The sequence below is a fragment of the Lycorma delicatula genome, chromosome 5, assembly GCF_047948215.1.
Source record: "Lycorma delicatula isolate Av1 chromosome 5, ASM4794821v1, whole genome shotgun sequence".
Classification (NCBI taxonomy): Eukaryota; Metazoa; Arthropoda; class Insecta; order Hemiptera; family Fulgoridae; genus Lycorma; species Lycorma delicatula.
This window is the reverse complement of record NC_134459.1, coordinates 53,547,575-53,608,522: the sequence shown is the minus strand read 5'-3', so window position 1 is coordinate 53,608,522 and position 60,948 is coordinate 53,547,575. Positions and strand designations below refer to the sequence as shown.

At 29.5% G+C, this 60,948-nt stretch overlaps 2 protein-coding genes across 2 annotated transcripts; one reads left to right on the top strand and one right to left on the bottom strand.

Annotated features, from left to right (window-relative positions):
- Positions 1-2,278: 2,278 nt before the first annotated feature.
- Positions 2,279-39,513, bottom strand: Fntb (Farnesyl transferase beta subunit). The gene is made up of 10 exons (XM_075366120.1): positions 39,251-39,513; positions 36,080-36,223; positions 29,330-29,442; positions 23,472-23,597; positions 20,202-20,372; positions 18,229-18,358; positions 15,667-15,799; positions 12,289-12,406; positions 9,621-9,726; positions 2,279-2,565 (listed from the first exon to the last, which is right to left on the bottom strand). The coding sequence occupies exons 1-10, from the start codon at positions 39,371-39,373 to the stop codon at positions 2,368-2,370; spliced, it is 1,362 nt and encodes a 453-aa protein (XP_075222235.1). The 5' UTR covers positions 39,374-39,513; the 3' UTR covers positions 2,279-2,367.
- Positions 39,514-53,614: 14,101 nt separating this feature from the next.
- On the top strand, positions 53,615-57,379 carry LOC142325678 (facilitated trehalose transporter Tret1-like). The gene is made up of 2 exons (XM_075367710.1): positions 53,615-53,774; positions 56,340-57,379. The coding sequence occupies exons 1-2, from the start codon at positions 53,615-53,617 to the stop codon at positions 57,377-57,379; spliced, it is 1,200 nt and encodes a 399-aa protein (XP_075223825.1).
- Positions 57,380-60,948: the final 3,569 nt, after the last annotated feature.

Sequence of the window (60,948 nt, the reverse complement as noted above, 5' to 3'; positions counted from 1 at the left end):
AGCCAATCATATTAGAATCACTTAACTTTTAACTAAAATTTATAATGATCTCAAAAGTGTTCAGGAATAATCCTACATATATAACAGGACTGCATCATCTAAGCTGGTAGATCAAATGTGAGAACCAAATACTTCAACTATTGGGTCCTCTCATAACAAGCAAAATCATTATAGCAATGATGTGCCACTACCCAGTAGGACTTAGAATTAGAATGACAGAGATATATCACAAAATAAAAGGTTGCAGTTGACAACTTTTTATATCTTTGCAGTTCTTTATATAATGAAATTCTTCTAGCGAGATGAATAATAGATTTCAAATTTGGCCAGAAAAATACGATTGCATTAACATGTTTTAATGTTTATTTGATTATATGAATCAGCTGGACTTTACTTCAGAAACATTTATCTTATTAAAAAGCCGTAATATATTTATCATGCTTCTAAAAAGTAACATATACTTTATCCAAACAATTCAACAAATCTGAAAAATAATCTTGTTGATTGGATAAGGTATTTGATTCATTGTGAAGAAATGTTTAACAGGTAATAAAAATCCTGAAGGAATTTGTGAAAAGCTGCCAAAATGTTATATTCTCTTCCTTGTTATGCTCCTCTGAAGTATCTTGCTTTTATGTTTGTCTATCTTTTTATAATAAATCTCAATTACTATTGTGGTTTTTTGTTTTAATGATAAGTTCTAACCTTCACCAAGATGTATACAGCTCAATTTCTAATAACTATTTAAACTATTCTCTTCTTCCATTAAAATCTTGAATTGCTTAACCTTTTTAAACAGTGGCCAGATTTTCAAAATTCATGTTTGCTTTTTTTTATGTTTTATAAGGTTGTCTATTATATAAATTTCTGCATTTATATATTTTATTGGATTCAGAAATAACAGAAAGAAGAATAGATTTATTTAACCATTATTTTCTCGAGTTAGTTATATGTTTTTATTATGATTTTTAGTCATTATCTCATGAAAATGCAGTTTATTTTATTTGAGATTTTATTTAATTTCAACAAATTTCTAAATACATATATCTTAAAAATTGTTAGGTTAATAAAAATCAGATTTTGATTAATCAAATTTTACTGGTTTTTTTAACTGCGTGTTAATTTTTGACTATTTTCTGCAGGCTGAGTTTATCCCTTTTTCAGTTCTTGTAATGCGATCAGAAAAAATGGTTTGATGAGATAAAGGATCATTATTAACACATATTTTTATTTTCATAAAACTTATTATCAAATTAATTACTGCGAACAGATATTTAATGCAACTGTCTACAATTCTGATCACTGATACATTTAAAATTTAATACTTTCCAATTATTATTATAATACTTAATATTTTTCCAGTTTAAGTTTAAAAAGATTTCATCATTTAAAAAGAGGATTTTTGTATATTTTCAGCAAATTTATTTTTCCTCAGTTTTCCTATTTAAACCCGAGTAATTTTTATTCGCAATGTAATGTTAGTTTCAATTTAAAAATATTCATAAGTCTTCCCAATTTCGATATCATTGTCATCAGTAAAAGTCTATCCCTGGCTGCAGCAGAGCAAGTCTACTTCCAGCCTGGTCCATAGGCCAGTTGTGGCTAACCAGCCTTATACTTCCTGAATTTGTATTTTGTTTTAAAATTACATAAAAATGTTAAAAGATTAATAAAAAATACTGTATTTAAATCCATTTTATGTAAAATTTAATTTAAAGATGTCTTAATAATTTTATTTGATGGCATCTGTAACTCTACTGTTAACAGATTTCTAATTAATGGATTTCACACCTTTCAAAATTAGCGAATTTTTCCTTCATTTTAAAATTTGTTGTAAAAGTTTTATGCAAATTTTAATTTTTGTAATGAAGGAGATGTTCTATCTCTTTACATATTAAATTTTACTCCATAAAACCTTAATATTTTGCAGCACTGAACCTTGATTAGTGTATTTCAGTTTATTTTCCAATGAACACTAAAAGTTAAGTTAGATAAATATTGTACACTGGATTATTCAAATAACAATACTCAGCAAAATAATACAATTTTAAAAACTATTAATTTTAAACTTGTAAATATATCAATACAGGTACAATTTAAGGTGAAGAACCAATTTATGTGATTAAGGATTAAATTCTGTTACGTCTGACTTTTGAAGCTATCAAAAATTGTTACATTTCAAAATAACAGAACAATAGAGAAAAAAAAAAAAAAACAAACATTCTGATACCAATGAAATTTTGTGAAAGTAACAAACACCACATTACAAAACAATAGATCATAATTCAATTTCTTTTTTAATAGCACTACATTAACAAAAAAAAAAGGATTAAAAAAAGAAAAAACAATCAACTGACTAAATCAGTATCAATTATCATTCAAAAGGGTAATCTTCTCAGTATTTTTATTACTATCATCAGAGGCATCATCATTGTCATGGTAACCAAACGGTGATAACTTCATTGTAAATATAGTTTTATAATTAGGTACAGGAAGTTGATTAAAATAAAGTAGAGCATCTTTTAACTTTTCAATTCCTATATTATACATTGGGTGCAATGGCATCTGAAAAAAAGAGAAATGTGTTATCATTAGTATTAATTTAAATTAACATTCCTTCTCTTATATTAAGAATAATTATTAACATCTTAGGGATAAATCATAAATGAAATTCATAAAAAATTTCCTGAAATTAGTTAGCTATGAAAAAACTGGCCATAATTACTTTCTATATTTGCAACATAGTTTAGTTTAACTTGATCCACTTCAAAATGTAAATAACTTTATTCAAAAAATTTCTTCAACAGATGTAGTGGAATCTGTAAAGGAAGCACGGATTAGTGTGGATGAAAACAGGGTAAAAAAGTGTTTTAAGAAAGATGGTAATGATTTTGGGTTACGGAGAAAGAAAATATGAATGAAGAAACTATAATTCAAATTGAAAATTTAGTCGTCAACAGATTGGGATATACATTGATGTTCATTTTAATAAAGACAAAGAAGTTGGAGATATATTTTAGTTTATTCTATTTGGCACAGTTTTAGTCAACAAATACATGTATACATTTATTCATTTACAATAGATGAAATGCACTTTATTAATGGACAGCATATCTGATTATTGAGACTAGCTGAAACAGATTAGAACAAATTTTATCTTAACTTTGGCTAAATATAATCAGAAAAATTTGACCAAAATAATCCCCTTTTTGGGTAGGGGTAAAGCACAGCGAATGACCAGAGTGAAATAAGTTTTGATTTGGTGTTTTTTTTGTACCATTTTGAACACAATGAAAATAGTTACAAAGTATTCTCTTAAAATTATCAACTAATCTTAGATTGGTTGATTCTGAAACTTTACAATAAAAGGAATTTTGTAATGTAGTTCTATTATAAATATTGTAGTCACAAATAGCCAAGTTGGTCAACTATGTATCTAGTAGTACAATAAATTGTAAATTTTGGCAGGTGATATTAAAACACTATATTATTTATGAAATCTCTTTTAAATGACCAGTTCTGATTCTAGACTATTTTGATCTTTTGTAGAGATGGTTAGAGAACAAGACTGTGGCTGTCTCAGTGTGGCTGTAATAATTTCTTAAAGGTGTGCCGGTATGGCCATAATAATTTTTGTTAAGGTTTATGGAAATAAATGTTTTTAATAATTTAAAAAAATGTAATTGGGAAATTCCTTTCATTAATAATGCACAAATTTAGTCAAATGATAAACATATTATTGTAATAACACGAATAATTTGGTTGATGATAATGGCAAAGAAAAAAACATTAATAAAAAGATGAAGCAAATTCTCAGAACATCTACAAAAATGCTTACTACTTTAAGTATTCGTACAACTAAGTATGCATACTTGACTTTGTCTTATATTTATTCACTTTCTTTTATAATACAATTTGAAAATTTTATAGTCAACAATTTTATTATCATCAAGATTATGATCTATTGTTTTAATTTGTTGACACAATTTAAAGCAACATCTAAAGTAGAAGAATTAGCAAGCTTATCCACAATTTCTTTCTCCCAATCATTTTCATCTTCAACTTCTTTGTCTTCATTAAAATGAGTATCAATGTTGATGTAAATCTAATGACCTAGTTCTATGACTTCATTTTCAATTTGGATTAGAGTTTCTTCATTCATATTTTCTTCCTCAGGTAATCTAAAATCAATACCACCTTTCTTAAAACACTTTTTTACCGTGTTTTCATCCACACCTCCTTAACATATTCCACTACTCCGTCAAAGAGATTTTTTCAATCAAGTTATTTACATTTTGAATTGACAACTGTTACAAGAGTTGTCATTATTCGATAACGATAATGAAGTCTAAACAACTGAATTATTCCAAGAACTAACGGTTGTGATTTACTTGTAATGTTAGCAAGTAAAAACAATAAATAAATGTTACTTAAAGACAATTTTAGATAACACAGGGCACTGTCCAAAATTAGCAACATTTCTCTGCCTCAGTTTTTCATTGAATTTTTCAATTCAATCAGTGAAAATCAAAACTGTCATCCAAGCCTTTCTATTTGTGTACTATTCTACTTTCAGTTTGGACATATTAACATTTTTGAAACATTTTGGCTGCAGTGAATTGTTTATTGTAAATGGAGGTTTTTCTCTTTAACAGTATTGTTACACAACATCACCGTTTATTCTTTATTTTAATTTTTTAGTATCATACGCATTAGTACCTTTGAACATCAATGACTTAATTGGTATAACTCAATAAAAAAGTACCATTTTGTCAATGTTGTAAATGTCCTTGAGATCATAGTCTTTTATTAATGATGGCTACTGTTGTAACCACTCACCTACTGTTTTCACTGACGGATTCACTTTCACCACACACATTTTTTTAAATAATATTGTTTAGATGGCTAAATTTTTCCAACCAATCTCTGCTTCCAATAAATGTCTCAATTTGAAGTTATTGTACATAACTTGTTGCTCTTTCTTGTAGTAGTTTACTGCTAATAGGCAATTTTCATGCACAAGCACCTTCAAACCAAGCAAAAATTAAATCATTCACTTCTTTTTAGGGTTGAAAATTTTCCTTTTTGTATTTTTATTAACATTTTTAAATCATTTTTCTTATAAACGTTCTCTTTCTTTTACAATTTGTTGGTTTTGCATTTTACCATAATTGTATTTTTCTGTTAATATTCTTTATGATAGTCCACAGCCAGCTTCTTCAGTAACATTTAATCGTGTTTCTAAATTTAATTTGTTGCTTTTTTTTTCTGACGTTTTTACTAACAAAATTTAAAAAAATCTTGTACAATGACAAAAATTATTTACGAAAACACCAATGTTTTCGTAAAGATATGTACATACACATATCTGAATATAATAGTGAAAATTCAGAACTGAAGTCTGCTGCTGACTAGCTGGTGGCAGACTTTAAAGTTATAAGATGCATTTTATATGCATAAAGTAGACTGTGATGAACATGTTGAGCATATGTTACTATAAAAGTGAATAAATAACCAGTCACTTTTTTACATGATTTAAATCTACATTTTCTTGCCTTATTTTTTAACATTAAATTTATTTTTGTAAGTGATTGAAAAGTTTTTGTACTAAAACTAAAATTTTCTCCTTAATCTGCTATTAAATCTGTAACCAATAATTAATCAGTTTTATACCAAAAAGAAGCAATGAATCAGTGAATATTTCAAATGTTATGGGCTCGGTTGAGTTGGAGAACAATAACATTGTCGGTATGGCAATTTATTTACATTTCAAGAAATACTTGCTTTTACGGAGATGGTTGTCTTAGAGATGGTCGGCGTGAGAGATTTCAGCGTAATTACTATTGGGTGTAGTGCATTTCAAACAATTTAAAAGTCTGTTGAGTTGGAGTAAGCTCACTAGTTCAGACATTTAAATTTTAATACATTCAGGGCAATTTAACTGATAGAGTGCATATATTTCTTTAAATACCATTTCCATTCTTCTTTCTATGAAGAGGAAAACTGCTCTTCTTTCTTTCTATGTGAAAAGATTCATAACAAAATAATTAAGAGGCTATATACATACATATAAAAGATCAATATTACATATATTCACTGGAATATAGTAACACAATAACACCTGCCTGTGAAAATATAAAACTGCAAATCGTTAATCATATTCAATAATAGCACAAGATAGGAAAGATTTCATATAGAAAGATACTGTTGACAGCAAAAATAAATTTAATTAGAAATTGTTAGAAATATTTATGTAGACTGTGGTGTAAAAGCAAGATAATGAAAGTTACGCCAGTTGATAAAGATCAAATAAATACTAAAGGAAAGAATATTTAAATGAATATTAGAGAAAAGAAATCTGTGAAAGAATCCTGAGATGAACTAGATTGTAGGGCTGCACATATTAAAACACCAATTTTTAATTAATCTGGTATAACAAAGATAACTATAAAAAATAACTATTGGAATAGATGACAATATTGTCGTAATATGTTAATAATAAAACATTATTACAGAACAGTAAAAATCAGAATATTTTCAAATCGGTCAAATGATGAACCACTATAAAAAAAAGTTAATGATACCGTCTCTCACAAAAAAGGAATTTTACTCTGCCTATTGTATCTTTATAAAAAATAACTTTTTGAATAATTACAAAGTCATTAAAATAATTACAAAGGTAATTTGCAGGATAGCTGTAAAAAGCAATACTGTAGGATAAAATAACCAGTGTTATAAAAATGCCACGGTATAATGTGACTTGATCACAATGTGCTGCCAGCAACTGTAAATTTGACACGAATGTGATAGTATTTAAAAACCAAACATGAAAAAGTTAAAATAATCATGTTTTGCTTTGTGGTCAGCAAGATAATTTAGAAAAAAATACTTATACATGTTAATTTGTAATGCTTTAGGCATTATGTAAATCTATGATTTATTATAAAAATTCTAAAAGTTGAATAAACTGATTATCTTGCAAAAAGAAAAAAAATCAAAATGTAAATTTAGATCTTGATGACTACAACACAATAATCTATTACACATGACATCATAGAAATAATGTAATAAACATGCCATTATATTTTATCAGATGATTATACATATGCATATTATTTCATGCAAATTAAAATAAAGGTTTGAACAGAGATATGAAGCGTACGTACTTAGAATAGTAACTAGGGATAAAAGTTTTGATATGCAATGATCCAAATAACAACAATTATTCTACTGAAAGGGTAACATTTATTTTCCATCATAAAAGCAGTGTCGGGCCAATAAAAGTATCACACTTGATCTTATTGCTTTGATTGAAATATCCACCAACTTGTTGAGAGTTAATCAACAATGCAACATCCTATTGACAGCATATACAATTGAAACAGTACAACAAATGGAAAAACAAAGCTATATGTTCAAGATTTAATGCTCTGATATGCTGTAACCTCTTCTTCATTGTTACCTTCTTTTTATTATGGCCATAATAAAAAGAATAATTTTTTATGACATTAGTTTCCAAAATGTGTGCCTCACTGCTTGGAGAGCCAGAGCCACAACTTCCTCACAGGAATGTAGCAAAATATTACACAATTTTCACACTTTAATTTCCATTTTCAATTCAATGTTATAGGATGTTTGTTCAGTTATATTTTTTGTGATCTAAAATGTGTTTTATTAATTTTTACCTAATCCTTGCAAAAAAATTACTGGCTATTTTACAAACGGTAATTGTTAAAATTTGACATAGAGTGTCCAAGGAAAATCTGATTTCAACAAGGGTGTCAAGAATCAAAAAGGTGTCAGGAGCCAGTGCTCTTGATATAACTTATTTTTCCAAATATCATCCCTATGATATCTAATTAATAAATTACAGTGGAAGAATGAAGAACAGACAAAAATGAGAACATACAGATTACCTTTTCATTATTAAAGAATGTTGGGATTACTGCAACCATTTTCAGTCGGATTAACCCGAAGCGGAAAGTAAAGATAACCATTTTTAAGGCCTTATTTCTTTTTACATAATTTTAGGAATTCAATTGCACCTCTTTTATTTACTATAAAATAAATTCCACTTACAATTAGCTAGTGTTGAGAAGGAAAGTATTGGCTCCTACCATAAAATGTGTCCAGAGTAATTATCTCATAACAGCTGTCTATTGCAAGTAAGAGACTGGCAAACATGTTTAACATGATTTTACTGAATATTGTATTATGCTCACTTTACATAACAAAAAACAAGTCAAAACATCACTTTTATACAACAAATAGGCAGCTTAATGGTATGTATTGAGTCAGACTAAGATACAGCAGCCAATTACAATACTTTCTTCCTCAGAAACTCTCAACAGCAAGAGTCTTTCAATATGTAAACAGAGAAATGCAACATGGAGGGAGACATAAAACCAGCTGATACTTTTTGCCAAACGAATGCTTAATACAGTAGTGTAAACTGCATGAACAAGGCAAATTTAAAAACAGTTTGTGAAGTGTAGTTGATGAAGACCGTTACAGATGTTCAAAAGTACTATCAAATGAAATGTTAAAATAAAATTAAGAACAAGTTATTTTAAATGATTGTCACATTAGTATAGAAATATATTGTCAGTGTTGGTAAGTTCATAAAACTATTCACAATGAAGTGCAATTTTTGAGATATGCTTGTTGTGTACCAATCTTACAAGAGATCAAGATTTGTACAGAACTAAAAGCACATATTGAATGCAAGGACAAGGCATTTTTTCAGTTGGAACAGTAATCTCTGATAAGACATGTAGACACAAATATGAACCAAAATTGAAAAAAAACAGAATGAAGAAGGGAAGCACACTGGATCTCCAATAACAAAGAAATTCAAATTGCAACCTTCTATAAATATAATGATATTTAACATATTTGGGATATGAGAGATCCTATTCTTAGTTATTATATAAACGGTTAATGTATGTCAACATTCATTAATAAAAAATTACAAACATTAATAAAAAAATATATTTGTAAACTCAAAACATTAAGTTAATGAAAAATATTTAAAACTGATTAATTGAAACAGATTATGTACATTGAAAAGCAAAGTTTGAATGAAGAACTGATTGATTCATCAACAGGTCAATGCTAGCCCTTATACCAACTAACTGGTATAAGATATGATCACCAAATTTGACTGAGAACTCTTACCAGAAACAATTTACACTCTTTTAGATCACTTTTGGTCAATTAAAATATGTTTACACGGAAGACAATTTGAAGATAATGAAGTGAAAATGGCCAATGCAGTTGTGATTCTGAAATTAATCTAAAAACTTATTTGTTGACATTAGATGGAAAAGAAACAGCATAAAAAGAGGGATATTACTGAAAAATAATGTTAATATTAAGTAATAATAATAATACTTAGTATAAATTTATAAATATTTGTCTACTCATTTAATGAAAGACTCTTATATAATGATTGTCATATCACTCAGACAAACGTTCCCATTAAGTAATAATTATTTATAAATAATACCATTAATTTATTAATCAAGTAACAGCATATAACAACAAATCAGATCTACAAAATAAAATATATAATCACAATAATTTTACTAATGACAGTTTAATCTGAAATGTTGGAATACCAGTAAATTTTTATAGCTCCCCACTACTTGAACATCTTTTCCAGGCACGTGTTGAGAAACGGATAATCCACTCAGAGTATAACATGTATGATACAAATCTCTCTGCCTGTAAAATAATTTATACAAATTTACAGTCACAAAAATAAAAATAGAAAAATTAATGTACTAACAAGGGGAAAAATTTAACACTAATTAATCATCTATTTATTAAATAATTCTTTGCAGTGGCTACACATCTATACCCAGTCACAGATTCTTTTTTCTTTCTTTTTTTTTTAATAAGAAACAATGGTGCACTTGTAATTTTTCCGTACCAGAACATTTGATTTTGTATTATAGCAAACTGTAAGAATATGGTCCACAGCCAAATGTGGCTGGCTCAGCCACAGGACATGTTATGAAAAATGCACATTCAATTCGGGTTTACATTGGTAAGAAGCAAAAACTAATTTTTTTCATGCTAAATGTTTAAATTATTTTCATGAACTACATTTTTTAAATTTTGTATTACCATCTGCCAATGGATATCCAAAAGTAAGAACTAGGGTTGGGTGCAGTCTGATTTTTATAATTTAGATTATATTTTTTATGTTAAAATAAAACATAGACCAGGTATAAGTTAATACAAATTTTATGTGAAAGGAAGGAAAATTTTTTTTCAAAAAATGCCACAAAATGTAGCAATTTTGAAACTAGATCAGGATTTGAACTTAGATAATAGGTGTGGTTCATTTTTTGGAAAAACACCTTGGAAATGGATTCAGATTTCCAGAAAGATTTACATTATTAAATTTTTTATCTAATTATTACCTTCAACAATTTTTTCAGTAATCTTTTTTGAGAAACATTTTGGATAAACCCAGAAAGCCATATTCTAGTTATAATTCAAAAAACAGAAAACAAATTAAAATCCATAAAAAAATTGTTTGAAATTTTCAAGTTTTATTTTTCATACTGTTTAAATAGATCTGCAAAATTTCAATCATCAACTTTTATATTTTTTCTCATTTTAGTATGATCTTTGCAATCACAATGTACAGAGAAATGGGGAGAACACTGGAAAAAAATTCATTTTAGAAGAATTTTATTTTTTTATGAGAAGCTTCTTATTAGAATTTTTTAACTACTTACACATGGATATGATGGGGTAGGATGGTTCCAGGTGACTGTTGCTGTAAACTCTGGCATACTATCTATAAATTATCAGGTTCATAGATGAAGATTGGTTCTACTTGTCTGGATAAATCAATTTAAAGAAGACGTGCATTTGAGTTGTACAAAATTTGCATACATTCATGAAGAGCTTATACACCCATTGAGTCACACTTTGGTGCATAGTATCAGTAGAGAGAATAGTGGGTCTAATTTTTTTCTGATGATTTGTCATGTAAAACCAATGGTACTTCAAGCATCATTCCATCGAATGGCCAGTAACATAGAACTACTGTGTTTAGTTATGGCTTGAGTATACGGAGGACATTTTACACAGTTGATAAAGTAATCTTCTAAAGTTACTATACATTAATTCCAAAATTAATTACATGTTTGTAATACCTATTGTAAAAAAAAACAAATAAAATCATGAGTTTTATGTGAATCACCTGGTATTTTATTGTTACAAAGTACATGGAGTCGCCAAGAGCAGCCAAGTACTCATGGGAAAAACGCTCTTGCAATACATTTGTTAATCTTACTCATTACAGCTAAATATTTAACATGTTCATTAACAATTTTTATTAGAACTAAACTTTATCATAAATCATACGAAAATAATCAAAAATAGAAAAATCTTATTTTTGTTTTAAATTACATTTCTTGCACTCAAAACAGGTTAATTTGAAATTTGATCACAACTTTTATTTACATTGTATTCTTAAATGAAAATAATTCACCATTTTTCTGGAGGTGAAATTTAGTCAAAATTCAATTTAGCTATGTTTCTTTGTAATCTGACTGTTAGATTTTCTATTTGCTTCTTAACTTATTTTTTACTCTTTCCTCACTCCCCTTAGTGGTTTTTGGTAATCAAGCAAGTGCTCATGTAAAAAAAACCAGCATAAAACGGAAAAAAAATTAAAGATTGTTAAAAATAAAATGTATATTTTAATGTCACAACAAGAAATAATTTAAAAATATAAATAAATAGAAATTATATTTCAGGGGATGAAAATAAAAAAACTTGAAATTGAATACATAAAGTATAAACAAGTAATATAAAACTGAAAAAAAAAAATAAGAAGACCATTAACTTTAATATATTATATTCCCAAGTATAATAAGAATATTAAAAAATAAAATTAAAGATCTTAGGTTCATAAAATAATATCATCTGGAAGTCTTCTAAAATCTAAACATAATACATAAAAAAAATAATTAAAATAAAAAACTTGTCTTGAAAGGTTTTCAAAAATAATACTACCTGGATTAAAGAGGCCTCACTGAAAGTTAAGTGGAACGTTTAGCAACAAGTTTGACAACTCAATGTTACCAAATGAATCAAAATAACAATCTCACTTAATCAGCACCAAACATATTAAGTAACTAGTGGTTCAAAATAACTAAATACAATATTATAAACAAATCAAGGATTTAAGAAATATCACACATATTCTGGACTACATTTTAGGAATATAAAAATAATAATGATATTAAGTATACAATTACTTACTTCCCTGGTTTATCTATAAGACCACCATTAGTACACTGACAACAAATTAATATGTATTCTTGCAATGCTCTAGATTGAAATAACCATTCATCCATTTTTTTCATTACACTGCTATCCTCTAAAAAAATAATAAACATGAAATTAATTATATTCCATGCTTTTAAAATAAGAGACTATATTTTTTTTCTTAGTTTTATAACAAACTTTAATTCTAACATTATGTAATGATATAAAAGAATAAATGAATGAAGCTGATGAAAATAAATATTATTATATAACACAGAATATGTACAAAACTAATGTAAGAAATAACCAATGTTGTAATTTAAAGATGCCATTAAAATTATTTAGTATACTATATAATACGAGGTCTGTAAATAAAGTAATAAGACTGGTTCAGAAAACCTTTCCACTATTAATGGCAGTGTTGGAACTCAGAAACCGGAATATCCTTCAGATGGTTGGTTACATTGTTTTTTATGTTTTCTACTGTGCCAAAATCGTGTTCTTTGAGGTGTTTTTTTGAAGTTGGGATCAGGAAAAGTCACAGAGATTCAAGTCATGTGAATAAGGTGATTGAGGAACTACAGTAATGTTTTTCTAGCCAAAAACTCATTAATTGAGAGTGCAGTGTGACAAGGTGCATTGTCATGATGCAGCATCCAGTTGTCTTTGATGGCTGGTCTCACACTGGCAACTCTTTTCCGCAGTGTTTCAAGAATTTCTTGGTTAACATATTGATTTACAGTCTGTCCTGTAGGCAAAAATTCCTTATGGACAATGCCATTACTATCGAAGAAACAAATTAGCATGGTTTTGATTTGCTTATTTTTTCTTTTTTGGGACATGGTGAGTTTGAAGTGCCACTCTTTGCTCTGGCATTTTGTTTCTGAGTTGTATTCAAATATCCAAGATTCATCATAACAACACTTTTTTTTTAGAAAATCAGGATCAGTTTCAGTTCACCCTAGAAGATTGTGGCACACTTCCACCCTGTTGTTTTTCTGTTCAACAGTGAGGTTTTTTGGGACCAATTTTGCATAAACTTTTTTCATGTCCAATTCGTTTGTCAAAATTTGATGGATTGTGGTATGGTTCAAATTCAATTGTTCTGCAATCATTCTGACACATAATCACTGGTCACACAGTATAAAGTCTCTGATTTGCTCAACACTGTTAGTTTTTGACATTAACAGTCTTCCAGAGCGTGGAACGTCCAGAACTGATCCCCGGTCATCTGAAAATGCTTTAAACCACCACCTAAAAATTTGGGCTCATGACAGAGTGTCATCTCCATACGCCCTTTTCAATTATGAAAAAGCTTCAGTAGCATTCTCACCAAGTTTAACACAAAACTTGATTGCACAACGATGCTCATAATTAGTATCACTCATTTTTGTAACGCACAACAAAAACTTGTTTCACGAAAAGTTTGTTTACATCTCACGACAACAATAGACTAAAAATATTAATACCTAATATAAACCAGCTGTTCGTATAACCATATGCTTTCTAGTAACTTTACAGTGTTGCCACTTTGGTTGCCAAAAAAAAAACTAGACTCATTACTTTATTTACAGACCTTGTATAAATAAAAGTATAATGAAAATAATTATAATTAAAAAAGTAAATATTTGATAACTTGTGCCTGCATTAAAAATTGTAATTCCTAGACTTGACTGTAATAAATTGAAAAATTACTCTAAAAACTGTAATTCCTTTTTTATTTAGCCTTTGGGACTACTGTTAGGTATTGCTTCAGAGGATGAGATGAATGACAATTTTCACACTTCCTCCTAGACTTGAGTGTAATAAATTTAAATGACAATAAGTAAATTGAAATTACTATGTAGCAGGAAAGGAATGTGTAGGACCCTTATAAGAAATGATGTTAAAAAAATAAAATAAATTTATGACTGTAATCTGGAAAATATTCAGAGGCATTATCAAAATACAGATGTTGTTTTAAATGGACAGAACATTTCGCATGGGGAAAAATAGTTGCAGATACAGTTCTTGAAAAAAAAAAACAATTTAAGAACAGAGTTTTGATTTATGTTTTCTAATTAACGTACATATTCTCAATTTTTATATCAGAATATTCATTCTTTATGTTCATTACAAGAAATGTTTATTAATCTATTAAGTATACGAATATAGCGGAAATGTATTAAAATAAAATTTTACAAGAGGTCAGAAATCTTTATAGAAAAGAGAAGTATAGAAAAAATATCATTGAAAGAAAAACTAGAAACAGTTTTTCTAGAAAAAAGAGTTTTCTATAAACTGTTTTAGAAAACTCTGTTTCAGTTTCTAAAAATCTGAAACAGAGTTATAATAACCCAATAACATCAAATATTTGTACAACCTAAAATTATTAATTTTCACAAGAAATTAATTAAAAAATATCACTTTCTGAATCTAGTTTTTCTTTAGCTTCCTGTTTTCATTATCGATGGATGTTTGTCATTTTATCAACTGATGAATCTATCAATAACTGATAGGCTTTTTTTGGAATTATCTTCCTCAAAAATATTATAACCATAATGATACTAATTGCTTAGAGCCAGTTAATTACATTGAGTGGAGTGAATGACTACAGAATTTCACACTACTTCAGTGACATTTTAAACTTTATAGTGGGTACTCCAGTTTTCTGTGGTATATTCCCTGTGGTGTGTCTTAAAAGTGGTCATCTTTTACCATTTTAATGGCAAGAGGAGCAAAAGAAAATAATAACAGAACTAGTATACAAAGAAAAAGCAAGATTGAAAATGCATAAAGCACAACTGAGGGACCATTAAAAAATACCTATGTCTAAAACTAGATGGCCAGTTTGACTTATCAATAGATAAAAAGGATATATATATATGTAAAGAAATTAAATAAATGAAATGTGATAAAGAAGAAATAATAATTAAGTAACAAATAGATAAACAATTTCTACAATCAAAGAGTATTTCCAGCAATGTTCATGGAATAAAAATAAAATCAACTGTCGACAAAAAAAAATTAAAAAGTTCCATTTACTGCTTTCCTTACTGAAAATGTAAAATGGTCTAAACTACTGAAACTTCTAACTCTGACTGCCTACTGTAACTTAATGCATGCTTTGTATAAGGTTGTACAAGATAAAAATGTTATCCCACGAAAGAGATATGAAATCTTAAACCAATCAAATAAATATCGCGTCCCATAGATAAACTTTACGGGAAAGTTTAATGTTCTTAAAACTGAAAACTTTCACAAAAAGATTTTTAATAGATTTTAATTTCTAAAAAAAAGAGAGGGAAAATAATTTCCCTATTCTGAAAAAATATTACTTTCTCCTAATGTAAGGAGAAAGTAATAAACTAATTTATATATTGTAAAATTTACCTTGTTTGAATAGAATACCATGTATTAACGGGAGAGTTCCTGCTTGCCAAAATGAATAACAGCCATCAACCAATTTATTTGTTCGACCTTGAAAACCACCTTCAAATTTCATTTGTCGGTTAACTGTCCACCTCTGTTACAACATCAATAAAATTAAAATGTAAAAACATAAGAGTAAAATTATTGATAAAACAAACACATTCCAAAATATTTTTCAGGCGATTCAGCTTTAGGTGTCCAGGACAAAATTTTAATCATGGCCATAGAACCTCTTTAAGCAACATAGTCAAGTCATTATGCGAGAACAGAATGACAAACTGATTAAGATATCATTACAACTACCATTTTGGACACATATTTAGATATAATTTAATGAGAAAGTTGAAAAGAATGAAACCAAAGACCATCTGACCTAAAAGCTAGCATACTACACAAACTGGCTAGTATTGGGCAGATAAAACTTCATTCTTGCATTAAAAATATACATATTCATTGGGGAGGGGGGATTGTGTCAATGGTGTCTTTCAGGGATGTCCAAATAATAAGGATGCATTTATACCTAATTGCATAAGCATAAATTAGGTAAGCATTAGGAGTATTGTATTTTGACAATCTTGATTTAGGTCACATATGATTATGTTTTGGTAGTGTAAATCTATAACAGTTGCCCCAATTGTCATGAAATAAGTAAAAAATGATCCATCTGAAGAAATAACAAAGCAAAACAAAAAAATCAATAAGCATATATATTTTTGGTTTTTACCAAATAGTTTTATAAGTCAAACTTAAAGTGGCAATTTACAGAACTTTTCTAAACTAAAAAATCAAAATTTATTTTTTAATGCTGGGGCATCTGATCATAGTCATTCTGTCTCTTAGCTTGCCAGTCCATCTGCTAGTCAGACATATTTTTATACATATTAGCTATTAATAGTTTTTATTTTTTAAGCGATCCCATTTCATAATGATGACATATTGTTTAAACTTTGGAGTGATATAAACCAATTTTATACAGGTGTTGTGAGATCTAATCATAACCAGTAATTTTCTGAAAGCAAAAATTCCACAAAGTGTCTCTTTATGAATGAATATTCAAGAAGCGTGTTTTTGCCTGAAAATAAAATAATATATCACTTACCATGTATCATTAAATGTCCATAATTATATTTTTTTAATTCATTATTAATATACTGCTTGACAGAATGGGAAATTCTGAAGTAACTACCAAAATGATTTGTATCTCCTTCTTTGCTAGAATATCTACCATCTCATTTCCATTTTTACAGTATGTGGTAGTGTCCTATAAATAATCAATTTGACTAACCAAGCTGACTATTTATTATTGGAGATGGAAATCAAGAGGACAAAAAAAAATATTTTTTCTGTAATGGTGCATCCAGTAGGTAGAACTAATTCTAATAAGATGATTTAATGACAACTAACCTTGACTAACCTTTATATATATGTATATTATATATAAAAATCATCCTAATGCTTAACCCCTTCAATCTAGAAATTATGAAAATTTTAATAAACAAACCTGGATTATATAAAAAAAACAATATTATTAAAATCAACTGAAAATAATTTGTAATAGAGCTCATAAGGTGACCAATTAGAAAAAATGAGAAAAACAGATTAAAGTTATACAACTAAAATTTCAATGAATGTAAAAAAAACCTCTTCAGTAATATTGATAGTATATGGTTAATTTACAAATCTCAGTCGTAGTGCGTTCATCTCTTTTATCCAGAATGTTCTGTGTTCAAATTTAGTTAGGCTTGCATTTTTAAAAAACAACTATTACATAAACTCCCAGGTACAAGTCTTGAGCTATGTAATGAATTAAGCGTCTAAATGAAAAAAAATTATGTTTTTATAATATGATACTTTTCTGCTATTATAGTGTGTATTTTTTACACTACTTTCAGATGCATGAATAACAAAAATAAGTGTGTAAACAAGTGATATGAACATGGTGTTAATGAAAAAATTACAAGCACTCTCTTAAACTATCAGTCATTCTGGATACCCAACTCCATTTACAAGATCTTACATTTACAATTTATAGTAAATCTAGTAATTTTTTTGTTTATACTAGTTTTTATGTTAGTGTGTAAGAAGTCAGTCTAGTTCATCGCATTTTACTATCACAACTCTAGTTTGGTTGACTAAAAAATTTTTTAATTAATCAACAATTTCAATTACCTGAAAAGGACCAAATAGCTATGCTTATCAAGCTTTGATACATTGAGAGTTTACTAATGATATCATTAGAGATCCACTCATATATTTCATATAACTGCACAATCTCTCAAAGAAAATTATAATAAAGAACTTCGAAACTATATTGAATTTATTTTCTTTTATCATCATCATCATCGTTATCAGTCATTAGTATATCAGTAACTTAAAATGTAAAAATAATTATTTTTTTTTTAAAATCCATATGTCCTTAGCAATCAATCCACAATAAAGAAATATTAAAGGAAAGACACTATCTAAATATTATATCTTATCTTTATTAACATGACTTCGTACACAAATAGTTTTACTACTAACCAAAAGAGCTCTAAGATTACATAGTTGTTCCTTAGCCAATAAACAAAGAGCAGCTAGGGCACAAAAAGCATAACCCCCATGAGCTTCAAGACCAGGGCAGCCAGAAAAGCCTCCCTCATATGTTTGACAGCTGGAAAACACAGAAAATAAGAAAAGACAGTTACTAAATGATAATTATCTTGGTGTTGGTCTGACTATTAAGAGGCATTCCATTAAAGATATTGTTGTACAGAGGATCAGCACACTTCATACATTTATTACACATGTAAAAAATAATTAAATCACAAATCCCAAAAATCTTATTGAGTAATTAATTGTGAATAAAACTGTATCATTACAAACTGCAAGAATTCCTGTAGCCCAAAGAAAAAAAATGATTTCTTATAGAAACATTTATAATTTTTATCTTTTTATTGGTAGTAAATATTTATACCGCTAACATTTTATTAAAAAATTGAGAAAAGACAATTTTTACAATTTCAGACACTAAATGATTCAACTTTAAATTTCATTCAAATTTTGAGTATCTATCTTTCACAGATATTGACCAGCTACTAGGCTGGAAATGTGAAAATTTTAATGTTCACTAATTATTATTACTCTATTTTAATTGAATTAGTCATTTTAACACAGCTTTTTAGCTGTGTGGGTGAATAAAGCTGTGTTAGTGAAAAGAGGTAGTTGTGATGCTGTTGACTGAATATCGGGCAATTTTGCCCATGTATTAAGTATTGATCAGTGTTGAGATAGAATGGCTTCTGCACTTGGAGAGGATTGTTCTCATCATACAACAACAATATTTAGCTGATACAAAGAGTTTGAAAGAGGAAAGTTTGACTTTGAGACATTCCAAGGTCAGATCCAACCATCTTAATCTGTGACTGAGGGAAACATTGTTCCAAAGTGAAAAATGTTTTAGACAGACAGGTGTGTGACCTATTATCAAATATAGGTGTCCTTGGAAATTAATGCACTGGCATTTGTGCTATTCTGTGAAGTCACTTTCAAGTTAGAAAGCTTTGTACTTTTTGGATGCTGCACAACTTGACGATAATCAGATGGCATGTTGTGTTTCATGGTGCTGTGAATCCTGAAAAAGTTTGAAAATAGGAAATTTCTCTATGTGAATTTCTTCTGGTTTGAAAAAACTGAAAGATTGGTTTCAAAAATGAAGGTTTTTTATTTTTATTACACGTATTTAGAAACTACAGCTGCATTACAATTTATTCAGGACTAACAAAATCCAGTAGATTACTTCAATTCTTAGATAAACACACTAATATAAATTAGAACAATAGGACATATTTGAAAGTACAGTTTACAGCACTGTTCTCTACTTCACAATTCTTGGTTTATAAATTGGGAATTGTCAGCTATATCACTATATATTCTGAATTCTTCTAAAACAAAAGTCATAAACTAGCAAATAATTTAGAAGTTATTATGAACTGAACCTAATAAATGTATTTCTCAGGCTTATTAAAGTAATTTTACTCTAAACTGAAAGCCTCTTGATGAAATTGAAGAACATTTTTTTTTTTACTTAAAAAAATATTTTAAAATTTTTTCATTCATATTTTCTCAAAGATACTAACATCATATATAATGAGCCAAATACTAGATTCCATGTTCTCAGCCAAAACATTAATTTGAATAACTGATTAGAAAAAATAAGCGTGAAAGACAAAAGAAAAATGATCGCTACGGTTGCTAAATATTCTTTTGATAATGTGCATTTTATCAATGACAGCTACCGTGTGGGAAAACTATTTTTTTATTTATTCTTTTGCAAATGCAGGCTTATATCAAATTACAACAAAGTTGCTAATTTTCTTTTGTAAGAAATTAAGTTTTTAGCATGTGGAAAAACACTAGCCTATCCTGGATAATAGACCAGGACTAATAACATAACAAAAAAAATTAAATAAATTTTCCTCAACCAATAAATATTAATAAAAATTATATTAAATTACCTGATAATCCACAAAGCTGAATTATCAAATAAGGCATCTGTGTAAATATTGGTGAGTCGAGCGACAGCTAGAGCACAATAAACCCCTCTTATGTCCACTTCTCCACCAACATGCATTTGAAAAGCACCATTAGGTACTTTAACTGACCATAAAAACTTATATAATTTCTGCCTGAAAAAAACCCAAATATTTATATATTATAATTATAAATAAAATCATATACTTTAATACAACCTATTCAATATGAATACAGTAGAATTTTATCTGTGGTTAACCCATAGCCTGAAAAATTTAACTAAAGAAATAAAAAATTCACAGATTTTCATTCATAGTAAACTAACAAACAATCTTTAACAGATAATTTACTTTGTGAATAACTCATAATTTGTTTCAAGAAAAAAGTTGAAAAAAGAAAAACTTATACTGAATTAATGGTATTCAATGTTACAATCTCTAACAAGTATTTTCAGGGAGAGAAACTAATAATTTATAGAGTAAACTGATGAGCCTGATACGAACTAAAAGAATCATGTAATCAAATTTTATGAAAGTTAAGTACAATCAAGCTAACTTCTTAAGTACTTTAAGAAACATCTTTATGCCATATTCTGAAAGTAGGATAAATTTTTATTTACAAACATTATTTATTAGACAACCAATAGTAATAAATATGACTAGTTTATTTTTTGTGAGAACAAACAATTTTTCTAAAAACCTTAAAACAAATTAGTTATATATATATAAGTTGTCCTTCCTTTCAATAAAGGTGGCAATGAATTGTATAATTTTCCCGGCTTATGTTTGTATGTATTTCCCTGGCTATGCTGATCAAATTAAGCAATTCATTTTTGAAAAAAAAAAAACTTTCTGGCATGCCATAAAGTATGTTCAATTCAATCATTTTAAGCTCTACAAAATTAGTCAGCTTCAATTATTTCTGCATCAAAATATTAAAAAAAAAATGTATTGTAATAAATTTTAATTGGTTAAATTTTTTGTATTAATTACAAAATTACCTATTTGATTATATTTAAATCTTTTAATTTTTAAAGCCAAGATGCTCAACAAAATAAAGCAAAGGATAATCCTGCCTGATTTGAAGGGATTATTAGATGCTTTTTGCTGAGGTATTATGCATTTACTACACAGTTATACACATCGGCCTTAAGATGTGACATTAACACAACCTAAATTAATAGCACTAAAGATTAAAAATATTTCCATAAAAGTTATCTTCAGTATAAAGTATATTATTTTTATTAGATTTATAAAAAAATAATTTGGGTAATGTTTAGAAAGAAAGCTTCTTACATAAAAGCAAATAGTAAAGAATTAAAAGAAAAATGGATTGTGCATTCTAAAACTGTATTAGATTATAAAATTCAAGATGAAGACAGTAGTTATGATTACAACAAAACAGATAAATCAACCTTTAAAAACATCACCCTGACTGAAAAACAGCCAATAAATAGAGAAAAGTATAAGATAACTTTTAAGACACAAAATTAAAATTAAAACACACTAATCACATAGTTACATATAAATTGACAAGAAAACACAAAAATATTTACAGTTAAAAATATTAAACAAACATCATTTAATATAATAATGACACCTCATTTATGAAATCAAACTAACTTGATGTTTTGTTTAAACAAAACATCAACAAAAATAACGACACCTTAAATAATAAAGTATATAAAAAAAAAGAGTTGATAAAAAAAAGAGTTATAGGACTTTCCTATCACGTGGCTAGAGCCATGTTCCAGGAAAGTTCTACAACACACAACTTAATTTAAAATATTTATCATTTTATTTAAATATAACATTTTTCCATTTATTTAATTCAATAATTCTACCTAAAGCACATGTGCGCATACCATATTTAATTTGCATGGGTGCAACAATGGCCAGCACTAACTAAACCAATGTATTTCACAACTTATATAAAACAAATTTTTCTTGTATTGTCAGCAGATTGGTGTAGCCGCAAAGCTTAACACAGCAAATAATGAGTCAACTGGGCGATTGAATTCAAGACCCGGCCAGACCGAGCTACTTTTTTTACACTTTAAATATCATTCATTTATTTAATTGTACTACTCAACTGTGACATCATCATAACATAGCAGAGGATACAACAGAAATTTTGAGGTGGGGGTGCAATTTTGCAAATTTTGTTATTTTTTATTAACAAATGTGCCTATGAAAAATATGACCTTAATTTGGTGAAATCTTGAGATACTGAGGGAGTCTTTGCTCTACAGCCTTACACCCTTGACCTTTTAAGTTGAAAATGTACTGGCATCAATGCCCCCATATATATAAGTAATAATCAGTTCAGTAGTTATAAGATGGTTTAGAGTTCAACATTGAACACACACACACATGCGCGCGCGTACATATGAACATTAACATCTGGAAAATTTTCATCCAGTTTTTTGGGTTCCTTAGGTGTCAAAACATCAAGATTTGGTGAAAACTGCATATGTCAAAATTGGACCGATCACGTATTTTCCCTTCTAGAGCTGTAGCATTATCTAGATGGGAAAGTAAAATGACACTCACCGACTTCTATACGAGATGAATAAAAATAAAATCAGAACAAATAGTACATCACACAGAACATATACTAATAAGCTCATAAAGGTAAGAAAAGTTGAATACTATGCAGCAGGACGAAATAAAATAATTTTAAGTAAGAAATTACAAACAGGAAGCTAATAAAAAAAAAAAAAACTCTGAATAAATAACAGACTGTTGCCAGTTTAATTAAGTATAATTGATTTTTTCTGCAGCACAAGAGATGTAATGATTATCTTCTTTGAATGTCTAAAAATATACTTCCTCTTAGACCTGGACTTAAAAGTACAAGGGTCTAAGGACAATCACAAAAAATTCTAACACGTAAAAGGCCAATCAAGTTTAATCCTTAAGAGATAAAGAAGTTCCACCCCTCGTTCAATGAAAAATATAACTTACTGCTTAGGATGAATTTGCAGAACCTAATTTAATATAACTATTATTGGATATTTCCAAAAGCTTTAACTGCCTTAACTTCTGATTTCTGAAAGTTCTTTATCTTGAAATTTTACTTACTTTAATTTTGGAATATCTAACCACACAACAAAAGTTGTTGAAAATTAATATAATTCTGGACAAATTCTTTAAAGTAGCAATAATATCCATTTATAGTAAGGATTTTAACTTAAAAAAATCATTGATAATTTAATTAGTTCACAAAAAAAATTACAAGAAAAAAATACAAACCTATCAATAACTTTGTAAGCCTCATCTGTGCCCAGTGAAACAAGAGCATTAACTGCAGCATAAGTAGGTGCCAAATGTGCTGCCTGTCCTGGACCACCACCAAAACCACCATCTTCACACTGACATCTAAAAAAATTATAACAAGAACATTGAAAATTACTCAAAATAAAAACAAATAATTAAATCACAATTACAAAAGATAATTTAATGATATTAAATATTTACGTCACTAGACTGTCATTACCCACCGGTATGTATAAGGATTATACATAGTATTATTATAGACTTTAATGAATCAAGTGAGATCAATTCTTTTTTTACTAACAAATGGCAATAAATTGTGTCATATCAAATAAACCTTTAAAGAGGTAAGCAGTTAAATGTAACATAATTATTAAGACTTGGAGAAATAACAAACAAGCATTATAGAATAACTAAAATCACCAAGACTTCAAAAAGCAGTTCTATTTCAAGTAGAGTATTAACTTTTGAAATGTGATATATTTTAACCCTAGAAGCGGTATAAGTCAACCTCATAGATGCATAGCAGCTACTTGCTAAAATGGTAACATCAATCTCATCGACTCTTCTTATTGGGTTCATTTTGAATTTGCAGGGTTACCAACATACACCACATTATATATCGTTGGAAAGAAGAAATCATGAGCTATCTGATAGTAAGATCTTATTTTCGATTATTGTCAATAATATCAATACTTCACTGCTTTAGTTTTGTGGTTATATTGTTTTGTTTATGACAATAGGTTAGGAGTGTTCCTTTATGTTTACTGAAATATAACGTGTTAGTTTCATGATTTTATTTCAGTCTAATAAAGAGAAGTGCTGTGATTTATCAAACTTCAGTTTTTATTTTATTGTCTTGTGATTTTTTGATATGTTTACATATACTGTGGAATGTTTTTTTAGTAATTTGTTATGGTTGCATTACAACTAGCATAGTGGTGAATTTCGGTTTATTATTTGTTTATTTAGTTCTTTCCATAAATAACTGGAACATAAATATTACTTAATAACACAAACAATCTTAAAATTTCTGATGATAATATTCAAAAATTGTTGATGTTGAGCAGTGATGAATCTGACATTGAAGTTGATAATCCTGAAATTTATTTTGATTTTCTGGTACCTGAAAGTGAATCTGATAATGATCTTAAGAAAATCTCTGTGAATAGTAATAATATTTCTGCGAATTCATTAAATTCTTCAAATGCTGAGGTAACAAATTAAAATAATCAGACTCTTAACTTTTCAAATTCTAAACCAGCCGAGATAATTCCAAATAGAAAAAATATAATTAATGAGACTTCTAACTTTTTAAATTTTATACACGTTGACGAACAAATTTTAGTAATAATCCTGGCAATAAGCCTAACATCAGTTCAATTTCAGACCCTGAAGAAACAGCTATAAATAATCTCAATAATCAACCCTCCACCTAGTTCAAATGCTATAATTCCTGTTCCTTCACATCCTTTATTGTGGGAACAAAGGCTTCTCCATCTTACAATTTTTCAGTTCAAAATACGGGCCTGTAAATCCACCCCACCCCTCGAAACTCATTGCTAATTAGGTATTTTAATTTATATTTCTCTCAGAATATTTTGATACGTCTGATTAGAGTAACCAATCAGTATGTGAGAAAGTGTATTGCTGCTAATAAAGAGTAGTTAGAACAGCATAATGCATAAATGAGCGATTTAGATGTAAAAACACAGATGTTTATAGGCTTGTGTATCAACAAGGGGTTAATGGTTAGAAAAAATTATACATCATACTGAGACACTACTGCTTCTCAGTATCATAGTATTTTTTCATAATATTATATTTCTTCAAAAGTGGGAGTTAATAAGCAAGTTTTTCATGTTAATTTAACTGATGGTCCTTCTAAAATGATCCAAATTTTGATATGTCACATAAAGTTAGGCCTTTCTTGGACCATACTAATAAAAAATTTAAAGAACATTATATTACAAAAAAAAAAATTTCAATTGATGAGGCTTTAATTGGAATGAAAAATACATTAGTATGTATAGTTTATATGGCTAATAAGAGACACGCTCGTTTTGATATCAAAAAATTTGACATCTGTGAAAGCGATACCTGGTACATTTATCATACAGACTTATACAGTGGCAAAAAACTGTACGAAACCAGTAACAATGGGGTCCCTTTTGCACAATTTGTCAAACTTCTACATAAACTTATATATAAAAATTCCTTTAGTCAATGAATTATATTTATTGCTTACGGGAACAATAGAATTAACTCTAAACAAGTACCAAAGGAGTTAGTCCAAACAAAACTTCAAGTAAAAGATACAGTTTACTATAGAAAAAATGAATTATTAATTGTTGGTGTTAGGAAAACCAAATCATGGAAGCCAGTTTATGGATTGAGCAATGCATACGATGCTGAAAACATGGATGTAGTTTTTAGAGTGAAAAAGAAAGATAATATACCGCTTTTGATTCACAATTATAATCAGTATATGGGGGGAGTGGATTTAAAAGACAAATCCATTTATCATGTCTCATGCAATCGAGAGAATCGATGCTTTTGGAAAAAAATATTTTTCAACTTACTGGATATGGCAATATTCAATACTTATTGTATTTACGAATGAAATACTGATAATTCCATGCCTAGAAGAAAGTTTTTAATTTCTATTGTAGATTGTCTCTGTGAAAAATCAGATGTACCATCACCATCTGCAGTTGTCACAGAAGTACTACAGCTTGTGTTAACTCACCTTCCACAACAAAGCGAATGTTTATGTGTAGTGTATGAGCCAACAAAGAAGCAAGGTCATTCCAGTTATTGGTGCCCTGGATGTGATGTAGGCATTCACGTACACTGCTGGTCACAATTGCAACATACTTCTGCAAATGGTTGCAAAAGAAAGGAGAAGGATGACTTTAGACAATAATGATAGCTAAAAACTTCCTAACTTTCATTATTCATTTTATTACCAATAGTTTTAGGCAGTAAGATATTCTAATTTTTTTAAATTTTAGGAAATTATTTACATTTTTGTTACCTCAGTTGTTTTATTAAGTGATAAAAATAATATAATAGTGTTGTGACAATAATAAAAACAGCAATCAATATAAGCCATCATCACATCCCTGTCAAGACAGCAAAACAAGATCATCCAAAACGGTAATCCGCATTACAATCATTATTTTAATATACTTAAAAACTACTGCACGCAAATTAAAAGCTATACCACCACTGCTTTTAGAAAAATGTTGCTTTTTTACATAAGTGTATAAGAAAGTCTTATAAATTTGTTCTTAAAATGTTAAAAACCTGGTAAAGCAGCCTTATTAACAAAAGGTTTTTTCTAAAATTCGTCAATACAAAATTAATTATTGCATTCATCAAATTTATTTATATATATATATATAGAGCATAGTTCATAGTTTAATTTTATACTTAAAACATAAGAATCTACCAACTGGAACACAATGTATAAACTGTTTAATAAAGTCTTGTTTTGGCACATTTTTCCCTACCATTTAAAGAAATTTTCCCTACCAGTTCTAGAGTTAAACAATGCAATATGTTTGCATGAAAATTTTGCCATCTCAACACACTAAGAATATGAAATATGTATTCTGCTTAACATCAGTATAAACTATATTTTACTGTTTTTAATTTACTGGACACTTTTGTCTTACATTGCTTTGAAACTTATAAACATATTGTTAATGATAATGATTAACTAGAAAATAATTTGTAATAGATACAGTACTAAATGTTTGTTTTTCTTACGAGATGTGATTGAAAAGTTTCAAGACAGGTGTCATCAACAGGACTACAGGAGGGGGTAGGTTTGCTTGCAGGTGTAAGAGGAAAAGCTTGTTTTGTCCTTGAAATGTCCTGAAAAGATCACCATGATGTCTTTGCTCAGTAGAGAGTGGCATCCTGGTGAGATGTGTTTTTGGTTCTTGGTGGATTATTGATGTCACAAAATGGATGAAAAACAGAATGAGTTTGTGTTAAATTTTGAGTGAAAACCGGAAAATAAGCTTTGGAGACTTATGAACACATAAAAAAACAGATTTCAGGGATAAATGTCAGAGCAGGTCAAATGTATTTATCTGATTTAACCGATGTAAAGATGGTTGTGAACCAATTGAAGTTGACCCCTGGTCCAGTTGGCTTTTCTCTTCAAAAACCAATGTAAACATGAAAGTTTGCGATTTTCTGCATCTAATCATAGACTTACAATTGGAAAGATAGCTGAGGAACTGAATTTAAGTTTCTACATGGTTCAGTCAATTTTAATTGAAGATCTGAACATACGTCACACAAAATTCATCCCGAAATTGTTCTCAGACCAGCAGAAATAATACTGACTTGAAGTGTCTCAAGAACTGATTAATCTGGCTGAAACTGACCCAAGTCTAATTACAGGCAACGAATCATGGGTTTATGGTTAGACCCAGAAACAAAAGCACAATCATCGCAGTGGAACAGTCCAGGTTCGCCATGACTGAAAAAAGTAACTGTCAGTTGAATGAGAAGACAAAGTTGATAGTTTTCTACAATTCTGTAGGTATCGTGTGCATCATGAATTTGTCCTAGAGGGCAAACAGTTAACCAAAGATACTATAAAAGTATCCTTCAGTATTTGTACAAAAATTTACAGAAAAAAAGGTCTCCACTCTGGTGAGACAAGAATTGGGTCCTCCACCACAATGCTCATCATGCATTCTTGATCACAAAATTTTTGGCCAAATTCCAAATTCCTGTGCTTGTGCTATCTCTCTATTCACCCGATTTAGCCCCTGTCAACATCTACCCATTTCCTAAATAGAAATTTTCACCAAAAAGAACAGATTTGACTCCACTGAAGACTTTCAGGCAAATATGAAGAAGGTCCTTTGTATACAAAGGACATTATAGTAACACCTTTTTTATAGTAATTAAGGATGTTATAGTAACCCTATGAAAGGAAATTTCCAGGAATGCTTCCCAATGTGGAAACACCATTGGAACCAGTGTGTCCAATCAGAAGGGAATTACTTTGAAGGTGATTCACCACAATAGCCTGCAAGTAGCCAATTTGAAATTATAAGCAGTCTTAAAACTTTCTAATCACACCTCATATGTGATAAGATACAATCTTTGAAAATAGAATCCACTAAACAATAAAAAATGTATTATTCTAGTGCTTTGAAATTAATACCATGCAACTTGAATTACTAGATAACGTGGCATAATTTGAATACTATTTTTTAAATTTAGAACATGTAAATCATTTCTGGCAATACTTTAGACTCTCTTTTTTCTGTTTAGCTACCAGAACCACTGTAAGGTATTACTTCAGAGGACGAGTGAGGATGATATGTATGAATGTAAATGAAGTGTAGTCTTGTTCAGTTTCAGGTTGACCATTCCTGATATGTGTAGTTAACCCAACTACCAAAGAACACCGGTATCCATGATCTAGTATTCAAAAAATACTTTAGACTGATTTTTTATAAAGTATTTGTGAAGATACTCATTTTCCTAAATGACAAAATTGTTAATTAATAAACAGATTATTACTGTACTTAAAAAAAAAACTGAATAAGCAGGTCCATATCTTCCATTTTAATACATTATACGATATTTTTGTAACTCATTTAGCTATTCCATGAGCAGTTTATATAACTAAAAACTTTATCTTGTGAATAATACAATGACTTAATAGATATGTATATTGTTAAGTGTGCAATCATGACAAAAATTCTTTATTCTTGGCATAAAAAATCATAGAATCTAAATAAACTATAATATTAACAAACAAAAGAAAACAAAAAAAGTCAATCTAAGCCAAAAAATAATACCTGGCAAGAAACTGGGCAACATGAGATTTATCTTCATCTGCAAGAGTCTCATTGAGTAGAACCAACGAATGAGTGATCCAATAACACAGCCATGGCCGACTGGAATCTAAACACTACAACAGTCATCAAGATGCTTGTTAATTTCTTTTATTATCAGTCTAACAAACTAATACCATTAATTAAAACAATAACGACCAATGTAACAGAACTATTTTTATTTTCCCAGCTACATGCTGCTATAGGAATAACGAGAAAATATATAGAAAAAAAAATCTAAAAAATTGGTCTCTAAATTTTGTGCCTTAAGGAGACATAAAAAAAATTAACATAAAAATAGATTTAAATAAACCATAATCTGTGAAATAATTTTTAATTCCAATCCTCCCAAGACTAAAAAATGTATTTTTGTCAAACAGAAATGTGTGCATATGTATGCATATATATATATATGTATATTGACCATTGTGCTAATGAAATTTAATATTAAATGAAATATAAATCACCAAAACACAGTAAATAGATAAGTTAGTTACCATATTAAGTTCAAGAATCAATTCATGCATTTTCAATTATTACTAATTCTATAAATACATTGAAACATATTTATTTATGGTTTGTTAATTTCTAGAAACTGTTTTTGAAAATTTTGAAATTTATTATGGATGAAAATGCAAATTCTGCTGTCCAGTACTGGAATATGATGAATAAATCATAAATAAATTAAATATGTTTCACTGTAATTATAAAATTTAATAACTGAAGATGCGGGATCCAGTGAATTAATTCTTAGAATTAAGTTTAACTTACCTATTTACTATGTTTTGGTGGTTTATATTTCATTTAATATATACATATTTGCTTGTTTTTGGTCTTACAACTCTGGACCTTGTGGACTGATCTTCTTCAAACTTGGTAGAGAGGTATTACTTCAGAGGGAGGAGAAAGAATGTATTAGATTTCTGTGAAGATTGGAAAAAGGGGTGGGGATGTTTTGGTTAAAATAAATTTTCAAATCTTTACTGGGGCCATTAAGCAAAAGTTTTCTTACAAAATATGAAGTTTTTTATCAAGATCATATATTACTCAAAATTTTTATTTAATATTCACCCCCCCCAAAAAAGACCTTACACATTTTTCTTTTTTAAACTATATCTTGCTTCAGAAAAGGAGTTAACATAGTAGCAGTTTTCTGCAACTATGTTTTCTACATCAATAGACTTCAAATCACTATAAAGATATCCCATTCCAATGGTCTGTGGTAACAAAAAATATTTTTTTAATTTTTGAAAATACTTTAAAAATTTATTCCATTTTACAAGTTATCCATTACATTTAAGAAAATCTGATGTGGACACCACATGACTTCCTTGGGCGCCAATTAAATTACACATATACATTTTTTAAAAATGAAAAGTACATAAAATTCGATTTCATTAATAACTTCTGATATTTTTTCGTACTTGTTTTTTGATTTAATGTAAATTTTTTTACAATCAGAGGTTAATAATTATTTAAAAAATAAATACATTTAAATTAACAAAAAAAAGTTACCAAAAAAAAAAAAGGAGATGAAGTCTGATTCAAATCGGTGTGCCTTCTTCTGTAAGATCCAAATATTTCATTAATTAAAATTTTATTTGGCTATAACTCTGGAACCAATGAAAATAAGTGCCACTTATGATATATCGTTGAAAAGCTCTCACTGAGGCCTTATTATTGCAGTTAAAAAAAGGTCCAAAATTCAATATTTTTGAATTTGAGATATACAAGATACATACATAGAGAGGTAACCCCGAAACTAGTCAAAATAGATTCAGGGATGGTCAAAACAGATAATTCAGTTGAAATCTGAAATTCTTCGTGATCATAATACTTCCTTTACTTTGTACAAGAAAGTAAAAATAAAAATTTGGATTTTCTGAAAGCCTTAGTATTTCTTGAAAAAGATTACTCAAAAATTTTCATTGCCTTCCTCGAAAATTAATACTTTGCTTATTTAAAAATATGACTGTATCTTTGTAGTTTTAAACCAATCTTAAAAGTTATTTTTTTTAATTTATTCACACTTCTTAGCGATATTTTCTAAAAAAATTAATTTTATCCAAATGCTTCCCCTTGAACAAGGGAGCCACCAAAACAAAAAAAAAAAGTTTGCACAGATTCTAATTTTTAATGCTCAAAATGTATTTTTTTAACCATAAATTCGTTACTAAAATAACTTAATATATCTACCCTAGTGGGGGAGCTCCCAAATTAAAAAAAATCCAGAAAAACTTTTATATTTAAATTTTAATCTATTTAAAATAAATTTTAGGCATTATTTAATCATTAAAAAACCCACTGATGTGTGAGCCCTCAAATAGTTTAAAATGATTTAACTGAAAAATAAATTACTTAATTTGATCGGCGTAGCTGGGAAAGTTATGCAATTCATGGTCGGCTTTTTCTACTGTCAACATATTAATCAATCACATTAAATTAAATTTTATCATATGATACAGTCTAAACAAAGTAAATTAAATTTTATAACTAAGTTTATTTTCTAAAAAAATAATAATTTTTTTTTTCTTACAAAAAAGAAGATATAGATAAATTGTGTAAATTTAATAATATAAACTGTTAAATAAAAACTTAGTAGTTCATATAAAAGCAAAAATGCAAATACAGCTTTCATTAATTTTTACTACATACTAAATATACAACTAAAAAGTTGGTGTCTTTCTAATTTCAATGTTGAACTTTTGAAGAAAACACAGGAAATGAATCGCTCTAAAATGCAATAAAAACATATTCTCTATGAACATAGTAAAAAATGGACAAATAATTAATTTGATATAAAAAATATCTGAAATGACTTGATAATGACTTGTTTTGAATAAATATGTGAATGACAAAATAACTTAACACAAAAACTCAGGATCTTTTGAAATGCATAGTGGAAACCATGTAGAGTTGACAGCACTGTTTTATGCGAAGGCAATCTTGCAACTTGGTCACCATGGAGCTGTGGAAGGGTTAACAGCACATGCTTCCCCTAAAAATATTTTACAAAACCCCAAAAATAAATTTTAAAAAAGTTCCCTTTTATTTCTGTCACCCTCCTAACTGACTTGGCTGAAAGTCAAGACTTTATATAAAGATAGATATAATCTAAAAAAAATTAAATTGTACAGCTATATATTGCAGAAAAGGTAACCTACAATGAATAATTTCAGTAAACTTCAACAGAAAAAACAAACCATACATCATCAAAAGACATTTTATTTCTTCTATTATTATGCCATCTTGCCTAATAAAACAAAAACTGTTTGTACTTCCTTGTACGAAGTAAAAGAACTACTGCAATTGCAAAAAAATTCAGTTTCAGATTTCAATGCAAATATCCATTTTGACCATCCCTGAATCCATTTTAACTAGTTTCAACATGACAACTGTGTTTAAGTACATATCTCGCATAAACGATTATAAAAAATGATTAGCCATAGAATGTTGAAATTCTGTATTTAGGACTGTTGTAACATCTAGTTGTGCACCTCCCCTTTTGACTGCAATCGACTGGGCCAAAAATGTGTATACAGTCAGATCTATAAATAAAGCAGGGTTTCAATTTTGAAACATTTGGATTTTTCCTTATCTGCAGTTATAAGCCCTTGTTGGGAGCTCATCAACAATATACCATACGTGGTACTTATTTTCATTGGTTCCAGAGTTATAGCCAAATAAAATTTTAATTAATGAAATACTTGGATCTTAAAATCTGAAATATTTGGGAAGGCACATCAGTTCGAATCCAACTTCATATACATATTTTTTTTAACCTTTTTTTTTTATTTAAATATGTTGGTTTATTAATAATTATTAACCTGTGATTGTAAAAAAGATTTTAACAATAAATAATACTTCATTAATAACACAAAAAAAAATTGAAGAAAAATCAGAAGTTATTAGTGAAATAACATTTTATGTACTTTTCATTTTAATTCATGGATTTTTACAACCAGAGGTTAATAAATCAATATATTTAAATCAAACAAAAAAAAAAAAGTTGAAAAAAAATATATGCAAATGAGGTCGGATTCGAACCGATGTGTGCATGGCTAAAGATCTGACACATTCTCACTTACACTACATATATACTTGGGTGATGTGAAACAATATATATATATAAAATACATGAACTAATATAAAAGGCTAAGGAAATTTTTTAGGCCATTTTTCTTAAGAAAAATGTTAATAAAAACTAATAGTTTAGCAATTGTGTAACTGTCCACTTTATTAAAGAATTGGAGGATCGTATCTCACTTTCAAATGAAATAAGTTTAAATGAAGTGCAGCAAAAAAATGTGTATATGTAATTTAATAGGTGTATAAGGAAGTCATGTGATGTTCACATCAGATTTTTAATCAAACATTTTCATTCATCTAAGATCATTTAAATATTATAAAACAAATCAAACATCTTCATATGTGAAAATACTGAACACCTCAGAAAAAAACTGAAACACATGACAGGCTGACATATATTTTACTTTCTACTAAAGTTAAAACTTTCTGATTTCTTAAACTTCAATGGGTGTCCTTATCAAAGTTAATAGCAAATTATACATAAAAATTTTGAGACTGATGCCATAATTTAAATAAAGTTAAAAGTTATCAGATAACATTTCCAAGTAAAGTTATTATATAACTGTTGACATTGCAGATAGAAAAAGATAATTTCTTTGCATGTATGATTGATAATTTTATAAAAATGAACACAAATAATCAACATATATCGATTATAATCACTGAGAAGCAGTTCCAAGAAAATTAATTAACATCAGATAAATCTACCATGTTATGCAAAATAATTATGAAATATAATGTGTTCATGGTGGTGCAAATTATGATTATTTAATGGTACCAATTGTAAGAAAAAGCTGATTATTGTATGTTTTTAAAATAATTACGTTTGGCATATTTCTGAATTTATCTAACCAACTCAAGAAATAGATAACAGTGATTTCTGACCAATAGTGCTAGATGCTATACATATGTACTGGTGTGCTTATATGTATATAAACTGAACGATGAAGCATTGAAGTTCAAGCTCTCTTCACCTGACTTTTTATCATAGCAAGTGACAGAATACATCTTAACTTAAGACTGCAACAATTTCTAAAAATACCTCATAACTGTTCAATATATACCAAACCAAATGTTACTCCTTTCTACATTAGTTTACAAAGAACTTATTCAAATAATAATAAATGCTGCATTTATATTCTCAAGGAAAACATAACTATTGCAAAATTTTTTTTACATGCATTTTCTGACCTCTAGAGCTTAAAATGTTCAAGAACTTTTTGTCATTCTATAAGTAGAATGTGTAGTTTACATATGTTTAAAATATGGACCTACATTTTGACCTCATCAAATTTCACGTTGTTTTGTCCAATATTTTGTTAATGGCCAGTCTTTCAAAAAAATATATTAATGTGAAAAAATTATTTTAATACTGTGACATGTTATGAAGATATCAATTTTTTTTTAAAGTCCACCATTGCCAAAATGACCTGAAATTTGATGGGGGTCAAAATAAGGGCCCAGTTTTTAACATATATAAACCACCATTCCATAAAATCTTTTTGTCAAAGTTCTAGAAGCTGAAAATAGCAAACACAAAAACAAAACGCTGCAAATAATCTTTTCCACATTTTCCTAGAGATTGTAAATATTGTATTTATTATTGTTTGAATAAGTTTCTTTTAAAGAAATATAGAAAGAAATAAGCTTAAGTTTGATATTATACAAATATAACTATTTTTTTTTTTGCATTTTCTTTTTAATGTTTTTTATTGAAAAAGTATTGCAGTTTATGTTCAGCTACATCTTTTCATTCTGCCAGACCAAAGTGACATGTTTTAGCAATTCTGTTCCATGGTTAACTATTTCCATGTTCCAGACATTTCTTAAAAAAAAAGTTATTTTTAACAAATCTCACAATGTTCATCTCAGAGAATCATAAAAATTAAGCATGAAAGAATTAACCTAGAAACGGAGACATCTCTATAAAGCTTAACAACAATGAGGTCTTAAAATATAGTATTAAATAGGTTTACAACAGTACTGAATCTCCCTTTCTATAGGAAAAATTTGTTGCCAGATTAGGCAATTTAATTACTTAACTTTACTACTAATTAAACAAACATCTTCATAAATTTTGTATACATATCAATTCATCACAACTGAATTAGATCCATTTTTAGGATCAAACTGTGCTAGATTGTATCTTCTGATTTGAAGATCACATTACACCACAATGTACAATTAATTATATGAATGAAATGGACATATTTATCCATAAATGCTTTATTATTTATATTTAATTCATACAATCTTTATCTTCAACATAGTTTACAAGATTTCAGAATCACCTGTTAATAGCCAAGTTACAGAACAGATATCTTAAATACAGTAAAAGTTATCAAACCAAGATTTATTTATACTTCAGATACAGTCAAGGTACAATGAAATCTGTCTACAAAGATAATGTCAAGGCATATTTTATTAAATAATCAGTTTAAGCAATAAATTTAAATACAATACCTCATATACATAACAGCTGTAGCAGTTTTTTATTATGAAAACGGAATAAAATGCAGAAAAAATATGTATTAAAAGACCTAACAATAAAAATCAATAGAACAGTAATATTAAAAAGAGAAACATTTTTGTAATAATAATTTGCATATTTTAACAATTACTTACCTCATATGAGGTTGGCAAATGTGTTAAATATTGTTTTAAGAAGCTAACATGACTTTTTACATATAAAGCAGGTGATTCAGGATCAATCTCAGACTTCATTAAAAATAGCTGAAAAAATCTATCAATAGTGTCTTCAACTTTAATCTGTAAAGAAAAATCAATCATAAAAATATAAAACTCACTAGTTTACTCAAACGAATTAATTAAAACAATGAGTAACAGACTACTAAATTAAAACAATACATTACGAGAATACTAAAATAAGAGATATTATAACATATATTAAAAAAAAGGGAGGAAGCGCTTTTAAGGTATAGCTTGTTCAAGAACATGATCTGATATGAATTCTTTAGCAATGATTTGCTTAATTTGCTTCACCTTGTGTCAATATAACTACCAGAGTTCCTTAATTACAAGAAAATTTGATAATCAAATGATAGTTCAGTTCTCTTCATCTCACTTTAGTAAGTTTTTAATAAATCCCAAGAGACAGTTCAGTTAATCAGTACTTTTACTTTATCAAAACTACAAATCTTGAGGCAAACAACACCTAAAACCTACTATTTTTTACTAATGTATTACAGATATAAATAAAAAACAATATAATTTCAAATATTAACTACATTCTAAAACATTTTGTAATTTGTAATCAACAAAACTTAATTCCAAATTAAGGCTGAAATTCAACTATATATAAACTTACAATATCATTTTATCAAGCTAAACACACACATGTGCAAATGCCTACATACTTATTTTTATATATTAACTGATATATTCTATTCTTAAAATTAAACAGTTTTTTCTGGAACTACAATCAAGAAAGAAAAAATGAGTTCTGATAAAATATGATTTTTAAAATCAGCAGGATAATCTTCGAAAACAGTGATTTAATACAATAAGTCATTTTAAAGTAAAGATTAAAGTCTGAAATTAAAGGTTTTGTGATAAACTTAGACCATACTTGATGGTCCAAAACACATTCTTTGGTAACAGTTTTGAAGGAATTGGAACTCAATTAACAAATTTTTTTATATTTTTGACAAAACAAATTCTATTTAAAGTTACTAACAAATATTTTTTGTTTAACTGAAAAGTACAATAGAATAGGTGTGTGTATCTAACCAACCATTTTGTCTTTACCTACAAGCCCATCTAATCATGAAATATTCAATCAGCATTATATTATCAACATTCAATTTTGAGTTTAGCTGAATGACTGTGTAAATTCATTTTATTGATAGTATAAGTACACATGTGCATATATACATTTACATTTTAGTTATACAGGCCCAATCAAAATAACTACAGATCCTATATATACAATACACCCATGATCCAACTTTACAACACATAATTACTTATACAAAAAATATGCAAGTATATAACTAACAAACAAAAAAAAAAAAAATGCTGTACTCATTCATACTGTAATACCACCTCAGTTCAACAAAAATATTTCAAACTCTTTTTTGAAACCTTTTAAGTCAGTATTGGACCCTTAAGTGCACAAGCAAAACAGAAAATATTTTTACATAAATATAAAGCATGTGAATGGTTTCTTACATGTCCAATAGAAATTAGAAATTCTGCATAAATGATATATTCAAAGTTCTATGAGTACATGTTTTTGTGAAACATTTGAACGTTTTGTACTGGTGCAATGGTTAGCATACTGGTTTTGAAAGATCAGCTGGTCTAGGATAGAATCCCCAGCAAAGTTCTATTAATAACTAACTACACATACCAAGACAGTATTATAATCAAGAAACGGTTTTTTGGAACCAGACAAGATTATCATCTTTAAGAGATCTTGAAATGTTGTTATTAAGAAATTAATTATTGTTGACGCGTTTAAGAACAACTCTACTGTCAAAACTTATTGTACTTTCGACCTTTGCATAGCTGACTAGGTCCAGAACTTTAAGCTATGGAAAAATTTAATTTTTCATAAAAATCTACTTTTTGATGATGCCATGGTTCCTGGGGGTTAGGTTAGGTTAACATCTCCACTGTGTCTTCAAATTTAATAAACCATGTGTCTTCACAAATTTTAATAGCTCTGCTTTGTTCCCAACATAAGTATGTGTAAAGTTGAAAACAGAAATATCACATCTAATACACATGCTAGCCATTATTCTACACAGGTAACTACTTGAATCGTTGTACTAATCCTCCCTCAAGTACGCTTTCGCTTAGTGCATATAGTCCCAACATTATGTATCAATCAGTTTTACAGAGCGTATTTTTATTAAATACCTCCTCCTAACTGCATGAATAAACATTACTCTTTGATTATTTCAACACTTCTCTCATGTAAATTTTCCAATATTTACCTAATTTTGGACCTTCTGCTATACATAACCTATATTAGCTTAGTACAATAAGTTTTGCCAACGAATTGTTCCAAAACCCATCAACGTATAATAAAAGAATGAAGCTAAGAAACAGAACTCAACATGGAAATCTTGAAACATATTTCCAGTTAAGCCTATTTAAAACATAAATAAAGATTTCATAAATTTTATAAAAGTATAAAACTCATTTGGTGATTTATGAACAAGTAATTTTTAACAACATTCATTATGCCATGTTGAGGCCAATATGAATTTTGAATGACATTAAACTAACATTAAAACAATTATATGTACATTTCTGATTGTTATTTAATAATCATAAAAATAAATAAAGTAAATATTTAAAAAAATTAACCATCACCTTACTGATGGCAAATAAAGAACCTAATGATAACAGACCACCAGCTTTAAATAAAATCACTTATAAAGATCAATGCAATGATTTTTAGATTGCAAACTATAAATTTAAATACACTAAATGTCAGTGAACTGTGATCCACTTTCCACAGAAGCTACTTGTTATCAAACGTATGATTTTACCAGCTACTGAACAAAATTAACCTCAAATTCAATCTCTAAAACATTCTTTCCCTACAGTAAAATAAACAAAAAATGCGATGAACAAAAACAGTACATAAATAGAAGCTTAATTATTAATCTATTGGACAATTCGCATAATATGCTATTTTTTTCTGGGACATTCATGGGCAGTTACATGGAACAAATATAACTGAAATTAAACGATAATTTTGCGCCCCAAAAAACAAAATCATTAAAGATGATAAGCAAAAAATGAAAATTTCACAGCACCAACCTGTTCTGAAGAAGTTAAAGTAGGAAAATTTTCATCGTCAATTCTTTCTCTTACTGGATCTAAATTTACTGGCAGACAATTTGTTGTCGCAGATGTAAAAAAGCTTTCTCTGCCATAATCCATCAATGTTCGTTTTCAGTAGATAATGTTCATGTGTATCACGCGTTAGAAACAACGGACATAACATCAGCCCCATACCTCCTGCTGTGCAGGTGCAGCATTCTGCCTGCAGCTCTATTTACCAACCCATGTTAGAACTCATTAGACTGCCTTGTTGAAGTTGTAGCAGTGTCAAGCGCTAAAACTAAATATTATGTTATAAAATATTTTCACTCAGAACTGTATTTATCAGCATTCGTTTATAGAACCAACTCGGCGTTTATTGAATTTGAGCTAGGTAGCTTAAAGTTAATATAATATGAAAACATACATTATCTATGAAACAGTAAGATTCGACAGTGGAGGTTATATAATATTCTACTAGCTTATTATTTTAAAAAAAAAAGCAAAGTTAAATCTATTTTATATAATTTTTAACGTATTTCTTAATGCTTTCTAATGCTACTATAACATCTTCAATGACATTGGCGCTACTATTTTGCATCTTAATTTCAGATGGTTGTTGACGGGTTTTTTAAATTTAGGTGGATGTGGTCGAAATGTATAAAGAATTTACTTTGTGTTCGTAGTGTATTTGTATATGTAACAATATAAAGTGTGTAAAATGAGTTTCTTTTTTGTGTTGAATAAAATACGGTTAGTCAAATGTTGTAGAGGTTAGCACACTGGCTTCCAGACTATTTTTGCTCTGGAAGTCTGGAATTTTTTTTACCTAGCATTCCATGAATCATCTCACCTTCCCTGGTAAAATATGTGCAGATGCAAGTCATATAATTAAAAATTTAGAAAAAATTATTTGTTAATAATGTATAATTTAATAATAATAATAAAAACATAATATAAAATACATGGCATCGCACAAAGATAAAGTATATCCTAGATGAGGATAAAACCTCATTCTCGCAGTTGAGTAATTTTTATTTTTAAAAATTGAAGTAAGGTGTACTATAGATATTAACAATGTAAAATCAGTAGTGACTTGTATGTCAAAAATTGTAGGAAAATAAGTACTTCTTTAGATGAGTGCACCTTTATTTTTAAACAAATTTAATTTTTGACATATACAAAACAATTAACATACAGACAAAATTTAAAAATTAAGTTTTTTAAACATGACACCTTTGGTAAAATATAATATGAAAACAGCTTACCAATATATATTTGATAACCTCAAGCATTTTTGACTATTCTGCCATCTTTAGGAGGAATATATAATAATTTAGAATTAAAAAATATAAAATTCACATGATAAAATTAGAGACATAACAAGTGATCGTCATAAGATAAATTTTTCTGATGTTAGAAGTCATAAGTTAAATTGAAATAATTACATACGTTTTGTAAGTGTTATCAGTGACACTCTGACAAAAACAGATATTTTAATTTAACTTATGACTTCTAACATCAAAACAATTTAACATCTCTAATTTTATCATGTGAATTTTATATTTTTTAATTCTAAATTATTATATATTCCTCCTTAAGATGGCAGAATAGCCAAAAATGCTTGAGGTAATCAAATAATATATTGGTAAGCTGCTTTTAATATTATATTTGTAATAAAAACTTTTAAAAATGTACTCTTCACTGACATATTTGTAACCTTAACATCAGATGTTAGGTGTACTCATCTTTATGTATTCAAAAATAATAGATGGTTTAAGTTCCATGATAATACTAAATAAAATTTTTAAGGTAACTCCTTAGGATAAAGGTTTGTAAATAGCACACAATAGTTATTATTGATCTATAAAGTTTGTCAATGCATTTGTTGAGTTTTATTTCCCAGTGACGTGATGGTATGGGGTAGATATGGTATTATCAAGCCATTCTTAATATCACTGGCACAAACAAGATGTGGTAATTTACTAAGTACAAACAATAAATTGTGACTCGAACTCTGTTACTGTTAGATGGCTCACACCTTGTAAGTTACTGCTAATGCAATCTATACATATTTTACTCGTGTTCTCTTCCATTAAACAACATTTACTCTCTTTTCTATCCATAAAATACGCCATTAAGAAGCTAATTACACATTGATATTGTTACATTGTTGATGATCAACAGTGAAGATTGCATTGTAAATTCTTTTTAAATGAGAAACTGAACCAAATCTATATCTAATGGACATTATTTTTCACTTACCTCAGTACTTTCAATTGACAGAGTATTTCTAGATGACACCATTAAATATTAGTTTAAATCTGGTTCTGTTCTTCAATAAAAAAAAGAAAAGTTAATAATTGGGTGTCTTCATTACAGTGGATTTCTTCTACAATGTTTGTAATTTTAATGAGCAATTTACAAGAAAGCATTCTAACACAAGCAAAGATATATCTACGTAATATAAATTTTTTTGGTCATTAAAATCATTGATAGTCTTGTTTAAGTTGTAAAATATAGTTTGTGAAAGTTTGAAAACTATATATAATAAAAATTACAGAGCACTAAATTTCTTTGTAAACAAGAAAATCTAATTAAAAGTTTATTTATTTAAAAATAATAAAATACAAATACAAATTGCATCACAATTGTTAACAATCAATAACCAGGAAAATGTGGATAAAAGTCTACAGAAATGATTAATTATTTAGTCCTTTCTATCAAAACAGTAGCACTGTTCAAACATACAAAACATATCACTCATGTAAAATTCACATCTTTATGACATAAGGCTCTGTCCTTATAAAATTCTGATTAATTATACTAGTGACCATACCTGAACTCATCAGCAGAGTAGAATGCCCTAGACACCAAAATTTTAGTTGAGATTTAAACAGACTCAAGATGTGAATTTGTTTGAAATCCTCTGGGAGCCTATTTGTTATGTTTTTAACATGTTATATTTTTTTACTTCCTTGTATGAAATAAAGGAAGTATTGTGATCGCAAAAAATTTCGATTTTCAGGTTTCAACAAAAATATCCATTTTGACCATTCATTGTGACCTCTGTAGGTATGTACATACATCTCGCATAACTCAAATTAGTCACAGGATGTTGAAATTTTGGATTTAGGAATGTATAACATCTAGTTGTGCACCTCCCCTTTTGATTGCAATTACCTGAACCAAAAATGCCCAAAATCCAAAAGAATTGGATTTTAGACTTTTTCTTAACTGCAGTAATAAGCTCTCATTGAGAGCTTTTCAACGATATATCTATCATATGTAGTACTTATTTTCATTGGTTCCACAGTTATAATAAAATAAAATTTTAATTAATGAAATATTTGGATCTTACAGGGGAAGGCACATCGGTTCGAATCAAGACTTCATCTCTTTTTTTCAGTTTTTTTATTTTAAATACCAGGATAAGTCAATTATTATCCGCAATTTAGTTATATTTTTGTTTATGTTGGTAGTACTGTCATGTTGCATAGATGACGCATGTGTGGTTTAATTGTTGTTATGTCTGTGCAGATTTGATGCTGCTAGGTTAGTTCCATTATCGCTGCCCTGCCGTTAACCGTGACTGCTTCACTTTCTGTTTACATTAAAGAAGAGCAACCAATGTTCAGTGATTGGTTTTTTGTGGTCGGAAGGAGTATCAGGGGCTGAAATTCATTGAAGACTTTCGGTACAGTACAGGAACAGTGTGTTGCCGCAACGGAGTGTCTACGAATGGATTGAAAAATTCAAAAATGGTCACACAAGTGTTACGCATGACGAAGGAGCTGGACGACCGTTTACCAGCACAGATGAGTAAAACACTGAGCGTGCATGTGACATGGTTTTCTTAGACAGACTAGTAACTACTGATGAAGTGGCACATCGTCTGCAAATTAGTCACTGTTCTGCCTATGAAATCATCCACAAGACATGGGTTTCATAAAGTCTGTGCAAGATGGGTCTCAAAACAACTCATACAGTTGCATAAACAAACGTGCTTAGACATCTGCCAAAAACATTTGGATTGCTATGGTAATGAACAGGACATCTTCTTAGACAGAATTATTACTGGTGATGAAACATGGATCCATCATTACGATCCGGAGAGTAAACAGAGTATGGAATGGAAACATCCAAATTCGCCCTGCAAAAAAAAGTTCAAGACCCAACCATCCGCAGGAAAACTTAAGCTTACGGTTTTTTGGGACTCACAAGGCCCAGTACTGGAACATTATGAAGAAAGGGGCACGACAATAAACAATAAACATTGTGCGTTACAATGAGATGCTTACCGCCAAGCTGAAGCCTGCAATTTGAAGCAAACACCAAGGACTGCTGTCGAAAGGTGTTGTGTTGTTGCACGACAATGCCCGACCACATTGCTGAAACACTCCAGAAACTCAACTTTGAAGTACTGGCTCATCCTCCATATATCCTGATCTTGCCCCTTCTGACTACCACTTATTTGGTCCACTCAAAGAGCCATAAGGGGGCCATCGATTTACCTCAGATGAAACAGTGAAAGAAGTGGTGCATTCCTGGCTCGCAGCTCAACCAAAAACCTTCTTTTATGAGGGCATCAGGAAGCTTATACAACGATTCTAGTAGCTTGGGCGACATGTTTCTTTACTTGTTCAAGAAGGCTCGGTCACCTTGTGCCTTCTTTGTCATAAAGTTAAAAACATTAAACACATCTTTCGTCTACTATGAATAAGTTTACGCCCACTAATTTTTTTCTTGTATACCCCACTACTTTCACTTTCCATGATAATAAAGTGTAATTATAATACTATCCTACATTAAAGTTATTGTAATCTAAAGAAAAGAAAGCGTTAACGACAGAAAATGCAAAAATAAACAAATTGTAACGACGCCGATAATTTTCGTAAACAAAACACAGCACGACGTTTTCACAAAACTAATATAATACACATACGGGCATACACTAGTACTACAGTACAAAGGTGCTATGCAACGAAGAAGTAACTGAACGTACGCATATCTTCACCGCCGAAAATAAGTTGTCTGTATGGAAGCGCTTCAGGGACAAACTTATTGAGATTTGTAACAAGCTCTAACCTCAATTTGCGAATTCTACCCGTTGTACATACAGCTAAGATCTTCTCAACTCACTTGAACAATATGAAATTTACCAACATTAAATTTGATAAGAAATAATAAACACAATGTAGGCAGACTACATTATTCAAAGAACTTTAAACTTCCATAAATATTTAAAAATGCAGTTTCATCACAATTAAATATGCGAGATGGTCATTTAAAATTGTGTCATAATTATGTTCTTTTAAGTAAGAATGTACTTCCGAAAACCAAGTAAATATATTGTCACTTGTGATACCCGCTCGTGAAACGGTCAGATTTTGAAAAATCCTTCTTGAAATGGTCGGGTTTCTGCGGAGAAAGTTCTTAATCCAAGTTCTTCCTGGTTTACCATCATTAAAAGGGTTCGGACGTCCTGCATCTCTGACAAACTTCTCCACACTAATGCTAAGCTCATCTACTGTCACAGGAAAACCAGCCAAAGCCATTTTCTTTACCCATCTACATATTTCAGCCTCTTCTTCTTGGCTTAGAATGGAAGGAGGTCCCATTTTCCTGTCAATCGATGACTTATCCTCTACTTTATACTTGAGGGTTGTCCTTGGGACTCCAAATTTCTTTGCAGCCATCCAAATAGCTGTTTTGTGCAGACGAACATCTTCGACCGTAGCCATCATTGCATCTTCCCGATAATTGAGAAAGTAACCCTTGGTTCCAGGCATCTCACTTTTCTTGTTTGCTCTTCACACCTGAAAAACAAAACAACAGCATTAGTTAAGTTATAACAAGGCCCATCTTATGTAATAAAGACATGAGTGTGTGCATCATGTCTATGGTCACCTTTTGAAACTTCGTTTCAAAAGTTGACCATAGCATGCATCAGTAGTTGACCATGGGGCCAACTACTGAAATGAAGCAAATTTTGTCAATACAAGTCGGTGCAGAACCCTTTTATACAGTTGGTTGACTTGCTAATACATTATCAACAGTAAATTAATTACAGTCAGAATAATCAGAAATTGACCACCCCAGTCAATTACTAGGTCAACCATCAAAAAGCATTTAGTAGTTGACCACCCCTTAAAACAGGCCAAAGAGAGGTTATATTTTAGAAACTTATGATGTAATATGATAATTAGATGTTAATAGTATGAATTAAATGTAAACTTACCCAATAAAACTTTCACAGGTTGTAATTTTTCACTTCGATTAGTCTTCGGTTCTTAGCAAAACAGACAAGAAAACTAACATAATATAGCACATCCTGAAACCATACAACAAAAAATCACCACTGTTACCGACAATGCATTGTGATCAGGAAGTTTATAACTTAGACACCAGATAGCAGAACGTGTCTGCCAATTTAATTTGCAACAAGCTGTGACCTACTGAAACCTTATTTTCTTTGTTTTAGTGAGAAATGGTCAACTACTGATACATGGTCAATTACTGATACCCTTACTTTAATTTTTGTAAAATTTAATAAAATTTAAAGTATATAAATAAAATTAATTATTTAAAGTATTTAATCACACAAACAGCATTTTGTACATTTGTAAAACATTAAGTATAATTCAAAATCCCTCTTAGCACACTGTAGTTGTTAGATATTAAAATAAAATCAAAACAATTAAATTGGAAAACAAAGTTATTAATCTACAAATTGCATAAAGATAAAATCTAAAAAATTATGACAACACAATATAACAAAACAAGCCCAGTTATGTCATTTACTTGGAATTATTCATACTGTTTTAATCTAATATTTTCAGATGTTAATGCTCTACAGTTATTAATAAAAGTAGATTGTATAATTTTTCTTATTTTATTTTTTTTGGCCTGTATAAATTAAGCAAAGAATAAATTAAGAGAGTAATATAAGCTTACGTAAAATGTATGTTTATTATAATTGTTAAATGACTAATTTTTAAAATACAGAAACTTTTTCTTCCAATGCTGATGATGAAATCACATTCATGTACAGAGAAAACAAAAGGCAGTGTGATATATTCCTCATGACAAAAAAAAGAAAATCACCCAAATTTACTGTTCTGCAGAATATGAACTAAATATAAACCTGCTTGTACTGAACATCATTACTCTTTACTTGAGAAATTAACCCTACTAATTCTTTACATAGACATAAGAACAAAACATTATTTGGGTAAAGCAATAAATAACTGGTACTCCTTTCTGTCAGGAAATAGTTCTTTATATATATATATACACGAGGTGTGATCAAAAAATACGGTGAATGAATTTTTATAGCGGCAACTGCCGACGCTACATCCATATGCTATAATTTGTCCAATAGCGTGATCAACTGAGACAGGCAGGGACAAGTTGTAACACATTCAAGCTTGCCAGAGCCGCTAGAGTGAAGTTGTGTTCATCGAATCTGTCGCGCAACATGGATTTTGAAAATCGTGTGTCAATTTGCATGGAGTTTAAGGGTCGTCTTCATGCAGATTCGGACTTCATGGCCAAAATTGTAACTGGAGATGAAATTTGGGTCTATGGCTATGACACTGAGGCCAAAATGCAGAGTTCCCAATGGAAAACCAGTTCATCTCGTCACCGTAAAAAGGCACGTCAGTCAAAATCCAACATCAAGGTCATGCTCGTTGTTTTTCGATAGTGAGGGCATAGTGCGATCAGAGTTCGTTCCAAGGGGAACAACTGTGAACTCTGAATTTTATAAGGGTGTACTGCAACGTTTGCGAAACAACGTACGAAGAAAGCGACCGAAAAATGGACAAATGGCTTCCTTCTTCACCACGACAACGCGCCGTGTCACACCTCACTTCTCATTCGCAAGTTTTTGGCCGAAAAAAGTGTTCCTGTCTGTCCACATCCATCATACTCACCGGATTTAGCACCATGCGACTTTTGGCTCTTTCTAAAAATTAAAACTGTACTTAAAGGAAAACATTTTGACACCATTGCTGACATTGAGAGGGCCACGACTGAGCAACTGAAAGCCCTTCTGAAAGATGCCTTCCAGAAATGCCTCCAGTCATGGAGTCAACGTTGGGATAAGTGCATTGCTAGCCAAGGACAGTACTTTGAAGGAGATTAAATCGAATTCTATGTAACCTTATTACTTTCTTTAATAAAAAATTATTCACTGTATTTTTTGATCACACCTCATATGTATATATATACATATAAATTACATAAAAATTTCCTATTATCCGAAGGGCACTAGGAAATTTTGCAATACAACTTTATTTTTTATAATTTTTCAAAATAATTTCCACCACAATATACACATTTCTCCATCCTTTGAAACCAGTTTTCAAAGAAACCCTGCCATGTTTTATCAGAAATCTGGACAAACTCAACATCCCAAACCTTTAACAGGTCATCATCGCTTGTAAAATGTCTTCCTTTCAGTTTGTTCCTCACCTAGAGGAACAGTGTGAAGTCACATGGAGCAGGTCAGGACTTTTTAGAGGGTGCTCTAACAGTTTTACTCCATTGCTGGTCAAATACTCGAAGCAAACTTTGAAATGGTGCACTGGAGCATTACTGTGGTGAAGAAACACATGTATATCTGTGAATTTGGGAGCAGCTTCTTAAGAGCTTCAACAACTTTAGGCAGGCATTCTTCAGTATACTACTTCCCTGTAATGTCTTCTGAGTTTCAAACACAACTTGCTCTAAAACTCCTATCACACTAAAAAAATACAGCCACCACTCTCTTCTTCACTGATCTGGATTTTCAAACAGCCACAGGGATCTCAACTTCGAACATCCACCCTTTCTTCTGAGATTTGGTCGGGATATCTTAATCAACAGCCAAGTTTCATTACCTATCATAATATTAAAACACTTGTCATCTGATCATCTGTCAAGTAAAATCTGATCATTGGTCAAAGGGTACAAAGCTTTCTAACTTGAAAACAAAACCTCAAAGCAAAATGCTAATATTTTTTAAAAAATGCAATTTTCAACTTTATTCATGAACCAGAAATGTTAAATGTTAATACAGGACTAAAATTCCTAATAATTTTCATTAACTAAATTAAGAGCAATGGTAGATGGTAAAAATAGTAACTTTTATAAACGTATTGATTAAAGTTCTATACACCTAACAAAAGACATAAAAATATAATGAATAAGTAACATCATTCAGAAATATTTAAAGGATGTTGTTAAGAGCAACATCCTTAGATGATGGTTTACTTCAAGCAATTTTCTATGTCCAAAAAAAAAAGATTGTATAAACTATTTCCTTTGTAATTATTATGAAAAAGATTAATATTTATTGCTGCAAGAGATTTTAAGATGGTGAGTTATCACAGAGGATGTGAAAGAAGAATTTTTACATTTGCTATATCTAATAAACGTTTTGTTTAGATATCAATCTTTAATCCACAAAAGTGAAACTATTGGATTCAATTCTTAAAAATAGCCAAGATTTTTATAGCAAATTCCATTTTCAGAATATTCAATCAACAAAAACTGTACATTAAAAAAGTCATTTAAGATCATTTTTTTACATTCAAACTGACTGAAATCACAGAATTAGGCATTCTGAAATCCTAATTATAATCTAATAGGGATTCAGAATTTTTAAATGTAGAACTTTTTTAGGGCACCTATTATCAAATGGATTACAACAGGCATTAGGCATAATCCAGACAAAAGTAATTTCAACTGAACTGATGCTTGACCTAGAATCCTGGTATAGTAGCCAACATTTATAATCACATGAGGGAATCATTGAGAATACACAATATTCTAGACAAAAAAAAGAAAAATATTTTTTAAATGTATCTATATAACAGATTTTTCATATTAGATTTTAGAAAAGCTTTTAATAAACTGTATATTTCTTAAAGCATGTTCATAACACATATAATACTGTATTATATTTTTTCCAAGTTGTGTACTTCTATTTCTTCCATATTCCTCAACTGAGAAACTACTACAATTGAGCTATTATATAGCTTTTAATTATTGTGCTCTTTCAGCTAGGAGCATCTATTGCTATAAATATACTCTCGTTGATTACTGGTTTTACACAAGGATTTTCTTCAATTCTTCTGCCTGAGCTTGATATTATGAATGAAACTGCCTCTTGGATAGGTAAGTTTTATTATTATTTCAAATATTATTAAACAAGATAATTTCATAATTTACCCTATATATTTATAAAAGATATTAAGCACCTTTCAAATGTGATTAATATTTTAAATATGATCTTTGTAAAGATGTATGACAAAGATCTTAAGTAAACTTCTTTATGTATTGCACATAAGATCTTGCAATTATTTGTACTGCTATAGATACAGCACAGTATGTGTTAACATTATTTTCTGCAAAATTCTGAATGCTGGGTCAATTATTCAATTCTATTTTTATTGAATCTAAAATAGTCGTATCTAAAGATGATAATCAACAGACAGACTGATTTTTAACCAATTAGATTAACATACCATATTGTTATAAATGTTATATATCATATAAGGGAGGGGTCTGATTCCAAAATAAGCAATCTCCATCAAACATTTTTGGGGAAACTGCAAGAAAATGTTTTAAAGTTATACAAATTATGTTGACACTTTTATCTCATAATTTGTATTATAGATTCTTGAGCTTATGTTATTAAGATTATACTCAAATCTTTTATTCAAAACCAAGTAATTAGCAATTTTATGTTGGAGACTGCTAACTTTGATTGAAGAGATAGAGATTGCTTATTTTGTGCTGAGTATTATTGTATCCTTATAAAAGAAACCTTCCTGACATAAATATAACAATAATTCTAAAATGAGCAGTAAACAAAAACACATAACTCTTTTCTTAATTCATTAATATAATAAAAATGTATGTACTATATTAAATCAAGCAGTTTTAAAAAAAATAATAAACTCAAATAACAGTCGAGGTAATTAAAAAAGTTAAAAATATCAAATAATATAAAAACTGATTATGTAAGAAAATTTACATTAGACAAAGGAGTATGAAACTTCTGAGTCCTTTGCACACACATGAACTTCATTTTCTTCTTCTTCTTCTCCCTGATTTCTTTCACTATACCTCAAAAAGAGATTTTTAAAATAATCTAAATCTGAAATTTCCTACCGCATGTCCCCAAAATTATTTTGTAGCATTTCTTCACATCTGTAATTTTTTTCTTGCTTTACTCACTTTGAATATTGTTTAATAATGGTAATATTTAAATTCTCTAAATCAACATGTTTTTTTTTACTCATTATTTTGTAGCAACCTATGTTGTGCTTATAAACATGTTAACTTTTCACAAGAATTTTTTTAATTTATTAAAATTATAACCAATTAAGATTATAATCTAAAAAGTGGTCATGTGACTTCTATCTTCATTTCTGTTGGTTTAAGAGGATATTGTCGATTTTGCAATATACAAAGAAGTGGAGATTGCTTATTTTACAATGAACACCGATTTTTAAAAGGATATTTATTAAGGATTTTGATGTGAATGTAACTTTATTTTTTTAATCCGCATTTAAACTAACTTTATAGCAGATATGGCTCTAAGCTAAGTATAAAACAAAAAACCTTAAAATTGACAAAAAGTGGAAATTGTTAACTTTGTAATGAGACCCCTCATATTGTTTTATATAATATATAAAATTAAATGTACATAAAAAGTAAAAGTAAAAAATAATTTTTTTTTTATATTTAAAAATTTTATTAATAAAGCAAAACAATGAATGCTTCATTTCTTATGTAGGTATTGTTGGAACTGATTTTCAATAATAAGTATATGAAAAAGTAGTTCTGGTACAGCCTTGTCAGAAAAAAATTCAGTGGAAGAATTTTCTATAAATAATACAAAATTTATTTGAAACTACTCCCCTCTAGATTCTTCACATGCCTCACATTACAATATTCTGACTTATTCTAATATAAAAAAGATCACTCTACTAAAATTGTTCCTAATTGAATGTCAATCAATACAATGATCTAGTCTGAAGTTATTTTTGATAATAATTTATAGAGCTGGGTCTTTTGTAAACTTTCTAAATAATCTAAAAAAAAATTTTTTAATTCATTGTCAAAGGTATTTGTGGCAGTTTAAAATTCAATGTTGCAATTTTTGAGTTAATTTTTTAAACAAATCTAGTCTTCTAATAAATGAGTTGTTATCTCAATTTAAGTTAGTAGGGTTACATATTATAATTTCCAGCAAAACAAAATTACAAATACCTCTTTTACCAATATTGAGAACACTTTTTCATACTAACTCAAAGTAATTTTATGCTTTTTATACAAGTTTGTAGAAGGGAAACATTTTTCAAAAGATATGCAACCAGATATGATTTGTTCATTCTTTTAAAAAAGAAATAGAACTTTTATGAAAAAGAATTGTGTTGTTGGAAAGAGTACTGTTTGAAAAAACAGGGAAAGTGGTAACATGAATGATGAAAAATGTTTTGTTTTGATGAAAAAAATCTATTTTCTGAATTCGTTAAAGGACTTTTTTAACAACTTATGCGTGAATGATAGATTTTCCTAGCTGAAAAAATACTTCTTACTTTTGGATCCATTTTCAAGCTGGACCTTCCCAAAACATAACTTGGTATGTCACTGATGATAAAAAATGCATATAATTAAAATTCTGTTTTTAAAATATTAAGACATTTAATTACACTTTTGATAGTTTGTTTAAGACAGTTGCAAAGTAAATTTAACAGTTAACTAAATATTTATTTGATGCTGGAAATGAATGATTGAACCTGGAACATATTTATTTCTCCTGAAGATTTTTATTTTGAAAATTTAACAATTCAATCACAGAATAACTCTAAAAAAAAATAACAAAGATTTTTTAGAAATAATAATTAAATTGTAGAACAATTTAACATTTTTTTCACCTTTTGGCCACTTCATACAGAATCTTGTCTCTAATAACAACTTCACTCAATATTTCTGCAATCTGTTCCCAGCATCTTCTTTTTCCTTCAATTACTAAGCTGTTTAATAATTTTCATTATCTCTTCTTTACAAATCTTGCAAAATTTCTTTTTCCTTTGTAACTCATCTATTTTTCTTGAATACATTTTGATTTAAGGGGGGAGAGCAGGATGAGTGGAATCTTACTCATCCTACAAGATGAAACCATCTTGATTGAGTGCCTGCTAAATTTAAATTATGCAATTATGAAATAGTTTATATGAGCTTTTTTTCAATTAAGAGGAAATATTGACTAAGTTGATCATATATTTCTTCTTTACAAATTTTTTTATGGTACTAAAATTTCTATACTTTAATTGCATCCAATCACACACAACTGGATGCTAGGAAACAAAAACTCATTACAAGTATGACAATTGGAGTAATATTAAACAGGAACTTTTGTATGAGGAGGCTCCCAATTTGATCCGACTATTTATTGTTCTTTATATAAATAAATGATTTGTTGAGTGGTGCTATACATTTAAGATTAATCTTATAAGGTGATGATACCACAATGATATCATTAAATTCTGGCTCTGGTGATTTTTTGCCATCTTCAAACATGATGTAGATTTTATGAGCAGCTAGTTCCAAACCAATGATATTTTGTAAAATACAAGCAAAACTAACATTTTATCTCATAAATTTAACCCTCATACATTTAATAATGGTGTATCATAACTTACATTAAATGTATTTGAAAATTTGAAAGCAATCAGTCAGTTGGTTCTCACATGATGCTGTTAAAAACAGACAGAAAATTTGCTTTATTAAAGTAATTTTGTTACATACAATACACATAAAAAATCAACCCTCACATCATAAATTAAAATATATGTTTATTTCCTTTTTGCTTTATTTCCCTTCAGTTAAAATATTTTTCAAAAAGTTTTGAAAGTTTTTCTGTTAACCAAAGGACTATCAAAAAATTTCATATTTTTGAATTACAGACCTGAAACCCAAAATTTTGTTTGTTGAAAATTCTCTTTTTCTTATGTTAGCCTTTATTGAAGGGGCTGTTGGATTTAGAGAACACTTAAGCAAATTTGTTATGCTTAACCTGTATATGAATATCTTTTTAAGTTATTCTTCACCTCTAAAAAAATTATATATTTGTTTTTTTTTTTTTGGCTTTAACTAATTTAATTTTTATTAATAATAGCTGGGAAAGTCATTCACTACTTTACCTACTTTTATACAAGTATATATTTTAAATAAACAAACCACAAAGAATTTTTTATCATCGAAGAGTTGTAGTATGAATAATTAAAAAAAATATTGAAATATGCCATATTAAAAAAGTTATTTTTATTTTTAGCTGCATTAGGAATTATTACAAATCCCATGGGAGCATTTATATCTGGATTTTTAATGGATAAAATTGGGCGCAGAAGGGCAGTACAATTATCATTTGCTCCATATTTAGTTGGATGGCTAATGATAGCAACAGCGGATGATGTTATAAACATCTGTATTGGCAGAGCAATTACAGGAATAGCTGTAGGTATGTTCTGAAATATGTTTCAAAATAATTTTTTTTCAGTCCTCATAAAAAAACCACAGATTAAAATATAAACACTATATAACACTGATATTCATAATTTGTTTTAAGGTTCATGGATGTATTCTTTTCTGTGATGATTATGATTATGTGATGATTATTCTTTGTTATTCATTTTAATTACAATCTTGAAAAATAAAAGGTTGTAAGGTTAGGATAAATATCCACCAAAGTCATTTTTAATAAAACAAATTTGTTGTAAAAAAGGAGTTATATAAGACATAAGACTGGGTGTAATCTACATTTACTTAATTGGCATTAAAAAAATGTTATTCTTAACACCAATTAAAGAGTAGCTAAGTAAGAAATCTAACACTGGCAGAATACAACCTTCCTTCTCTCTATAAACATATTTTAAAATTCTATGGATCCAAAGATTCCATAGAATTCTACGGATTCTTTTTTAAATTCTATTATTTTAAATTTCTAAGGAATTTTTCAGTTGAACTGTTGTTCCTACTTTAAATTAAAATGATTTAAAATATTAATTTGCAACACTAATTTTTTCTAACTGTACTTGAATATAATGTAATTTTTAACTTTCTTTTTTCGTAACACTCTTTACCTAACAGTGCTTATATAATCAGTTTTTTTTTTGTTAGAGATACATGTTACAAGTATTATTTTATGTTCAAAACAAAAGAGTTATGTAGATGGAACATAATGAGATAAATCCTGATGAGATCTGTAAGCTATATAATTAGATACTAATCTAAATGAAATATTTATATTAAAATTTATGTGTTGGTCTTTGACCTAACAAGCTAAAAAAAATAATAAATACAAAAACTATCCTATGTTTTATAAAAAAAAGTAATTTTAAATAGTTTGCAGTATACGATAATTTAAAGAGAAAATTATGTAAATTTTATCTGAGTCTGAGCTGTATTTATTCTAAATCTATTGCTTTTAACTGAATTAAATTTGATCAGTAAGAGTAAAATAAATTCAATTTTTGATTGCAGTAACAGTAAGTAATCTATTTGGCTTTACTTAAAAAATTTCGTTTTTCAGAATTATGAATATTTCATTTATTCTGAATTTTGGTATTCATAACATACAACTAACAAATAAACAGGTTCTGCTTCATGGAGACTACGGTTAAGAGTTAGTAATAACATTTTTTTGAAGAAAATTGATTTAAAATAAAAAGCTAACCAAGATTTCAATAAGTTTTTGAACTTAAACCTAAATTAAAACATACAAAAGACAATTTAAAAACAATTATATATTTTGTAAACATGGAACTTCATTGATATCAAAATTCAATGACTATATTTTTTCCTTTGGAGAAGAAAGTAAACTTTAAGAACAGAAGAATAGTAAATGAAAAACAGCTTCAGTCTACAGCATAGTTAAATAGAAAATAATAAAGATATAAATAAATCAGAGGTAAACTTCACCTTGACTTAATAACAGAGAATATGATAAAAACGGCTCTCTGCTGCATCATCATGCAATTGCATGCATCTAATCATGTTTAGGTGTAAACGAGTAACATTGATAGTGCCAAATACTAAGACAATGTTTTCCTTCAGTGTATCAATTATAAAACTGCTAAAACTGTTCATATAAATCTTTAATGCAACCAAATATATTATCATGTGTTTGTGGCTCAGCAAGGATATTGAGAGGTAGCACACATAAAAATTTGTTACAAATATAATTTATAATGTATAAAATATTAATTAAAATTAAATAAAAAAATTAGTTGTAATATTAATTAAATTTTAAATACCAAATACAGTTCTAATTACTACAAACTTATAACTAACAAACTAATATTGAATTAACAATATAAAAAATCTACAATCCCCTTTTTACAAGTATTATCCACATTTACTGTTTACAAAAGAACTACCCTACACTTTATGAATGGAGTACTGCCACTTTTACCCCCTGTTCACAAATAACTGTCTGAAAAAGCTTCTTCTTTTCAACCATTCTCCAAAATTGAATACTCATGACGCACTCTTCACTCATTTGTTACCAAACACTCACTGCGGTTGCTTTTATTGCACACTGCACCAAACTCAAACCTAAAAAAAATTGTCATTCTGGTGATCAACAGCAGTATTTATAGCTTGTGACCTGCAGTACCAGTACCTGACTTGTCCTTTTGATTGTTCAAGATTTATAATTTTCATTGTTCTTGCTTTTCTATTAGTAATTTTCTAGAAAGAATCCCTGTCATTACTTCTTTCTTAAATTTTCTCTCTTTTTCTTCTTTTTGGAAGTTTCTCTACTCAATACCTATTACAATATTTGTTCAAACTATCATGATATATATAAAAAATTTTGTTCCAACACATCGATTTCTGTGCAGGTACCTGTATTGTACCTTCTGTGCAGGTACCTGTATATGGTACCTGTTTTAAAAGCCATGGTCAAACAAAAGAAGTGTAATATATAGTTACACTTAGCTTAGATTGTTATTATATTTATTACTCTAATTAATACATTTATATCTTTTTATTGGGCTTAAGTTTTTTGTATTTGTGATTTTAGGAATGGGTGCAACTTGTTACGTGTATGTAGCAGAAATTACAAGGCCTGATGATCGTAGTTTAATGTTAATGTTTGGGCCAAGTTTTGTATCACTTGGTATACTCATTATTTATTCACTTGGTTATATTGTACATTGGAAAATATCTGCAATGTTTTCATTCGCATGTTGTGTAGTTGGATGTCTTTTATTACAATTTATTCCAGAAACACCAGTTTGGTTAAGTAAAAAAGGACAAGATAAAAAAGCAAATGAAGCTATGATTTGGTTTAGAGGTGTTAATACCGAATCAAATATTTCACATGATTCACATGTGAAACATTCTTCTGATAGTTTTTTTGAAAAATTTATGAAAAATCATTCGTGGAAACCATTGTTAATTATGGTTATTTTTTTTATCCTTCAAGTTGGATCTGGTATTTATGAAGTTGTATATTATGCTGTAGATTTTATAGAAAAGTCAGGAAGTAGTGTAAAGCCGCATGTTGTGTCAATTTCATTAGCTTTAATACGACTGATTACAGGTATTATTGGTTCATGGGCTATACAGCAATATGATCGTCGGATTATGGTAATAATATCGGCTTCTGGTATGGGATTTTCAATGTTCTTAGCAGGATTGTACGAATTTTATTTTGAAGAGCTTGATATAAAAGAGCGCCCTTATGATACTACTCCTCAAATATTTCTAATATTAAATATTGCATTCAGTACGCTTGGAGTTCATCAGCTACCTTGGTCGCTGACTGGAGAATTATTTCCTCTTTGTATAAGGGGTGTCATGAATGGTATTATTCCTTCATTTGGATACATAGCAATATTTTCAATGGTAAAAATTTATCCATTATTATTAGACTCATTTAATATGTTTGGTTGCATGTGGTTGTTTACTGGCTTTTCAGTATTAACTGTTTTTTTTGGTAAATACATTTTACCAGAAACAAGAGGAAAATCTTTACAAGAAATTGAATCTATGTTTGTAAAAGAACAATTTGAAATGTCTAATAGTCAAACAGTAAGTAAAGCAAAAGCAGAAAATTAAATGAGATTAGTAAACAAATTTAAATATTCCAGGAAAAAACTTTGGAAATGAAAATATATGAAGTACTATAATAAAATACTTCATTACAGTAAGTTATTAAACTTGTGAACATCTATGCCATATGATTGTGTTTTCAAATAATTTGAAGGCCATAGAAAAAAATAATAAAGTATAGATACAACTTTAACTGATGTTATGAATAATTTCAAATCTTATAACCATTTTCACAGGCAAGAAACTTTTTTTTTTCTTGTTTAGCCTCCGGTAACTACCGTTTAGATAATACTTCAGAGGATGATATGTATGAGTGTGAATGAAGTTTAGTCTTGTACATTCTCAGTTCGACCATACCTGAGATGTGTGGTTAATTGAAACCCAACCACCAAAGAACACCGGTATCCATGATCTAGTATTCAAATCTGTGTAAAAATAGTTGGCTTTACTAGGACTTGAACGCTGGAACTCTCGACTTCCAAATCAGCTGATTTGGGAAGACGCGTTCACCACTAGACCAACCTGGTAAGTCACAGGCAAACTAAAGAAAATATTCATTTCTTTCTAGTATTAAAATCAATACACATTTGGCTACCAATTGGTTTAGAATTCAATGTTTAGAGCTTAGTCTTGGGTAGTCCTGAGTTCCATTTCCAATGTGGATATATAAGTTTTTTTACCTTTCATTCATCACAGTAAAAAAAAATCATTTTACTTGAGCAAAATATTTGTTAAGGCTTAATAAATATATCAGTTTGCTAATATCTTACAATAAAACTACCTTAACATCATTTTCAGACACTTGTATGAGGGTGGTCCAGAAAGTAACTTACGTTTGTGCCTAGTACGGAGATGGGTGGGTATAGAGCCGCCATCTAAGTGTCAGAATGTTTCTGCACTAAGTATGCATCAAGTTGTTGTAGCATGTGTGATTTTTCTCTTTTGTTTGTTGTGAATTATTGAAATGTGTTTCAACAGAAAATCCCATGAGTTGTGAGGTGTGTTCAGTGATTAGGTTTTTACTGGCAAAAAACCTCAAACAATTGAAATTCATTGGGAACTTTGTGAGGTGTACGGAGATGGAATAATGAGTGAAGGTGGAGTGAGGCAGTGGTGCATTCAGTTTAAAAGTGGCTGCACCTATGTTCATGATGAAGACCACAGTGGTCGGCCTAGCCTTGTGACTGATGAACTGACGATGAAAATCAATGATAAAATTTGTGAAAATCACCGCATTACAATTATGGAACTCTCACTTCATTTCCCCCAAATTTCACAAAGTCTACTTTATGAAATTGCATCAAAGAAGCTTGATTATCACAAGTTTTGTAGAAGATGGATGCCAAAAATCTATGGCGGCAGATTTCTACAGATAAGGAATTGAAAAGCTTGTGTATGGTACCACAATTTAAATTGTTAATATGTAGAAAAATAGTTTAAGATTGTTCCTTTCAAATTTATACAATAAAATTTTTTTTTACTTGGTTGGTTTTTTATTTAAAAATGTGAGTTCTTTCTGGACAGCCCTCATACATTGATGATAAAGGATTATTGGTTTATGATAAGGTGATGCTTGCTTTAGTTTCCATAAAAATTATAACTAGTTCATTATAATATTGTTTAGTACCCTCCATTATCATCTACTTTAACTGTTCAACTGCTTGGTGTTGTGCTCAGAAAATTGGTTTCTCGATAACTGGTCTAAAGTTCAATTCTAAGTAAAAATTTAACATTTTTTCACCTATTATCTTATCTTCCTTAGTTACAATACATATTGTTATCACATATATGCAATATCGGCGTACGGCCACGGTAGCAGTTCAGATGGAACACAGCACACGTACGCGCTGGTACAGCACCACTCCCGTCGCGCAGTTCTCTCACCATAGAGGCGCTGCGGCTCCCCACTCTCAGGCTTCAATAAAAGAGTGTGCATGAGAGTGAATTTTCGATTCATTGTCGACCACCTGGAGAAGACCAAGAAGAAGAAGATGGAAGAAGGCAGAAGTTTCCTGGCCGCCTCAACGTGGGACCTCCCGGTGGATGCCAACATCTCCACCGGAGCGGAAGGCCTGGCCAGCCCGCCGAGGGAGCCGCTGGACGCGGATGCTACCTTTCCGTTACATCCCAACCTCGTAGTGGGAAGACCTTGTGACGTTACCGGTTGCCACACCACCCCCTCCGTTCCGAGCCCTGAGGGGCTTTACCGGAGGTCGTCTTCAGACCCTCTAACTGATTATATCTCACAGTCATCAGCCAGGCCTCGGTCGGGATGCCACCGATGTAAATGCTCGGCAGACATTTGCATCAGTAAAATACAAATCAAATTTCGCCTTCACGTAGACCTCAAACGGACTTCTTCACATCCAACCTAACACGATTCCCTCAAACTAACTAACCGAGACCGCAGACCCCGCGCCTAGTCTAAATTTGACATCACTGTTCGTTACTGTGTGTACCTAAGAAAACGAGCTAGTTGTAAGTTAAATCAGTGCTACACTCATACCAATCAATATTATGTTTTACACAACATAGAAATTTCAGACCTACACCCAAATAAGTCGATCAAAAGATCACCTAACAAGGGGAACGTAACCTCATTCCGGTCCGCGCAGGAACCGGGGACAAACTATGCACTCCCATCATGGAGTTTTGCGCGGCACCGTGCGAAACGAAGCCACACTTCCGGTCGCACGGGCTACCATACCTCGGCAGCGCGACCAGCCCCGCCAGCCGGATTCCGCGCGTTGTCAGCGTAAGCGATGACACTGTAACCTCAAACGCTACAAGGAATCGAATTCTATAATCCAAAGGGGACCCAGAAAACTGCCCTGAGGGCATCCTTTAGTTATGGCCTTATAAACCTCCAAGCCGCTATCACGCAGGGAAACAATCCGAAGGCTGAAATAACTTGAGAGCACTTCTAATTCATTTCGTGTAAATTTTCGCTTCTGCATCTGAATCAGGGCAGAGGGCCACCATACGTTATTAAATGCCCTGGATATGTTCAGAAAGATCCATAATACATACTTGCATGAACTATAGGAATCTATATCCATCACCTTTAGTATGGCATCATCAATGCTCTTGCCCGGTCGGAAACCACACTGGTTATCCATTAGCAAATGATCAGTGACCAATCTAACATTAATACGCAAATGTAGGACCTTCTCAAAAACCTTACCAATCACAGGCAAAAGCGTTAGTGGACGGTAAGAAGAACTAACAGTAGGATCTTTGTCGCCACCTTTGAAAACAATACCAAGTCTCCACGCCGGTAAGTGGCCGGCTAAGAGCAACCTATTATAAATTCTAGTTAGAGGACTAAGATCTACTGGAAGCGCTCGAACGAGGAGCTCCACTGTGATACAACATATCCGGGGGCCTAGTGCTGTGCCACACTGCAGATTACCTGACGCACCTCTGCCTCAGTGATCTCAGAAGATTGTAAGTCGGTATCGAAAACCGTGACTTCTCGTCAGACACGCCGGTGGTACGAAACCTTACCCACCATTGTGTCATCCGGGAGCAACTCATTCAGCAAAATATTAAGGACACGGTCCTTATCAATTACC

What these genes read in the sequence shown, in the direction of transcription:
- Fntb (XM_075366120.1), bottom strand. Translation starts at nt 39,373, where the DNA reads ATGGATTATGGCAGAGAAAGCTTTTTTACATCTGCGACAACAAATTGT. An exon ending in GTAATCTTAGAGCTCTTTTG is followed by an intron (nt 15,800 to 18,228) that starts GTTAGTAGTAAA and finishes ATGTTGTAACAG; the next exon opens with AGGTGGACAGTTAACCGACA. An exon ending in GGAGCTATAAAAATTTACTG is followed by an intron (nt 2,566 to 9,620) that starts GTATTCCAACAT and finishes TCTTTTTTTCAG; the next exon opens with ATGCCATTGCACCCAATGTA.
- LOC142325678 (XM_075367710.1), top strand. Translation starts at nt 53,615, where the DNA reads ATGGGAGCATTTATATCTGGATTTTTAATGGATAAAATTGGGCGCAGA. An exon ending in AATTACAGGAATAGCTGTAG is followed by an intron (nt 53,775 to 56,339) that starts GTATGTTCTGAA and finishes TTGTGATTTTAG; the next exon opens with GAATGGGTGCAACTTGTTAC.